Source organism: Haliotis rufescens, unplaced genomic scaffold, assembly GCF_023055435.1.
Source record: "Haliotis rufescens isolate VD_foot unplaced genomic scaffold, xgHalRufe1.0.p SCAF_3, whole genome shotgun sequence".
Taxonomy (NCBI): domain Eukaryota; kingdom Metazoa; phylum Mollusca; class Gastropoda; order Lepetellida; family Haliotidae; genus Haliotis; species Haliotis rufescens.
In genome coordinates, this window is record NW_025964001.1 from 62,366,192 (window position 1) to 62,438,280 (window position 72,089).

Here is a 72,089-nt window from a genome sequence, read left to right on the forward strand (position 1 = left end):
CTTCTTGGTGCAATTGTGTGCAATTATAATATCCATCAGTCTGTTATATATTACGGAGTAGGCGCCTTTCCCAAGTCCTCATCTGAACAGTTCATAGCACACAAGCATTAAACACTGGTATACCACATGGAAAAGGGCTGCAATTAAACTTATATAGACCGTCTACATTTCTGGCACTCTTTTAGAATTGGCTAACAACAGGTGAATCTCACCTGTGAAACTCACTTTGAACGTGTTATTTGGAGCGCGGTTTACTGCTTTGACACTATTTGAACCACTGCACCAGAAATAGGCTTACTACATAACATTCATAGTGACAAAAACTTCCGCCAAGGTTGTATGAACAGAGGAATGACTTCAATTTTCCAGTTATCAACTTTCCCTTTATGTCGAGTATTCCAACGCCTGCCTTTGGTGTCTGTATTGCAAAACTTTTGAGACACAATCGAACATGAAGATCTGAAACAGCGTCATATGACTCAAAGGTTTTTTGATCAGGGTTACAGCATTTAGGGCCTTAGTAAGCTACAAAGATTTTTATGGTAGATATGTCTTGACAAGTTGACGACATTTCAAAATGTAACGTATCAGTGACAAATATTACGTCCGGTGCAATTCCCTAATTTGACTTGCACTTGTGTTCCGAGCTTTTATGGTAAACAATTGACTTGCCTTTGCATGTGTTTGTGCCGGGTACCACCGGAGAAGCAGGATACGCATACCTTTTCGTGAACACCTGGTATCATCACTATTTGATAGTGATTCATAAACACATGCTTAAGAAAAAGTCGGAATCTTACATCGGAAGAGAGATTTCTTATGATTATGAACATGTTGTTTTTCATTTACATGATTTTATCAGGACAGGATTATTGAGTGAGTGAGTGAGTGATGACGGCATGTACCACGGAGGTATCACTCATCAATCAACCAACATCTCTATGTGGAGTACAACATTTACAATTAGTATTTTAACAACTAACGAATATGTCTTGAACGAAAATTAGATCAATACGATGGAATATCTCTCTCCACCGCCTCCTTGGTCTAGTGGTAGAGCGGAAGGTCCGGGGTTCGATCCCCGGCCGCGTCATACCAAAAGACGTTAAAAGATGGTACTTGATGTCTGGCGCTCAGTGGGCCAGCACTATAAATCGGCTTTACCCCGGACTATTACAAGCAGCCACACACACGCATGCACGTCGCTATATAAGTGCAATTTTTTCTCTCTCTCTCTCTCTCTCTCTCTCTCTCTCTCTCTCTCTCTCTCTCTCTCTCTCTCGGAGACGGACACAAATAAAGGAAGCAACACGTTCAAGAAGATATACATACTCATTGCTTACTTTTACACAGGGCCAATTGCGATACTACCAAGGCTTCATATATTTTTTTATCTGCTATTATAAACAGAATGAGTTATGGACACGATACTCAACCACGGTAAACTCTCGGGTAACAAATCACGATATGCCAAGACGCACGCTGAAACAATCCCCATGGGCTCCCAGAATGCATCTGGACTAGAGACACTTTATATGCTCCCTAGTGGAGATTCCGGCGTAAATGCCGGCTCTGCTCGTCCTGTGAGGCGACAACATGGATAGGGTGGTCATGCTGAGTGAATTGGTTGAAAGTGTGTTAGCTTATCCCGCGGGTGTTGGACGTTGCTCATGATATCAACCACTGTTTTGCTGGTCCAGATTTGATTATATATAGGCCCTTGACATATAGTTGGAATATTGTGTGCTGCGTTCAACAACAACAACAACAACACACACACACACACACACACACACATATATATATATTTATATACATACATTCTCTCTCTCTCTCTCTCTCTCTCTCTCTCTCTCTCTCTCTCTCTCTCTCCCTGAATGGCGCCTTTCCTATTAAGAATGAAGGCGTAAGTACATAGAGTTCAGGAAGTTGTCTGTACCAGAAGAATCAGTGCAGTGTATTCAGAGACACACAAATAACAAAACACTGCCCTGCAGATAATGCATTTCTGTATAGACGTGTAAAGCAATTCGTCGCTTTATTGATCTTCGTATAATTCATCTCTTCACATTCTGAAACAATTTCACACTTCGACACAGGAAAATATTAGTTAGACGTGTTAGTGAAAACTGAATGGAACAAATATTTGATACGAACACTATCACACAGTATGTACACGATTACGAGCGTATAGACGACCTACATTCTCAGCGACGGTTTTATATTGAAGAGAATGGTACGGAATACAAATTTCTATTTTAATTACACAACAGTAAATGCATATAATGGATTAAAGTGTGTGTGTGCTGGGGGGGGGGGGACATGGGGTTTAACGTCGCGTTCGACAGTATCGCATTTATATTGTGACGTGCATGCCGGTTCCATAGTGCTAGCCCATCGCTGTTTAACATGGATACCCAACTCAGACACAGCACACCGACTCCGAGATGATGAGTCCTTGTTTTATCCCCTTAATGCCGAACGCCAGGCAGGGGAACAAAAAGTACCATTATTTAACTTATTTTGATAAGACTATCTACGGTCAAAATTGGAATAATACATAATTATCATTTCGGACAACCAATAAATATTTATCTATGATATCGACAACCTGTTAATGTTTTACTTGTTTTTTTTTACAATATCGACGTTTCCTTGTTTTTATCAACAGTGTCACAGGTTATGAAAATGTGCTTTCGGGAATTTATAAATTATCAAGTTCCGTAAAAGTTATGAATTTTGAGCACGGCCATATGAGACTAGAGGACCTAAGATGCATCTTCTTGACATGAACACAGATGGTATATTGACATGTGGCGGAATAGCACGTCAACACTTTTCCTTTAAATAAATGTCTTTATAATATCGACATGTATCCCATCCCAGTCCGATACGCGTTTCTCTTTCTTCAATTCATTGTCCTATAATCTATTCTCCATCTACACACCTTACATTGTATATATTCTATATCAACCGTGGTTTCCCCCGTGCATGTTTATACCAGCATGGTTATCAATGCATCGGCAGCTCAAACCAGGTGATCATTCTGAATATCATTACTGGAGACTACTTTGATAGAAGACCACTGTTCCTCTACCCTTGTTCCTCTTATGAATGAGATTTGTGGGAGGACTCCGAGTATGTGTGGCTGTATAAAAGGCACATGAAGTTTCTTATTCATCCCCTTTGGTTGAGAGCGACACAAGAGAGGAAGCTCAGTCTCTGCTCACTCTAGAAATGTGCTCAGTAGAATTAGAAAATTCTCTTGCTTGCATGGACGCTTTAGAAAGTACCGTCAGAGGGACATGAGCTGAAAGCAACCATGTGCGAATGACCAGGCGATGCAAGATCTCTATAAAAGTTTTGGAGTTGAAACGCAGTAGAGCGAGTGATCTCTTTTCACGGTCATTCCAACCGATTAACTCTCAATGCTGCAGGGTGTCAGCTCTTACCATAAAGCCAATATACTGTGCAGCTAACGGTAGCGGGGCCATGCCCGGCCCCATCACCGCTTCCGCTCGGCACCCCACGTTCAGTGTTCTAGGGGAAGGGCGGGGGTGTGAAATTTGACTGTACAAGGGTTTCATGCTTCAAAACATTTGTAGGACTAATTGTTTAAGGAAGTGGCATTATGTCTTGTGTGACGACCTACAGGTGCACACAATAACGTGTATTTCTACTATAAATATATCTTAGCTTTGTTGATGCGGGATATTAAAGCATAACTTAGCAACGTAGGAACCAGGTTGTGCCTAAGTAAGCATACACCCTCTGCAGGTCACTTTTATAGTTGCATTGTTTTTTGGGGTGTTTTTTTTAGTGCGGAGATAAACAACAAACAAACAAATAAAAGCATTGTTTTTGCTTACCTGAATGGTGACAACAGCTTTCACAAAGGTCCTAACAGACATGGAGTACACTGAGAAGAAGGCATGCTGGGGTATAGGAAGGAATATTAGCTAGGCTGTAGGCATATGATGGAATATACGTGGTAAGGTATAGGGACATGAAGACGTAGGCTCACAGGTGTGTAGGCACACTAGGAAGTACATTTACTAGGGTGTATAGATGCATTTTGCAGAGTAGGCACATATCATAAGTGTTTGATAAGCAGGGCGTTCTGTTACCTGTTTTTTAATAGTAACCTGTTGCTTATCATAACATATCATGCACTTGCCCTTCTTCTCTTGGTTGTAGTCAATCCAGCTTGATAACGTTAAAACGTCGCGGTATGCAATACACCAGTAGTTGTTATAAAGTTGTTTTCTTACTCATAATTTATTAAAAAAATATAAACATTTCGAGGTGTAGGCACACTGAGAAGTGCCTACATGGATGAGTAGACGCTTATTGGCATACACGATTGAGTAGGCATATTTAGACGTGCCTACATTGATGCGTAGACGCTTATTGGCATACACATATCGAGTAGGCATATTTATACTGCTTACATGGATGAGTAGACGCTTATTGGCATACAGACATCAAGTAGGCATGTTTAGACTGCTTACATGGATGAGTAGACGCGTATTGGCATACACACATCGAGTAGGCATATTTAGACGTGCCTACATGGACGAGTAGACGCTTATTGGCATACCCATCGAGTAGGCATATTTAGACTGCTCACATGGATGAGTAGACGCTTATTGGCATACACGCATCGAGTAGGCATGTGTAGACTGCTTACATGGATGAGTAGACGCATATAAGTATATACACATCAAGTAGGCATATTTAGACGTGCATGCATGGGTAAGTAGACGCATATAAGCATATATACATGGCGTATGCATAAATGGATGAGTAGACGCATATAAACATATATACATCGCGTAGGCATAAATGGATGAGTAGACGCATATAAGCATATATACATCGCGTAGGCATAAATGGATGAGTAGACGGATATAAGCATATATACATGGCGTAGGCATAAATGGATGTGTAGACGCATATACACATATATACATGACGTAGGCATAAATGGATGTGTAGACGCATATAAACATAATTATATACATCGCGTAGGCATAAATTGATGAGTAGACGCATATAAGCATATATACATGGCGTAGGCATAAATGGATGAGTAGCGCATATAAACAAATATACATGACGTAGGCATACTTGGATGAGTAGACGCATATAAGCATATAAACATGGCATAGGCATAAATGGATGAATAGACGCATTTAAGCATATACACATGACGTAGGCATACTTGGATGAGTAGACGCATATCAGCATATAAACATGGCATAGGCATAAATGGATGAGTAGACGCATATAAGCATATATACATCGCGTGGGCATAAATGGATGAATAGACGCATATAAACATATACACATGACGTAGGCATAAATGGATGAGTAGACGCATATAAGCATATATACATCGCGTACACGTGCATACATAGGGGAGTAGGCATACATAGGGGAGTAGGCACACATAGGGGAGTAGGCATACATAGGGGAGTAGGCATACATAGGGGAGTAGGCATACATAGGGGAGTAGGCACACACAGACAAACACATAAGGAGTGGACACCCACACACAAAGACACTATGGAGTAGTCATATTAAGATATTAGAATCTGGCATGAAGTGATAGGAGGAGATGCATTGATATATACACACGTCGTGAAGAAGACAACTTACACAGACACTGAGGAGTAAATTAAAAATCACGCGAAAAGGGTGAGCATGTCCTGCTTTACTGGTAGCATCCGTTATTCACAAGGTTTCGCTAAACAGGTAGGTGCCAGTGAATAAAGAGGCGTGAAAACTCGATGTCAAGGTGACACCCGAAGTGTCATATCGGTAAATTACCTACATGTAGACCATAATATATCTGGAATGACTAGCCAGGCGTTTGATGGTATAAGACTGCTTGAAAAGTGTTGTTGACGTTGATTGTATATTACTCGGCACAAAGGGGGAATTCTCGACTCAAAATTCGAAATCATCCCCGTACAGGTTGGTACAGAGGCTGCACATAAACAAATATTCACAGAGGAGTAGGAGTACTGGGATATACACTTGTCAAGAAGTAGGTATATTTAGACATACATACCGGGGAGTAGGAGTACTGGGATATACAGTAGTCAAGAAGTAGGCATATTAAGACATACACACCGGGGAGCAGGAGTACTGGGATATACAGTAGTCAAGAAGTAGGCATATTTAGACATACGGACTGGGGAGCAGGAGTACTGGGATATACAGTAGTCAAGAAGTAGGCATATTTAGACATACACACCGGGGAGCAGGAGTACTGGGATATACACAAGACAAGAAGTAGGCATATTTAGACATACACACCGGGGAGTAGGAGTACTGGGATATACAGTAGTCAAGAAGTAGGCATATTTAGACATACGGACTGGGGAGCAGGAGTACTTGGATATACAGTAGTCAAGAAGTAGGCATATTTAGACATACGGACTGGGGAGCAGGAGTACTGGGATATACACAAGTCAAGAGGAAGGTATATTTAGACATACGGACTGGGGAGCAGGAGTACTGGGATTCACAGTAGTCAAGAAGTAGGCATATTTAGACATACACACAGGGGAGCAGGAGTACTGAGATATACAGTAGTCAAGAAATAGGCATATTTAGACATACGGACTGGGGAGCAGGAGTACTGGCATATACAGTAGTCAAGAAGTAGGCATATTTAGATAAACGGACAGGGGAGCAGGAGTACTGGGATATACAGTAGTTAAAAAGTAGGCATATTTAGACATACACACCGGGGAGCGGGAGTACTGGGATATACACTTGTCAAGAAGTAGGCATATTTAGACATACACACCGGGGAGTAGGATAACTGGGATATACAGTAGTCAAGAAGTAGGCATATTTAGACATACGGACTGGGGAGCAGGAGTACTGGGATACACAGTAGTCAAGAAGTAGGCATATTTAGACATACACACAGGGGAGCAGGAGTACTGGGATATACAGTAGTCAAGAAGTAGGCATATTTAGACATACACACCGGGGAGTAGGAGTACTGGGATATACAGTAGTCAAAAAGTAGGCATATTTAGACATACGGACTGGGGAGTAGGAGTACTGGGATATACAGTAGTCAAGAAGTAGGCATATTTAGACATACGGACTGGGGAGCAGGAGTACTGGCATATACACAAGTCAAGAAGTAGGCATATTTAGACATACACACCGGGGAGCAGGAGTACTGGGATATACAGTAGTAAAAAAGTAGGCATATTTAGACATACACACCGGGGAGTAGGAGTACTGGGATATACAGTAGTCAAGAAGTAGGCATATTTAGACATACGGACTGGGGAGCAGGAGTACTGGCATATACACAAGTCAAGAAGTAGGCATATTTAGACATACGGACTGGGGAGCAGGAGTACTGGGATATACAGTAGTAAAAAAGTAGGCATATTTAGACAAACGGACTGGGGAGCAGGAGTACTGGGATATACAGTAGTCAAGAAGTAGGCATATTTAGACATACACACCGGGGAGCGGGAGTACTGGGATATAAAGAAGACATGAAGTAGGCATATTTAGTCCTACACACCGGGGAGTAGGAGTACTGGGATATAAAGAAGACAAGAAGTAGGCATATTTAGACATACACACCGGGGAGTAGGATAACTGGGATATACAGTAGTCAAGAAATAGGCATATTTAGACATACGGACTGGGGAGCAGGAGTACTGGCATATACAGTAGTCAAGAAGTAGGCATATTTAGACATACGGACTGGGGAGTAGGAGTACTGGGATATACAGTAGTCAAGAAGTAGGCATATTTAGACATACACACCGGGGAGCGGGAGTACTGGGATATAAAGAAGACAAGAAGTAGGCATATTTAGACATACACACCGGGGAGTAGGATAACTGGGATATACAGTAGTCAAGAAGTATGCATATTTAGACATACGGACTGGGGAGCAGGAGTACTGGGATATACAGTAGTCAAGAAGTAGGTATATTTAGACATACACACCGGGGAGCAGGAGTACTGGAATATACACTTGTCAAGAAGTAGGCATATTTAGACATACACACCGGGGAGCAGGAGTACTGGGATATACAGTAGTCAAGAAATAGGCATATTTAGACATACGGACTGGGGAGCAGGAGTACTGGATATACACAAGTCAAGAAGTAGGCATATTTAGACATACACACCGGGGAGCAGGAGTACTGGGATATACACTTGTCAAGAAGTAGGCATATTTAGACATACACACCGGGGAGTAGGAGTACTGGCATATACAGTAGTCAAGAAATAGGCATATTTAGACAAACGGACTGGGGAGCAGGAGTACTGGGATATACAGTAGTCAAAAAGTAGGCATATTTAGACATACACACCGGGGAGTAGGAGTACTGGGATATACAGTAGTCAAGAAATAGGCATATTTAGACATACGGACTGGGGAGCAGGAGTACTGGCATATACAGTAGTCAAGAAGTAGGCATATTTAGACATACGGACTGGGGAGCAGGAGTACTGGGATATACAGTAGTCAAGAAGTAGGCATATTTAGACATACACACCGGGGAGCAGGAGTACTGGAATATACACTTGTCAAGAAGTAGGCATATTTAGACATACACACCGGGGAGCAGGAGTACTGGGATATACACTTGTCAAGAAGTAGGCATATTTAGACATACACACCGGGGAGCAGGAGTACTGGAATATACACTTGTCAAGAAGTAGGCATATTTAGATATACACACCGGGGAGCAGGAGTACTGGATATAAACAAGTCAAGAAGTAGGCATATTTAGATATACGGACTGGGGTACAGGAATATTGGGACATACACTAGTCGAGAAGTAGGCATATAGACAAAACCTCATCCAGGAGTAGACATATTTAGGCATACACATCGGAGGTATAGTAACATTGTCAAATTGTTACGGATTGTTGGTAAGAAGCTAAACCGGCATTTTGAGATATCAAGATACCTATAAATATAGATCATTTACACTTCAGCGATGATAACTATCTTGAGTATTTTGCGAGCACTTCAATCTCCACTATATTCCCAATCAAGGGCAGGTGCATAAAACCTTTCCATAACTAAACACCGTAGAGCCTAATTTCATAACACTCTTGTTCAATGTTGTATATACACACAACAGAGTGAGGAAACACAAACATAATCCTATAGGGCTGGGCCATGCATCATCGGAGCGGCCTCTTCTGGAGCCTTGAGTGCAACACTTCTCACATATTGGTTTAAGTGTCGCTTTTACAGGGATCACTTTTCCGAGAGAGGAACAGACAAAAGATCGCTAATGAAAACCGTTATTGATTTCACCAGAAGCCGACAACATTTATCGAAGCGCTAGTGTAAAATGAAAGGTAATTCACACTTTGTATCCAGCGTTCATTGTCACTGAAAGTGTCTCACTCGGGCACGGCTTTTGTTTTTGATCAACTTTCTGTCAGGCGGATGAAAGAGCTAGTCGAGATGAAAATGTACATTTGTTAGGGATGTCTGTTTCAATATCGCAAAAAAGGAAAACTCGGGTCACCACAAACTGCTAACCATAAACGTGAAAGCACTAGACGAGGAAGTATGAGCGCAAAGGACTGAAAACGATGTGTCAAACATTGTTGCTCCAGATACAATGCCTCCGATAAACGGCATGTTAAACCGTCATCTTCTGTTTACATAAATAGAGACGGAAGTTGGATAATGCAGTCTTTCAATTTTATTTCTCGGCGGCTTTCAGTGCAAGAGATACGATTTTGGCCACAATCTGCCCACTTTACAATAGATTCATTTTATGGATGCCCGTCAGATAAGGAAGTTTTGTTTCTGACACACGTTTAACCAATGGACTATCTTAAAACCCAACCGAAAGTTGAATTAGTGTTGTCTAAGGTGTCTTTGAAAACTATTGATCACCTCGTGATGGCTGAAGGGAAATGTTTTCAGAGTGATATAGCTGCGGTTTGATGCATGCATATTTCTTAGTCCTTTTTTACACTTGAGTATTGGGGTGAAATGTGCCACCAGATTTACGTGTAACTATTGACAAATGACATGTATACCTCCAACAGCGAATTTACATAACAGTGGTAGTAACTGGTAACTAGAGCTGGCTGTCTTGGTATTGTTTCGTACTCTGACAGTATAAAATGAGAATACTATAGTATTCGACACAAATAATACTTACTGACTAGTTTCATACTTAATGGATACGTAGTGGCTATCTAAAACTGTTATCTGGATTAAATCTAAATTTTAATGTAAACCTTTTTAAACTTTTTGGAAGAAAATCTGAGGTAAACTTAATTGTTATTTGTTGCTTGCCTATTTGCGAATGGCTAAAAGGGACTATTTCCTGAGAACAAACGTGATAAAACAGGAAGAATAGAGATCAAAGGCTTTAATCTTTTATCTTCATTGTTTGAGAGTACCTTTCACATCATGTCAACCTCAATACTGTCCCGATCAAAAGCTATACATATACCACTACTGTGATTTTAACAGAACTTTCCATTTCAAATGAAACATTCATGTTGATGAACTCTGTGTCAAAATAGGAACTCAGTCAACATGATACTACACATTTGAAAATGAACAGTAATTAAATGCATTAGAATTAGCATCCTACTATTTACCATAGGATCAAAGATCAAGGTAACTAAGGGAGGTAACCAACGCATACCGATGTACATTAGTCCTTTAAAAACACTTTCAAAACATATTGTCTATAAGTGATTTTATTTTATGCCTCAATCACCAACATTCGTTTTCATTCTTGATTTTTTCATTCGGATGGAAATCACAATTATACAGACTACAATTGTGTCTTGATAGAGAAAATAGGTAGCTACACAAATGTCCATGTGGCGCCATATATATCGTTGGCGGGGTATGCCTAACTCCTAATCAAAATGGACTGTGATTCAAATTAAGCATCAACTCGTGACGACGTAATCCCAGCAACAAATAAAGCAAAGAGGATCGCTGTCAATACTATAAACAACAGTCCTTCAATCATACAGTGAATCGACGTGTTCTACATGACTCCTGTTTTCAAATGCAATACGTGATTCACATTTGATTCAGTCAAATAAATCGTTTGGCGCATGTTTTCTATTTGGCAGATGATTCAATTTAAGGACTGGCAGAAACCCGAGAGAGTGGAGGCAACGGCAGCCATGGCGAGCTCAGATTGATACATTCTCATTAGATGTCGCCATTGTCCCGCTTTAATGGAAGAGACGATTAAAAGGGTCTTTCAGCAACCCGAGAGCTATCAACACTGCTCATTACCCCGCAATGGGCAAGTCACACAGCTACTCTACCCATGTTTGCACATCATACAATTGTCGTTTGGTTGCACTAATGTGCTGTCGCCCCATTGTTGACACCGAAAACTAAACACGTGTTAGTGAACGGTAGATAAGTTGTATGGAGAATGACATGAGACTCTGTTAGTAATGGCGAGGCTGGACCATTGCTTTTTGTCTGTATTAGAGGTGAGTGATTGTCGTCTGCCCGATGTCGTCTGCTTGTACGCAGGAGAAGCAAAGATGCCGCGTGTGAGAGAGCTAAGGGAGGAAGCGTTCGACAGACACACAATGGAAGAAATGCAATTATATCGGACAATCGGTCATGGAAATTAGGTCCATGAATGTCTGATCACGGAGACTGACCTGGCTGGTGGGTTCAATTTCTGTTTGGACAACACGGGAAAGGGTGGATTACACTTGTCTTATCAGACCAGATTGGGGTAAAGGTAGTTGACCACTGACTCTGTGAGGTTCATTAGTTTAACATTATCAGATATTGTTTAACACGTTCTGGTCGGGCTTAACGACTCGATGCAGGGATTTAGCTGTATAGAATCAACTCGATTCAGGTAAACGGCGTGACGGACAGATGCAATCGGTTGTGACACCCATCTGAATAAGAACACAATGATCTTAGTGATAACTGGATTTAAGTGTCCATCCTGTTTTCACTCTACACTAAGGCGTTAAATGAGGAAAAAAGTTGATCCCTTAACAGCAATACGTCCCATAAACTTGTAATAAAAGTATTAAAATGATTTTCTTCTTGGACTGTGTTTGGTTTGGTTTGAGAATATGAAATACTTGATTTAGATATTAGAGGAAACAAAGAAAGGGGTAGAAAGATATATTTGTTTTATGCTTGAAGGTACCAAGAAGGAGATGTGTAGTAAAGTATAGAATCCCAAAATGTAATCTACCTCTTTTGCAAACATCCTTCCCAACATTTTGAAAGAAAAGTTTTATTCTGAAAGACTTCTTAGGAATGTGGAGAGGGTTTTGTCTATTTAATTGAATTAATTGTGTCTTCAACTGTGTCGTCTCTGTTTAAAAGTACTAAGAAAGATATTTAATTGTTTCCATTTAGATGATCAAACTTTGGAACTATTCTGCTTGCTATCCAAACTTCCCTTCACTCCTCCTTCAATGGTGTAGGAATGTGGACATTCTCTATTATTGATTAAGTTATTACGATACCGTTTTTCTTCAATCATGCAAAGCAAAATGAAGATGAAGGTAAACTGGAATGTGTCGGGTCGTTGCCGAGGGCACTTTGCTAATGAAGTGAGACCGCTCGCACCATGGCCGATAAAACACTGCTGAACGATGCTCATTCACCTTGCTCTTCTTACTATAATTAAGCAATTTTCTGATTTGAGAATCAAAGAGCACCATCGGGCCGAACATAATGGTTTGTTAGATCGCACAGCAGGTAGATTTACTTTAAGCCACCCAAGTGAGGTCGACCTGGAAGATGTAGAATTATCGAGGGAGCCTGTACGCGTAATAAACAGTGCAGGAGGCCATGCTGTCAGCGGGATTAGATCTGGATGGGCCAATAAAGTGATTTATCAGACAAACACCATGACAACTTGATAGCGAAATCAGCAAATTGTAAGTCGCGCTGTGGGCAGACGGGGTATTATCTTATCTCGATTACCTCCCCTGGTTGTCCACATCCTGTCACCAGAGGTCAGTGTCATAACAGACAAAGGCTTGCGACATGGATGAAGACAGTAAATTTAAGTTTCAAATGTTAGTTTTCATATTACCCGACACTTAAAATTCAAAGCCTAATTTATAAATCCCTGGACACAAAATCTATACTACTTAAAATGTTAAGGATTCTTCTTTAATATTACTATAGTCAATCTGTCATGGCTAAAAGACGGTTAAGGATCATCCGATGCTTTCATATTACTATAGTGAATCTGTCATGGCTTAATCAATTTAACGATCATCCGATTCTTTCATACTACTTTAGTTAATCTGTCATGGCATGACAGATTAACTATAGTAATATGAAAGAAACACGTCTTCTTTAATGGTATATTCACATGCTACACAACTTGGAGATTTGGACGGAATGTGAGTGTACTGCGTTCAAGTAAGTTAAATTAAGTAGACATTGTACAAGTTCTTTTATCTTAGTTTCGTTACAATATGAAATATCTATACAAACGGAGTAGTGTATATGATTTGTTTTGAAATTGTATTTCATCATTAGTAAAACTTTCGCACTATGCATACATATTTTCAAGTCTAAGTAGCTTATACTGTATATTATATTCGACGCCAAATGTAATAATGTTGGAACTGTGTTTGGCTCAAGATGAAATGAATAAATGATAAAAGTAATGTTTCAATGCTTGAATAGACAATTTTATTGTCACAGAGATCTTTTGAAGAGGAGATGAATAAGATGAATTAGGTACCAATGATGTGCAGAACAAGGTGAAACATATATCCTGGGCGAAACTGCCGTTCGTCTTCTGCACAATTCTAGTTTTAATCAGAGCAAATTACGAGATATCATTACGCGTGTTTGACATTAATATTACCTCAGATTCTGCATAACATGACACATGGATTTCAAGAGTGGAATAAATACAAATAAAGAGATGAAGAATACATTGAGTCCAATGTCTGAGCGTCTGTGACTTTCTGCCTCGTAGAACACAACTTCAGCGAACAGAATGACATATGTCCATATCAGCATTTCAAACATTTGCAAGGACCATTGTGTAGCCCGTGCACCCTAGGAAAGTCTTATGGAGGCCCGGGCTAGGCCTCAAGGCCTGAATATGATCTTAGACTTGTCTAAGGAGAAAGTAAGGCACGATTGTGAGAAAGAGTGTGTCACCACCAACGCGTTTGTGGTTGCATTAGTGGATGACTGTATCCAGGCAACACGTTCATATTGTTCACATTGGGTACATTCAGATTCATTGAATTCATTGAGCCCATTGAACTCATACTGTACGCACAACTCATGTTCATGTTCATATTGGAGTTGGACAAAGTGCTTGGATTTGCCATGGACGGATAGGAGCTCATAGAATGGTTCATGCCTAGCGAGTTTGCGTGGCTCAGTCCATTATTTAAGGACATACCCATGCCATTGATGTTGTGTTGCATGGACATATGATCCTGTGATTTGACTAGTGGAGCATTGACACTTGTCCTTTGACATGGGATGCCATCTTTGACGAGGACAGGGACGGCTACTCGACGTGGTGAAGGGAGGGGGTTGAGGTCACTCAGACCCTTTTCTTGTCTTGCTCGCTTCAACTTATAACGGTGATTCTGGAACCATATTTTCACTTGCGTTGGCGTGAGTCTAATTATACTTGCAAGGTGTTCTCTTTCTGGCGCAGACAGGTAGCGCTGTTGTCGGAATCGCCTCTCCAGCTCATATGTCTGAGCCTTTGAAAATAACACTCGTCGTTTCCTTTTCTTAGGTGGATCTCCATTTCCGGTTGGACCGGAACCTGATTCATCATCATCTTTGCCCTTTTCATCATCACTGTCGGACTCTTCCGGTTCCTGCTTTAGTGAGTCTGCGCTCTTGCCAGGAGAGCTCACGTGACTGTCGCTGTCATGCTGTGACAGGTCCCCGTTGGAGCTTGTCACGCTGTTGGCCGGTATTCCTAAAACAAATAACAACATTTCAGAAATAGATAATCTTTTTGTTAACAGACCCCTCCAAGTTACTTTATACGTAATACTTTTTGTTTGAGGTCGGGGTGTACTTGGAGGGTTCTACTTCAACTTTGCCTTGTCTATGATAACAACGGGATGTACATACAGAATATAAATTACCTCGTCCAAAGGTGAACCATAGGCCAGTGGGTACACGATATAAATTCACTACTGAAAATATACTCAACGTGTTTGTTTTCTCCAAGGATAAATCGATAAAGTAGTGTTCACTCATTCCAAGCTAATGTAATTTACATTTTATAATTAAGTTATCATGTATTATATTTCAACGGGGTAATATATTTTGTTATACCTCATGACTTGAATTAAATTCGTTTTATATTTTGTCCGTTTTGTAAGTTTGTCATATATATTGTTTTATTCATTATGTTTGTTACATAAACTGCTGATACATATTTTAACAATAATTGACATATTATATTATCATCGCTTAAAAAACAATACGATTTGCAGAAAAGGGCTTAAAAGATCTGACATTCATTTCTAACTAAGAATCTCTTCAATTTCATATTTATTTCGCTGTTTATTTAAGAAAAGCTATTATACAGTTAAAAAGTAAAGCTATTTTACATTTGTGTCATTCAGAAACGATATCTAAAATAATTTGTCTCGAATTGAATGTATTCGTTAGTTTGGTATGATTCTACTTTGTGTACGTTCCTTAACACAGACCCTTAAAATGCTAAAAACTTAAATATATACATATAATTATAGATTGTCGGGTTTCTAACTTTAATTGTCTTTCAACAACGTGGAACATCGGTTTCGTCCTTTTAATCAGGTATAATGATTATTCGTAGATATTTCTATTTCGCATACTTGCAAAACTGTATTTGTATATTGGCTTTGATTTAACAGATTTGTTTTAACAGATAACTTATTTCTCATTGAAAAGTATAGATGGCATATTACTAAAAGACAAATAAGGTTTGACAGAGTTTGAAGAGACTACATCATACAGAGCCGTTATTGATATATGATTTCATGCCGACTACAAAATCGTAATAATACCTTCAGCAAAGTTTTAAACAATGTGTGTCTTTCTTAAAGTTATTATTTCATCTTTTAATGTAACTGCTCACACACAGAATGAACAATCATAAAATGGACGTGGTTCTACGGGTTTCATTTGCGAAGTAAGGACATAGCCCAATCGGCACATATTTTACGCTAATATACCCTGGGAATCAATGCACATGTATTGTATTAGTTAACGTTAATGATAAAACAACACATATATATATATATATATGTGTGTGTACCTTTAACTCCAATGAAATATATTTTGTACAAATATACACATATAAATTGTACCTTAAAATGTGTGATATATCAATACTAAAACTGATATGCAGACTTAACATTTATACATTTTATATGTCATTATATATATAAAAAATCAATGTGGATGGTATTGTGGCACTGATATATGAATTTCCCTCTGTTATCTTTTTTTGTATCGTTATAACATATACTCTGCCCAGGCTAAACGTATAATACTAACACACATTTTAAATATTTTTATTAAAGATGCTTTTTGCATTTCATTTAGTTTTCAGGTTTGGCTCAGTTACCTTCCACTATCAAATGTGTTCTACTGTAATCTAATTATCACCACCTAACATAACATAAACATTTTCATATCTACTGATATGAACAATCTATAAGATAATTAGATATCTTAGGTTTCGTTTTGTTAGTATGTGACGCAACATACTGCAAAATAATCAATGATTTATCATGTGGTTCATCCGTTGATGTGTAATTGCTTTGTTTCTACAACATCTAATAAAACAATAACTATATTTCATATATTTCCTAGTGACCTGTCTATAACAATATTGTTTCAATAATGTTTGATAAAGGAAATATATCATGGTTTCAAGATGTATTTAAATACACCATAAACTATCTCACTAAACAATATCAACATTACAATGAAATAGTAACGCTTTTGGATTTGAATCGCATGATCCAGAAAACTGTTACAGATCACCATTAGATAGCTATGTCTATAACAATCAGAACTATCTGAACATTAGGTCTTACTTTGTGTTCATGGAAGCAAATTGTTAATGAAGAGTTAGTTATTGACAATATTGGGAAATTACAATCAACTTTATAGTGATGTACACATTCATAGCCCAGTTTAATTTCAAACTTTTACGATGAGTTATGCTCATTCACGGGACAATATTGCAGTGTAATCTGTATTTTATCTGAAACCTCGATCCTAATTGATAATTGCGGTGCCCTTGGGGCGCCTATCGACCCGAAGACAATAGGGGACAGGAAGTGAGGTCCCTTAGATACCTCTAAGCGTGCGTAATTATAGCTTTTATCTGATAAATACAGCATGCATATCACACCGTTTTATTCTATTATGTAGGCGATACTAATTCTACATTAGTACCATGTTCTACTGAGAATGTATGGTCACTTTCTGAAATGTTAGTCTCCAAAGAACGAATCATGTATTTTCATGGTCGTCAGCGTGTGATTATTATTATAATTGTCAACTTAACTTCGAAAGGGAGGATAAAAGTGATTTATTTTAAGATATGCGACGTTATCATATATACTTTGTGTTGCTTTATTATATGATTTCAGGTTTTGTGCTTTTATGATCAAGATGGCAAAGGTAAGAAACCGGAAAAGCATACAACAGACAGACAATGGTTCAAGAAATGTCTACATATGTTTGTGTAAAGGACAAATACTGAATAATGTGATACAGATTACTATTTCTTTATAGAACTATCGGTTCCGATGTTGAATCAAACTTTCATTTGCACCACAGCATGAACACTAGTACTGCAAGCCATATATACATACGTGGTAAACCACTGCATGTATTTCACTTATGGCGTGTACCTTTTATCTATATGAAATATCTACTTTTAAGAAATCCTGCATAGTGTACGGTAGTACATAGCATTCCTAACACTGTATGATGAAAGTATGTTCTTGAAGTGCTCTAAGCCTTACATTCGCTCTGGTGCCAAACTGAAGTGAATAACGAGAGACTTTAAGTTAAAACCAATGAGGCTCGCACAAATCGAGTTGTCCCGTGAAATCACGAACAACAATAGCAACATTTCCCCCGAGGCATAGAATTGTATCTTCATGTCACCATATAGATAGCTGGGGGTCCACGCTGGATTGTGAATTAAGAGCACCCTTTGTAGGAAACCTTTCAAACTGTGGGACAAACCTTGACACTTGTGTTTCTTTTCATAAAAGCAATACTTATAGTTGACTTGTGAATGTATGCCATTGAAACTCCACCACAGCTAGAGTTTCTACGCTAAGATGAGCATGATTAATTTCAAATTTTCCAGTTAAGATGAAATTTACACGAATGCCTACATTTATATTTTGGTTAATCGATTTGTAATTCACCATTATCAAGAAAAGCATTTCTTATGTGGGTCGGTTCTTGTTCGTTATGGGCTATATTATAGCTTTCTTCTCAGTCAGCTTATAAGCGTCAGCGCAAACGTATAAATAAAATATGTTAATACATGGACCAGTCTATGTATAACTACAGCCAAAGTAACAGATTGATATAAATTAATTATATATCATAAAGTCCTGAAGAATCTACCACAGAAATGGGACTAAAAAGTAATTCAATTACTACAACAATATGTGGTTTCATAACACACGCCAGTTCTACACATCAATTATTTTCACCCCAAGATATATTATTCTGTGGATAATGGTATACATTTTTAATTAGTGGTTTTATAACTTAATAATGTGAATCATGGCAAGCATCAACAGCCAGTGAGTAAAACACGGCACATAGTGAACCATTACCTTGGCTGATGTGAAGTATACACTTTGATAGGGATGTTCTCGTAGTAGCTTTATGGTTATAAACGGTTACAAGTTATGATTTATCAACACTATCGCTCAATATGGAACCTAGCTCACGTTCGGTGTTATTTGTCTGATATACAAAACACATCAAGTTTGCTCTGCAAACCTTTAAACAATAACATCACATGCAATATCTCCACCCATCAAAGCACTCTGTGATACCACTTCATAAACGAACAGCCACAACCCGCGTTATATTAACATTAGTAGGGCTAGGGTAATATAGCGTCTCATAATTTTCTTTGTTCAATTGCGGAAGTTCTTCTTAAACATACACAAGGGTAGGAGGAGAGTTGTGTTGACTTTTTATGTTAATCATAAAAATCTACTTCAGATTGGATGCACATTAATTTGTATACTGTAAAACAAGCATTTTGATTCTTTTCATTTCTTGTTTCCTCGTAAGATAATAGATTGGCGATTTCACATATTGGTAAGGTCAAAAACATTTCCATAATCATAAGAAATCTCTACTCAAAGCAGAGCCCATTATACGATTCCGACTATAACATAAGCATGACTTTATGGATCATTATAAAAAAGTGATGATACCAGGTGTTCACAAAAAGGTGAAATGACAACTGAGGATTTGACTGTGATCGAAGGAAAGGCTTTACTGGTGTACTCATGTAATTATTATCATGTAATTATACTCAATGTTGCCATTTCTATATTTTGTAGATAAATAGCGGACACAAGTACCGCGGAATCATAAAATACTGTAAATAATGCTCTTTTGACTTGTGTACGATCTACTCACATAAAGCGAGGCGGGGTAATGGAAATGTTACATTTCTCAGGAGGAAAAATTAAGTCAATTTCTAGTTGAATACAAACATGCACGAGATGCCTTTTAGCATCAAACTAACACCATGCGGGAACACGCGCCAAACTGCACGTGGACAGATTATTGACCCGTTAGGTCTGCAATCGAAATTAAGCGATAATCCAGTTAAAAGTCTGGGAGCAAATCGATGACCGTTTAAAAAGGATTTATAGTCTTACAATAACTTCATTGATGTCTGGTGTGAATTTTGTGCTCTCTTTGTAATAATCTATGGCAGATCCGCTTTCAAAGATAATAACCTGTATTTGGAAACGTGCTGCTGAATTTGTAACCAAACTAGATATTTTCATACGCAGGTGCAAATCAGTTCCTTCATATCAAATATTGCAGTTGTATCAGGGTAAACAGCCCGAAACAGAGACACTCTGATTTTATAACAACCGCTGATGTGTTGGTGTCCATTTGAATAAAGTAAAACAAGTTTTAATACATTTATATATTTGTTTACCTTTACTTTATTTCTGAATTATTAAATCTATTTATATTTAAACAATGACATATTTGTGTCAAGTTATTCCTCAATTGATATTCGAAATGCATACAGGACATCTGAAATAGAAATATTTCCAAGGTAAATTTCTTTCATTACATTTGAAGAATCAAAAACGTCTTCCCAACACACTTACATGTTTATTGCCTGAAAGGTGCTTAAAGTGCGTTCTGTTTGACTTCGCCCATGTAAAGTGATTCAAGAGCTTACCCTATGTCTCGAGTGTTCGGCAAGATTTGATAGAGAGGTTAACTTACATCAAGGAGAGATACCACACTTACTTATCATAGTATCTGACCACAAATAGATCAAACTCTAAATGAAATAGGTATCGAATGGGGACCATACGACTAATTTACCTTTCTGTAACACTGGAGTGTTTTTTATCTAAATACATATTGTGTTTTTTTATTCAAAAGAGGGGTCAAGAATACCTTATATTAGGAAAATAGTTTTTAACTTAAGTAAAATACGAACTTGAAATTGAATTTGAAGCAAAAATGTTAAGAAAGACACTTCGGGTAGCAAATTCCTTACTAAATAAAACATGTCAATTTTCATTTTTTTCATAAATCTAATTCTGTCGTGTTTGTAACTTCAACTTTCAACTGTGTGAGTTATAGTTTGTCAAGTATTAAACAGTATTCTACCCGTGTGACGGCAGTTTCGAAAGCGAACCTTTCAATTGAGCCTATTATATCCGCGTTGCTTTTCCACCCGATAAACACCCGGCCACGCAGTTTAAGATATTGACGGGTATGAATATCAGTATGGAGGAGATAGGGGTAGATTCACGTACCTGTGTAATGGATGTTCTCGTTAGTCTGAAGCCATCGGGTATATGGATTATCCGAATTGTCATAATATGCCGGTGGGACGCTGTTGAGGGTAGGGACCGAGGCTGTCGTGGTGAGGTCAAGACCCTCACCCTCCACCCTGGGGCTTGTACAGGCGGTGATCTTGCCCCCCTCGGGGAGATCTAGTAAGGCCGTCACGGAGAAGCTTGCGGATTTTGCTGCATGCATGTCTAGATCGCTTTCCATCTGCAATAATATGAGTTGTGTGTAAACGTCTACTACAACGGTTGGAGTCGTTCTACCCGATCTACCATTACATAAAGAAACCAGTCAAGTGATATTGCCGGGTTCACAACACACTATCATATTTTGTTCTTCACACGGCGGTAGGCTCCTCGCCCTTCAACGATTAGCTCCTCCCACTTAAACACATTCTCGACCGTGATTGGCTGGATCGTATATAAAGGAGTGTCCCTTCTTCCTGACTGACAGCTCTCAGGTGTGGTCTTGGCCAGCCAGGCATCAATAATTTTAAGTGAAATGAATGATTGAACCTCGAGAGATCAATGAATAGGCTTCTCTTCCAGGCAATTTCTCCACGAAGTCCTCAGATCCATTTCTATTCAAAAGTCATCGCATCGTGTGCGACACTGCAATCACTGTTTTGTCTCTTGAAATCGACAGCCTTGCCCAAGCTTTACTTACATAATCTTTCAACACTTCAGAAATAGCTTAATTTTGATTTGCGAGGGATTATTTGACATGAGGAGTCGGGGAGGATGGCCTGCTGTGCTGCTCATTCCGAGCTCCGAGTCAAGATCGCGAAACCAATGCAAGTCATTATCGTCAAGAGTTTGACAAGATGCTAAGGGTATAAGTACTCTTGGGGAGACACTTTCATAAACAACCACCTCTTAAGATGCATACAATATTCCTGTGCCGTTCATAACCATTATAAACCGACATCATTTAGCTTAAATGTTGAAACAATTTTTAGAGAAAAGAAATTAAAGGAGACCCAAGAAGCAAAGAACATAATATTTATTACCGACACACGTTCATAGCTAGCTCTTCTAAAAGTGCGTTTGGACTTATCCAGGAAGCACGGCTGTTTATGTGTTGAATATAAAGCCCTATTAATCATATGACGCTTTACCCTTTTTACCTTTAAAATGACTTAACACTTTGTTTCATTGTATATATTTTTGTGTAATTCAAACTAAAATGTGTTCATGTCGCAATTTCTTATATGTTTACATATATTCTGGGATGTTAGTGATAGAATCATTATCTAATATATATATTTCTAATTCCTAAATTAACGGTTAATATTTTCAAAAAGTTACATCGATTCAATAGAAGATTTACCTAATTCACAATGCTAGGATAGAAAATGCTCAACGTGCATTCAACCACTTGGGAAAAGTGTGGTTACAAGTACACTTCTTACTGGATTATGTTTACTGGCTGGCATTGGTTAATACCCGAAAAATTAACAGATATTTTCATGTTGACACCTATTTCAGGCCTCCATTAACTATTACATACCTGAAATAGTATATGAACACCCGATAAGCATATCTTTGATGTTATTAATTAGTGAAGTAAATTACTGACACCGATCTCCTAAACTGCACAGAAACAATCAATTTTCTTCAGCTACAGGAGATTATGATTAAGTACATTTCTGCCGCTCAACATAGAGCCAGCTACATGTACGTCTTAAACAATATCAATTATACAAGTAAACATCAAGGATACGTGTAGACAGGTTACAGGGCATATATATACCATTAAACTGTATTCAAACACGACACGATTTACGCGTCCGAGAACGAACCATTGTCCATTTTTCCCCAGTTGTGTCACGATGATATATATGTTAAAACATCCATTTAAATTCTACTTCAAATTTAAGATTTGTTTTCTGCATAACGCTCTGTTTGAAATTAACTGCAACTCTCATTTACAGTTCACCCAAAGCACAGATACCTAAAAGTACAGGTTTAAATGTTGATGTTACCTTCCTCTGAAAATGAAATATGAATTATGAAAGAGATTGGAACATAATAATTTCTCAATGCTATATTCCATCAAGCAGAGCATTATTTACATATGACAATAATCGTGTCCGTTTCGACTTAAACATGCACATGGGCTAAAATCTAGTTATAGCGTTAAAACTTAAATTGTTTTAAAGGAGAGGAAATTGTCTTAAGTATCATGAAGCGAGTTGTGAAGAACACACAGCCTCCATTGATAGCAGTTTAACTCACCCGGCGGTATGCATGATGCTTACATAATGTATGGATGTAATCTATCATTACCGATGTTTCTCGTTTCGTAAATTCAAAGCGAGTAATCGGTGTTTTATGGCATACACAAAACACCAACAAGAAAGACAACCCTGTTGATTTGATGCTATGATCATAAGCACCCTTTCTGATTAACAGTTGACAATGTCACTGGTCAAAATATTTTCATTGGAAGGAATGTATCTTTATCTTTATGCTCAGAAAGAATTTGAAATATGGACATTACAGTTTAAGAAAAGGTTGTTCATAATTTTCTGAAGTTCTGATTGTCCATGAAACTGTAACTATGACAGGTAACATAGATGAGGAGAAATATAGTGACAGAATAGCGACTGGTCTTATATTATAAGGAACCGGGAGGGGGCATTGAGGTTAAAGGTCAGGAAAATGGCACAGCGAAAGAGGACGGGCGTCAAAACGTATCACATCTATACGGCAGTGGAGGGTTACAAAACGTGACACAGTTATATATTTTCAAACAAAACACTTATAAATTTGAACATTTTGTGGACAGCTAATTTATTATGGGAAGGGGGTCACGGAGAAAATGCTACGTGTATTGGATGTGGGGGTGGGGTTGGGGTGGGGGGCATGACTCAATGTTGGACCTAAGACCAATTTTACACCCTACACCAACCCCACCCCAAACATCCCCTATAATAAATGACCTGTCCCTTAGGTTTGGCAAATAGGAACCACCATAATTAACAGCCACAAAACTCCTAGTTTCCATAATCATAAGAAATCTCGGCTAAACACAGATTCCATTGTACCATTCCGACTATATCATGAATCACTTTTAAATAGTGATGACACCAGGTGTTCGCGAAACATGCACGACATGAAGAGATGTGGGAATTAAAAAAGTGACCGTCCTCCACACAGAACATGCCAATAGTGTTGACGGGTTGAAATATTGGGATTGATATAATACTCCGCCATATGTTGGTTTGAATCAATGATGCATCAATCACGTAGTAATATGATTCACTAACCATTTTTACCATTTATCATTCGCAACATGCTTTCTCCAATAACGAGGTACAAGTTTCAAGAATCCAAAGGGATTTTAAAAATTAGTTGTAAACATTAAAACCGAGCCTAATACACGTAGAGTCTTGTTGCACACATGTTAAACACATTTGATGGTATATGCACGAAACACTTGTCACGAAATGACGTTTTATGATATCTTTAACATGTGTACATATTATAATATTCCCTACAGTTAAGGAAGGGTTGGGGTAGGCTCATTCAAATATCCCCCTCCCCGAAAGCTGCATGCTGTAGTAAACTTGCATGTGTTATTGTTATATGTTTGACAGCAGTAAACTTAAAACGTCAATAACAGATAATGATCATTCCCGAATATATGGGTATATAAGGATTAGTGGCCTAATAGTGATGACAATTATATGAATAGATCACTGAAAATCAGTGATGATATAACGTGTTATACGCAAAGGGTTAACAGTTAATATTTTCCAAAAGTAACATCGACGCTATAGGAGATTTACGTAATTCTCAATGCTAGGATTCGTTGATAGAAAATGCTCAACGTGCATTCAACCACTTGGGTAAAGTGTGGTTACAAGTACACTTCTTACTGGATTATGTTTACTGGCTGGCATTGGGAAATAACCGAAAAATTAACAGATATTTTCATGTTGACACCTATTTCAGGCCTCCATTAACTATTACATACCTGAAATAGTACATGAACATCCGATAAGCATATCTTTGATGTTATTAATTTGTGAAGTAAATCACTTACACCGATCTCCTAAACTGCACAGAATCAATCAATTTTCTTCAGCTACAGGAGATTATGATTAAGCACATTTCTGACGCTCAACATAGGGCCAACTGCATGTAAGTCTAAAACAATGTGAATTATACAAGTAAGTTGCCCTGGTCTACCGGTAGCATCTGTCATTCACAGTGTCCATAAAAAAGGTTAGTTTCAGATGATAAATAGGTGCGATAACTCCTTGTAAAAGGCACAGCATTACAAGCATGTTGTCATAATACTTTACTAAAACTCATGAATAGTGTCCGACCTGAAAATTAATCTAAAACTTTACAGAAAATATTGGTTTAAAATGCAATTTTCGATTACACTTCTGTCCGAAATATAATCTATTTATTTATTATACTTTACTATGGTAAATATAGTCTGGAATCTTAGTGACAATTGATCATAACAATTTAATTCTGAGTGTGTCAATATACGTTATAACCTAGATCTCTGTTGCTGGTCGAGACTCCACAAGAGACAGTATTATCAGTTATTATTAAGAGGGTAAATAAATAGTATCAATAAAACTAGACGATATATAAGGGTTATTTGATGAAGCGCTTTACATCAGTGTTATATTTATGTTATCACATAAATCATGGTTAGTATTAGTGGCTGTATGAAGAGACTCCACTTGAAAAATGAGTAATTATAGTATTTAATCATAAGCAAATAAGAAAGTCGATTATGGAGATTCACATAACAAATATGTGCTTGACTCGCTATATATTAAGTAAATGTGATAGTGAATTTCTTAAGTACTTTCTTTAAATGATTTAAATGGTAATATTGTCAATGAGACTGAATTACTAATATCAGATGTATGTATACGCAAAGGTGTGTGGATGTAAAGTTTCAAATATACTTATGTGTTTTTAGAAGAAGTATATAATAATGTCAATATTGTATTTTACGTGTAGAAACCGACATGGACGGGTGTGTACGTGTTTGTAGTTGCAGAGGGTAATACGTTGCCTTGTAGATATACACATGTGTACGGAACATTCTTTTTATTGTTACTCGACTTTTGTAATGTGCTGCTTCAATACGTTGAGTTATGTGTCATGACAATACAGTATTGCACATGCATATCTTAGAACGACATCAATACATTATTAGGACTGTCCGACAACCAGTATTGACTATGTTTCTTATGAGAACGTTAAGACCACATGGGTTATGGGTCATGACAATACCTTTTTCCACATGAATATCTTCGAAAAAATAATACATATATTAGGACTGTACGACTTTCAAGTACTGACTACATTCCACACGAGCTACATAACGCTCCATGCGCCTGTAGGCCATGACAATACACCTTGCACATACATAAGTTGGAGAGAGGCGTACAACTTCAATCGGACTGTAGTTCCACATGATGTCCTACACGCGATGTATTCATTTGTGTAATGGTAGCAAACAGCTCTAAAGGGTGTCCTCAAACATACGCATTTTGAAGAAAACGTTCACATTTATTACAAAATGTCCGGACATAACTGATAATCAACAATAACTAAGGGTTCGGTTGTGACAAACTCGTTATACTCAGAGTTATCTGTACATTTATTTCCTTAAGCTGTACATACTTAAAAGATGCTTACCATGTCTCAAATATGGAGGATGTTTCAGATTAACATTTGCCTTGCCTTTGCATGTGTTTGTGACGGGTGTCACCTCTTTGCGAACACCTGGTATCATCAATACTTGATAGTGATTCGTAAACACATGCTTATGTCGAAATCGTGCAATTGACAGAGGTTTCTCCTGATTATGGAAAGTGTTTGTCGCCTCTTTATATCTGACTACCATGTATTATTTAATATACCATATATACGGTTATGCTTATTGAGTATATTTTCAATCCGATCCACTAACATACAATAATACCGGGGTTAGAATAATTCCATTGACTAAAGTCCAGTCTCTGAAATGAACTATTTTACTGAAACAAAACAGTTGTTAAATAATAGTAATAAAATATAAGGAAAAGGAGCCCAGAAACTTTCTTCATTCCTGATGCTTCAGAAATCTAGACTTGGCAAATAATTTAGACTTGCATGGGCTGTATTGGAGATATTTGTCTCAGGGTCTGCGTGATAGAGTAAAAGTACCCAGCAACCTATGATTGCCAGGCAACCAAATGGATCCGGTTGTCGGTAACTTGGTTGATTGGAGCGACGTAGGCCATTGGTCTGATATCAACCAGTGGTTTGTCTGGTCCAGACCCAATTATGTACAAACCGCCTTGAGAAAGCTGTCCAGAATAGCCGAGTGAGGAAGAAGAACAAATTGTAACGGGACCTGGACAGTGCTTATGTTCCCAATATTGTGCTATTTGTAATAAATAACGTCCAGTTGTTGTAACCTTTTTGATTATTATTGCATGATTTTGTTAGCTTTCGAATTTTCAAATTTTTTGTCGTCAGAAAATGTTATTTACCCTTAACTATGACTTAAAAAGTTTAAATAAAGTATATACCACATTTAATAGTGTGCATGCAACTTAGTGTGAGTGTTGGTGGGGGTAGAGGTATTTGTGATGCATTGTGTAGTTGGGGATGTACACTACTGTTATAATGAAATCAAAGGAACCACTAATTTTAGTTCCTTATAACCGTAGTTTGTTATAAGCATACATGCCGCAGATATACAGCCAATGGGCGGGACCAAAACAGTTCGTTATATCCGTTAGTTCGTTATAAGCGTGTTCGTTATAAACGAAGTGTACATTACAAATTACAACTATTTGACTGTCGTTATATCACGATGCTCTGGTGTATAATTCCCATATTTCAATTTTGTGACATGGACATCAGACAAGGCTAGTTCCGAAAGGTTATAGTTAATGCGAATAATTAATACGGTAATACAATGTGTAGATTTACACAAAAAAAGACCCATACGAAGCCCGTGGAGTTTCTGGGTAAGAATATACGTCTCCAGCTACCCATGCGTGTCGTAAGAGGCAAATTAGTATATCGGGTGATCAGGCTCAGTGACTAAGTTGACCGATGCTCATGATATCAATCACTGAACTGTTTTGTCCAGACTCGATTATTTACAGACCGCCGACATATGGCTGAAATATTGATGAATGCGGCGTAAAACAAACACAATTTAAAACTCCTATACCAAGTGCTACCCAAGGTACTCGTCTTACAAAGGGTATTCATTTCGTGGATTCTATAGCCGCAAATTGCGGCGAAACTGTTATGAGTTTTATTTAATACCTCCAAACTGACGAACAATATTAAGGTAATAATTTGTTACATCAAGATATAATATCAGTTAATTTTTTTCATATTCTACTGAAAAAAAAGTTCAGAACACCCGATAATTTCATATTGCTATAGTTTATCTGTCATGGCATGGGTCATGTATTCAAATTAACTATAGTAAGGTGTCTAATCGGGTCTTCTTAACTACATTTGGGTAGTATATGTTGTACCATTATGATGTTTTATCATCATGAACTTGTTACGCCAAATATCAACCACAATTACTACACATTGACAATAGGCAGAAGTATGTTACTTTTTATGGTGTCTGTTATGGACACATAGATATATATTATAGAAGTATAGGGGCCACCATGTACATAAAGTTGGTTAATACGGTAGTGCACAACTCAATATATATCCACATTGGAATGATTATGTGTTGTTTTCAGTGTAATATGCCAAGATAATAAAGGTGTTATACATAAACTACTTCAATAGTACACGATAGGTAAAAATGTCATACGATAACGATGATTGACCGTTTTGATATAAATAAAACAATAGCATGCATTGATTTATAAGGATAGCGAAACTTATTAGTCTGAGAGAAACCATTATTAAATTATGTTATAACTTTATATGCATGGATATTATTTTTACTGTATCGTCCCCTGGGTAGCATCGTAAAGTTGAAGTGCGCTGATTCTACGAGAAAAATAAATGTATCAATTATCGTAACTATAATTATGTATGAAAACTAACGCATAAATCCCACCTGGATCACCCACAGCGTTGTGCTGAAACTACACCGTTTCACATTAACACACATTTCAGTTAGGGTGTAGCGTTACACTGACCATAAAGTGAAAGTACAGTATCACACATGATGTACTACCTTCGCCTTCTAGCCTACACCTTGCTCCTTGCTCCGCGTGTCGTTACACCAAGATTGATCACACTATTAACAGGAGATCGCTTCCTAACCAGCAAGGCGGAGTTATGCCAATAACTTGCTAACCTTCGAACTCTACAGCCTGAAGATCCCAGTAGTTGAAGCGGCAGGGGCGGAGCCACCCAAGGGGGTTGTTATTCACACGGGTCCCGAGAAGCCAAAGTCCGACGAGTGATGAGCAAATACGATCCTTAAGGTCCGGCCTAACCTTCAACAACCCCACTTTACTTCAACATAGACTGTAAATAAAGCGCACTTAGAAAATTATTAGCACCAAGGGTGCTATCCGTGACTTATGTATCGGGATTGGATGTGATTTTGGGGATATTTTGTTTATTTAGATAATTAATTTGCAGGTTTATGTGGAGAAGCGGCGTCGTACCATCCATTAACCTCATGTTAGGTGTACTCCCAAACCATTGCCCTGCCCCATGATCGCCCGAAGAGCAAGTGGTTGAGGGTGTTCTCACCCAAAGCGACCTACAATAATGCTTTTGATCAGACTCAAGATACAATCAAATGAGCGAGAAGTTAAAACCATTGACGGCGAACCCATAGTCTTCTCAATCAGCGAGTTTACGGTTCGTCTCGGCGCATTCAAACTGAGCAAACCTGCAGAGACTCTTCGGCCATTAGCTCGTCGCGCCAGACCCGGGGCCCGGGTAGCTGTCGGGTGTTGCCTTACCGTAAGCCGTGTTTGCTTAGTGTTAATGTCGCTGTTACGTGCGTCGTTGACCGTGGCTTCAACTTAGGACGGCGATGATAAAGTCATGTTTAAACGCGGAACTAGAATTGTGTACTTTCAGAAATGCATGCATGGGTTTCATTAGCGATGACAGGCCGTCTAGGAACGCACGCGCAATGAAGTTGATGTAAAAATCTTAGAGATAAAATCTGCACGGCGGCAGGGACGGCATTACCGTTGTGATGTCGTAGAATTAGACATAGGTCTGCTATTAGCGGCAACTGTAGGCCGTGATAACTAAGAATGCCCATAGGCCCGCCCCATCCCATGCCTGTGTGCCTGAGCACATCTCGGCCCAAATGGAGCAGATCATATAACCAATCCCTTCTATTTCACGGCAAATACACATTTTATCTTAGGTTTAAAAATCTTAGTAAAGGTGTTGATTTAAATTGGCGTAAAAGCTCCATTGTTGGGCCTTCCAGCAGTGTTTGTCTATTTGTGTTATGTTCATTTAACCCAGGTCTCCCTAAACAAACACCCCTATGTATGAGAGGTCAATGCGGCCAATACTTCGAATCAATATAGAAGATTTTATTACTTATTTTTATTCAGTCTTTGTTTAGACCAAGATGATCAAGTTTCTGTGTGTGAATTTTGGAAAAGCGTTGAGGTAAGTAATAGATAAAGACCACAATGACGGCGCATTCCTGTGTTCGAAGACCTCTTGGTGCATCTGGTACAAATCAGAGATGTTGACATTAGCTTGTTAATACTAACCTCTTACGTTTATAACTATGGCCAACCAAATAATAGTTATCCCAGATATAAAGTGTGGTAACAATTGAAAATTTAATCAAATTAAATTTAATTTAATCAAAATATAAAATTATTCTCTTCGTGTACTTTTATACTGAGTGAAAATGTTTCATTTACATGTCCATTGTAACAAATACAGCTGTTACACAATAATAATTCATAAAGATTCTGTTTAAAATCAAGAAAGTAAAAGCACGTTCTTCTTTGTGGTCAATGAAAACGTTTTCAGTTTTAACTCTCACACACTGAAGGCGATTCCAGACATTCTGATACAAGATTTGTATGTTACAGCCTATAAAATGTGATTTGACTTGATTTGATGATGATTCATAAACACATGCTTGTGATGTCGTCAGAATCGTAGTGGATATTTCTTATGCGTGTGGACAGGGTTGTGTCGCTTTAATATTATTGTGAAAGATGACGATCACGTTGAATACACTACATGTATATGGTAATACATGGGATTGACTTTTTCACTTTGGAATTGGTCTTGAATAAATGATTAGAAATCTGTTCTGATTTTTTCCAAACCCTTTTCTGAACAATGTTTTTAGAATGGTTGCTTTTAAAACTGAAATAGAGAACTACAAGTTCATGACTGATTACATACATATCTTTATAGCGCGACAAAGAAAAGTAAATAAACGAATTCAGTTTTTATATTTTGTATGTTTCCCCGATTACAATACACTAAATACCTTCAACAGTCTTGGCATCAACCTCCAGCTTCAACTGCAACACGTCCTCACAACCACGACATGATGTAAGGAGTGAATTATTACAAATAGTGTCCTATTTATATCCCAACCTTTTTTCATGACAAGGTGTTAAGAATGGGTGCTAAAAATATATTACTGAAAAACTACCAAGATTTAGGGGTAGCCATACTTGTGCCTCGGTCACAAGAAACTGAGTCCAACCAGACCGGAAGAGACACATTCAACAGCAGCACTGGTTTTGGCAGAGATTTCTTATGAATATGGAAAGGGTTTTGTCGCTTTTTTTATTATTATTATTATAATTATTATTATTATTATTATTATTATTATTATTATTATTATTATTATTATAAATAATAATAATGAGGCAAACAGAAAGAGTGATTATTATTATTTACGCCGCCTCTAGCACATTTCAAATATAATCCGGGGACAAGCAGAACCGCTTCATTGTACCTATGTTGATAATCGCACTTGGGATGGCGGCAGAAAGAACGGTTGTCGCAACCACTAGGCTCCCGAGCTTCTCTCAAACATATAAAAATAAAAAAAACAATTATAAATATTTTCAATACGTCAAGACCAGAGAATAATCAGTCTTGGTTATCTGCCAAAAGAGGTTTCATTTAGCGCGATAAGCAAAATAGTGACACAAATCATATGAATGGATCACTGAAAATCAGTGATGACACCAGGTGTTCGCGAAAAGGGTAGGCATGGCCGGCTTTATCGGAAGCAAACCAAACAAATGATTTCTACATCGATCATGTCTGCATGGGGTACACTTGTCCTTCAGACGTCTGATAAGCCTGATACCGTCTTTGAATCATTGAGTGAAACTCCCTACACGGATGTGCATATGCTGTAAGCATGGAGTAATCCGTATTCACCTGGAAGCACACCTAGAGCCACAGTAGTCCAACACTGCGTCATACACCCGCCTACAGCATTCATATCACAATACAAATCGATATCGAACATATGTCCCCAGCAAACATCCTGTGTTTGAAAACAGGAGACGTAATTTTATACGACATCATTTAAAATGTAGGCTTTTGGTGGCATATTTGTTACAAATGACCAAACAAATGATAACTTGGCCAACAATATATAACCAAAGTCATGCAGATGTGCATCCTTACAAACACATATATTGTACACCTTACATGCCTGCATGCACATGTTATACATGAATTAGGATCATTATCAAAATGGTTATAGAACTTATGTTATGCATAAGTGATGACATACTAAAGCATTGTCCCTATGAACATAATGATAAGAAAGGGCACAGGATGAAGCGCAGTTTCCGTCTCATGTCCCATAGTTAAAACATCACTCTCAAATGTAGATGTTTAACACTTGGGGAAAAGGCTCGGGCCTACTGGCGGCCGAAGCAATTCTTGTTACTCCAAACCCTTTGTCTACCTGATAGTGATTCTTAAAAACATGCTTATGATATGGTCGGAATCGTACAATGGACTATGTTTTTGGCAGATACTTCTTACGCAGGGTTAGAAATTGGCACTAGTCCTATAGTCCTTGCCAAACTGCCCAATGGTAAAGGTATCATAAGGACTAGTAGAAAATTGCCATTTTTAAGGGTTTTGCTATATGTTATCATTATAAGGACTAGTGGACGAAAACTGTTAGTTTCTAACGCTGCTTACGTTTATGGAAATGTTTTTATCTCTTTAATTATTAATATTATTATTATGTTTATTAGCAGTAGAAGTAGTAGCAGTAGTAGCAGCAGTGATAGTAGTGATAGTAGTAGTGTAGTATAACTAACTTGTACATCGTTCTATCAGTTATTGATTGTCGTATTTACACCACCTCCATCCACACCATCACCACCACCACAAACAACAACAACAACAATAACAATAATAATAATAAAAATAATAATAATAATATTAAAAAAACATCTAGACTGGAAAGGGGCACTAGATCCTAGAACCGAGTACCTATTTATAGAGCAGAGTCTCACACACTATATTAAATTATGGCACACCTTTACATAATCTACAACGTAATCATATAATCACATACATACAACAGAATTTAACTTGTTCAATAACGTCCACATCGAACTTTTCAAAATCAAACAGAGAAACTTCAAGATCAAGACTGATAACATACATATCTTTAGAGCGAGACAAAGAAAAGTAAAAAAAAACTCACACCCATTCGGTATATATGTTACTCGACTACAGTTCACTAAGTACCTTCAACAGTCTTGTCATCCACCTCCAGCTACAACTGCAACACGACCTCACAACCACGACATTCCTTGAACTAAGGAGTGAGAGAGGGTGTGGTTAGGAGCGGGCTAAAGGAGGCACAAGGCTAAAGAAAGTCTACATGTACACAACCCTGTACCCTGAGCGAAACACCCAATTGACTTTATATGTTATGTGTCAGCCCGGGAAAGACGTGGATTTATGGCGGACCCCAGAGTAAATACCCAACACATGGGAAAGCCACTTCGATGAATCACAAGAATTATGACTAGCGTCATGGAAGGCTATTAACAACCAGGGTACCATGTGGCCACGTATTATGCAGGATTATTGAATTTGCGAAATGTTTGCATAATAAAGATTCGTTACTTACGTCCAAAGATTACAGAAATGAAATGCATCTATTGTACGAATATCTTATCATTTTCCATGTATTGCTTCAGATATTCACAGAAAACTGACATATTATCAAATCCATTATGTATTTGTATTGTTCATATATTTCTGTGGTTATCTGTAAGTACATGTATATGTGTGTTTTCATACTGTTGAAGTGATGTCAAAACTCTTATTGCCTTAAAGCTACACTTTGAATGCAAATACTACACTTCCAGTGTTTAAATACATGTTACTTGTTCTCTCAAATCCTTTAAGGGCGTGACTGTAAAACACAGCTCAGCAACAATAATAAGTATGACCCGAATCACTGTACAGACATGTGACTTCAGAAAATGCATGATAAAAATTGGCCTTTCAGAGCCCCTTTAAGTCTTCATCAAGTATGAATGCTTAATACTTTCATCAAGTATTGTTGAAATGTGGTTTAACTCTTATACTTGTGTATCTAAATGTAAACTGTTGTGATTTGCTCCTCTTTAAAAGATTCCCAAGGTGCCAGTACTTAACATTGCTGTAAGTACACAAGAGCAGTACAATAAAGACTTCTCATTGATTTGAGCTTAGTGAAAGAGCTCTCGTGGGCCTGTGATGCCTCTTACTCTAAGATGAGATTGATCACTTCAAGCTCGTCCGCTCTGTTTGCCTAGGTTCTCACTGCGATTCTTCGTTTAGTTTGTAATCTCGGGGCCACTCGCTTGTCGAGGACCGGGCGTCCTAATACATTCTCTCTAACCAGATAACTATTGTGCTGTGCTATCTGAGGGCAAATTATATAGTCTTTGATGAGACTGTTAGACGGGTGTTGGTGAGGTAGGTATCTCCCACCTTTGTTTCTCGGGGCCGTCACTTTTTCCAACTCGCCTGGCAAGTACAACAAGGCTTGGGTCGAGTCGGGGTTATTGCAATCATATAATAAATTCAACGGTTAGATCCGCCTTGAGTTAAGACGTAGCCAGCCAACTTTACTCGCGTGGGCTTCTGGCAGACTTTTTGAATATTTATTTTGTGATACACGCGTACTGGGGTTGTCATCCGGCGAACCGATTTTCTTCCTTATCGTTGTTATATATTTGATCATACCATATGGCGGGGAATTAAAACCCTCCCCTATTGTGTTGCAATGGGACTAGTTTAAGCACTATAAACATGCACTCACTATACAGCTATTGTTTTGTGTTATTGGTATTTTTTAATAGTCGTTATCTGGTTATTTTAGAATTCCTGTTCATAGAATCTGACATATTTATTAAATTTCAGCATGACCTATGCATCTCAATTGAAAGTAAGGATATTAGTTGGCGAATATATTGGAGAAAAAGTGTAAATTGCTTATTCAGCAATTCATGTTTGTGGTTGAATGAACTAGATTCTTATAGTATTTCTGACCGTGATATATGTACACCCGTTGAGTTACTTTTTAGTTTAAAAGCTAAAATAGTTAAAATAAATTATTAATTTCATTGATTATTGAAAATAAAGCCAAAACCCTTTCCATATCCAATAGAAATCTCCACGTAAAGCAAAGTCGATCTACAATTCCGACTATATCATGAGCATGTGTCTATGAATCACTATCTAATAATAATGTTACCGGGTGTTCGCGAAAAGGACGGAAGCAAGAGTTATGCTTATGTGCTTTGCGCGCGTGTACGTGTTGGTAAATGCGAAATGGGTTTCAATCAGTTAAGGCTATATAACGTTGTCATATGTATTCATATACACACATTAATGTTTGTTTAAGTATATATGCTAATGGTAAATGTTATACGGTATAAACGGGTATGTGCTGATGTCATGTAACTGACTAGATTGAGCACACGTTTTGAATATTTCATGCGTGAATACTCTGTTATCAAACTGTTGAAATACACGAAAATCCATTAGCGTTCTGATGTCCAGTTGACGTCCGGGCGAGCGCAGATCCGAAATACCCCAATACCCAAATACCTCAATGTTCCCATACCTTAAGCCTAAGATATGATGGTCAAACGACTGGGAAATAAACAGTGATCCATATGTTTGCTCACACTATCGACCACCGGTTTGGTTGGTTCAGGTCCCATAACATACTGGCCTCCGTGGTGTGGGTGTAATATTGTGAACTACAGTATAACCCTACACTCTCTGAATGGATTAGGGTATCTCTGTAAAAAATAACGTATTGTTATACATATAAAAAAAAATTTCAGAAAACAGGAAAAACAGGAAAAACCTCAATCCTTTGCATGTGAATTCATAGTTTTCAAGTCGAAACCATGATTCATTTCAAACATGACATTTCTCTTTGTCATTCTTTAACCGGCACATAATGGGATAGTTAAAAAATATTCTGATTATTTGTCATATATGTCACATAAACGACAACACCATTTTGATAGTCATAAGATCCATTGTACCATTCCGAATATATTATAATCATGTGTTTATCAATGGCTATCATATAGCAGGTCTTGGCGAATAGGTCAGCGTATCCTGTCCCATCGGTGTCCCGTCACAAACACATGCAAAGGCAATGGTTGTTTTTGAAAAAACAACACGTAAGCATATGGTACAAGTTAAAATAGTGAGTTGCATCGGATATCATTTTGAGCGTCAAATTTGAAATGTCCTCCACAAGTCTACCATAAAACTTTACTGAGACCTGGAATGTTATAACCCCATCAAACATTTGAACAAGAGTCAAATGTAAGTAATTCATGTATGTAAATATATAATGGCGGTTTGAAAACATAAAGTGGCACGAAGGACTGTCGAACAGTCCACACCTAGATTTACACTATAGACATACATAATTTATACAATGATATACACTTAGTGTTAAAACGGTAATAAAATATACCCTTCATTTAAAACCACAAAAACAACCCAACTCTCCAGACAAGGCTTTTCTAAGCAGACTTCACACGATTCTCTAACTACATACAACATTATGTTCAACTCGAGGTCACTCATGTTTATCACAGAGCCCCTCTGCCACTATCAGTCCCGCCGGTTGCTTTGACCCTTAAATGTAGCCATTTGTCCTCTCGGGTCATACACTCAGCTTGGAAGTAACGCAACGGGGTAATGGACATGTTTTCCTGATAAAAAGTCAACTTTGTCTACCAAACACAAACAGTTGACGCATATAGGTATGAGTTTTATCCCAACCCTCTTCACGTTCGGCACCCAGGTCCCGTCTTTCGGGATGGGGCTGATCGGACGCTGGGCTCTCTCCTGAGCCCTGAGGTATGGAATGTAGGCCCACTTCGTGATCGGTGTGGTTCGCGATGGAAGAATTTGCCACTTACTTCGTTTGAAAAGCAAACGTTATTCGATTAGAAATATCGACGTGAAATTAGAGTTGTGTACACTTTTACATCTAACCCCTTGTGTTATCAGACTGAGTCAATATTTAAAACGCTATTACGTCGGGGTATTGTCAGTTGATTGGCTGTCAGCTGCCTTGATAGTTGACCTCACGACACGTGAATATTAATCAGAGCTAATGTGTGGTCGTGTTTTCCATCGCACCGAACAAAAACACTGCCATTTCCGTAAATGGATAACAAGAAGTGACATCTTTGTTAACTATGCCAAAGTAAGCTGATTTGATATAGAAGTGTATTAACATTTGATAACAACCTAAAGGTAATTGTGTGACTCCACGTATGTCGTACTTTATATATTTATACTCGATATATATTTACTCTCTCTCTCTCTCTCTCTCTCTCTCTCTCTCTCTCTCTCTCTCTCTCTCTCTCTCTCTCTCTCTCTCTATCTATCTATCTATCTATCTATCTATCTATATATCTATCTATCTATCTATATATATATATATATATATATATATATATATATATATATATATGCGCAAGTGATTTCGTCAGGTGTATAAGTATTAAATATAGAAAAAACAGAGTCCAGATATTCGTGCTTGTCAAAACTCCTCTATCCACACAAGATCTTTCGCCGTTCAACGGCTATTCTTCTTTAAGTTTGTAACGATATATATATACACACATACATATATACATAGATAGATATATATAGATATAGATATATCGTTACAAACTTAAAGAAGGGTCATTTATCTTGCATTATTAAAGAGATCAATGATGCCCATCTGATATTAAACCGTGGTTTCTCCAGTTGAAATTAAAAATTACAAACATAGAAACGTTTACTCTCAATACACTTTCATATTTAATAACAACAGATATGCATTTTACACTTCAAATCTCCACTGGATCAATTTTATGATTCTTGTTTAATGCTCTTAGTCACCTGTTAGTCCCAATGTGCAAATGACATTTACTGTTAATAAATGTGACAAAGCCCTTTCCATGGCCATGAGAAACCCCTGCCAAAATCAGAGTCGATTTCACGATTCCAGCCACATCATGAGCATGCGTCCATGAACTGCCATCAACCAGCGATGACACCAGGTGGTGCTCACCTGCTTTCATGCCTCACTCCCTGTCTGTTTGATGGCGTTGGAACATATCCGGCTGTTTTTACTTGTTGTTTACTTTCATTTAGTCTACACGTAGCTTCCTACTTATGGCCACTTCGTTGTTAACCTGATAACCTTCGTACGTATATATCTGCTTACCTGTTTTTATCGCTACACCGAAGTATGTTTGTTCGCCTGCATTGAGTGTTCACCTGTCTTCTTGGTAACTGTTTGGCAACCTACCCTCATGGTGCCTGCTTGCTTACCCGTCATCTCTATACCTGTTCTCTTACCTACCCTCATGGTGCCTGCTTGCTTACCCGTCATCTCTATACCTGTTCGCTTACCTACCCTCATGGTGCCTGCTTGCTTACCCGTCATCTCCATACATGTTCGTTTACCTACTCTCATGGTGCCTGCTTGCTTACCCGTCATCTCTATACCTGTTCTCTTACCTACCCTCATGGTGCCTGCTTGCTTACCCGTCATCTCTATACCTGTTCTCTTACCTACCCTCATGGTGCCTGCTTGCTTACCCGTCATCTCTATACCTGTTCTCTTACCTACCCTCATGGTGCCTGCTTGCTTACCCGTCATCTCCATACATGTTCGTTGACCTACTCTCATGGTGCTTGCTTGCTTACCCGTCATCTCTATACCTGTTCGCTTACCTACCCTCATGGTGCTTGCTTGCTTACCCGTCATCTCTATACCTGTTCTCTTACCTACCCTCATGGTGCCTGCTTGCTTACCCGTCATCTCCATACATGTTCGTTGACCTACTCTCATGGTGCTTGCTTGCTTACACGTCATCTCTATACCTGTTCGCTTACCTACCCTCATGGTGTCTGCTTGCTTCCCTATTTACCTTATATAATGCTTACAACTTGTAATGCTTACTTCTTTAATGCTTTCTTCTTTAAATGCTTACTTCTGTTAATACTTTCTTCTTTAAATGGTTACTTCTTTTAATGTTTACTTCTTTTAATGCTTATGTCTGTTAATACTTTCTTCTTTTAATGCTTTCTTCTTTAAATGCTTACTTCTTTTAATGTTTACTTCTTTTAATGCTTACTTCTGTTAATACCTTCTTCTTTAAATGCTTTCTTCTTTAAATGCTTATTTCTTTAAATGCTTACTTCCGTTATTGCTTACTTCTGTTAATACTTTCTTATTTAAATGCTTACTTCTTGAAATGCTCACTTCTGTAAATGCTTACTTCTTTAAATGCTTACGTCTTTAAAAGCTTACTTCTTTTCATGCTTACTTCTTTAAATGCTTACGTGCCTGTCTGCATATTTCATAGGCGCTGATAGCTGTGTGTACAATATGCATATCCCATGCCAGCGTCAATAGTATTTTCGGTGCTTCTAAATTACTGGCGTAGCTTCAGATCTGGTTCGGCCAAGGCCTTCCCTGCAGTGCCGAGTTCAGGTAGCCAATAAGTCACATATGATTGCTTTCACTCGCGGTTAATTCAGCTTAACACTGAATATTAGGAATCTTGTACAACATGTAAGTGGGATTAATACAAGTGCTGTGACGTTGCGGGCACGCCATGAAGCACTTGATGTATGCTCCAGTAAGGGGAACTCGAGTAGGCAGTAATTCAGCCTTAATAGCAGACATTGTCATCACCGATATCCGGCACCGGTATACATGCCTTGACTGTTGTGCCCTTAGCTTCATCGAAACTTTCTTAACTCGGGTTTAAAACATCTTCAGAAGTCCTCTGTAATGAGTGCTGTTCTGTGCAGTCGTGAAATCAAATCAATTTAGACGTTGTTCGCTCCTCTATGCCCACGAGGCGTGCTGTTGGCCCAACTACGCATGTCCTCAGCCACTTTACGGCAGTCGTGAAGTGTAAGTAAAGGGGAAAGCCTAAGACTATAATCACCACCCCTGTAAATCTTCCTTTTCTTGTCAACTCGTTTTACGACATCGACACTGAAGGGAGTTGTGTTGAAAAAAAGAACCCCAAATTGCCCAGCATTGCGTTTAACGGGTGTAGTGTTTTACGGGTTTGTACCAAGTTTATATGTTATCACAGTACAAAGATAACGCAAGTTCGTGCCCAATCGTAAAGGATAGAAACTATTTCTTATCGCCCTTGTCCTATAACAACGAAACCTGCAATATTACATACAGGAGGCGTGAAGTGTTGACTGATCTCTGGGACTACTTGGATGTTAGTTATTGACTATATTAACCGCTTATCATATTCTTTAGAACCTCTCCGATAACGAAGACTAAATGATAGTTTGGAGGACTGACTTGGTTCACAAAACTGGCATTATGACCTGCAACTCCAGAAGGAACAAAGGAAAGAAAGGGTGATGTGTTTTGATATGTCATATTGAACAAACTGTGGTATGTAGGGTATGACCTAAGTATTAGTTCATACTGTAGTTGTTGAATTTAGGTACTCCGAAATTTTGACACGGAATTAATTTACAGTTCATAATAAAGTAAAGGTGATTCGTTTTAGTCTTGTAGGGTTCAGCTAAGGATGCCGATGCAGGCGTTATTAAGATTGTTGGGGAAATACATTTAAAACTGACTTGGTTATCAGCAAAAATATAATCGTTATCTGTAAATGTCTTTCAAGAAAATAGCTCCGGAAAATGACGTCACTCGAGAAGGCCTTTTAATCCACACAAAGCCGTTATTATTTATCTAGCTTACAATATGTAGAACAATATACGTAAAACTAATACATTTTAATGTTATTATTACTATGATTATTTATTATACCCGCCATGACACTCCTTACTATCTTCTCCATGTTCATATGAAGTCTCAACTAAAAGCAAACTCGACTGTACAAATCCAACTATACCATGATCATGTGTTTATGAATCGTTATTAACAATGATGAGAACAGGTGTTCGGCAAAAGGTGCGCGTGGCCTGCCGCAGCGGTGGCAACCGTCACAAACACATGCAAAGGCAAGGCAAATATTTACCTGATAAAATCCCCTAAATATTCCCGCTATGTTTAACACTTTGAAGGTATTTACAGCTTAAGAAGGATGTGCAGATAACTCTTGCCATAACGAGTTCGTTACTTAAATAATGATGGTACTTGGTGTTCGCAAAAACTTTAGCGTATCCTGCCCCACCGTTGGCACCCGTCAGACAGATTGTTCCTGTTACTGTGGGTGGTAATATATATCCACCCAGTCCGTCCGGATGAAGTAGGACGTATTATATGGGTGTGGGGACAGATAGGTCAACCGTACACATTATAGACAAAATATAAATATTTATACATATCAAAATAAAATTTACCTGTCATGTTATCCTAGTATGCCATCGTACAATCAGCCGCAAGTCAAATACCGTCCTGTTCCAGTGTGTGCAGATGTCCTAGTTAAATATTACACTCTGCATTTACTTCATTTGAACCACATGCATTAATCGTATATCAAACTGAAGCCGTTTACCTGCACACTACATCACCCTCATCTTACAATTGGGAGTACTATCCAGGTTAAAGGCAATAAGCGCAATGTACACAGTTTTCGTGTCTAGAGATCATCCAATGCACGCCCCAGGGTCCCTGCAACCAAGCCATCTTAAACGACATCAATGAAGGACTTGTACGTGTGAAGAGAAGGGACCGAGTTCCACTGATGGCCGGGGTACAGGGCTACACTTGTATGTAGCTGTCGGTTTCCTGTAGAGTCAAGGGATGATGGTCAGAGACCAGCCTCCAGCTAATCTATTTGACGTTTTAAAACTGTGGCAATCCACCAGGGGCTTGTGTGTGTTGGTATCACTAAGGTGTTTGAGGTAGGGGTAGACCTGGAGGACGGGTGAATATGTCAAAATCTTCAAACATTGTCAGTGGGATTTATGAATGTGTGTCACTTCATTATTACATAGACAATGATTGATTAATGTGTGTAACATTTTATTATACAGACAATGGTTTATTAATGTGTGTCATACCATTATTATATTAACAATGGTTAATTATTGTGTGTAACATTTTATCATATGGAGAATGTTTGTTAATGTGTGTAACATCATTATCATATAGACAATGGTTTAGTAATATGTGTAACATTTTTATGATATAGACAGTGGTTTATTAATGTGTGTCACATCTTTATTATGTTAACAACGTCACAGGTGTTTTATGTAGATATTAGTTTATTAATGTGTGTCACATCTTTATTATGTTAACAATGTCACAGCTGTTTTATGTAGATATTAGTTTATTAATGTGTGTCACGTCTTTATTATGTTAACAATGTCACAGCTGTCTTATGTAGATATTAGTTAATAATGTGTGTCACATCTTTATTATGTTAACAATGTCACAGCTGTTTTATGTAGATATTAGTTTATTCATGGGTGTCACATTTGATTTATGCAGACAGTAGTTTATTAATGTGAGTCTCATCTCAATAGTGTAGACAGTAGTTTATTAATTTGTCACTTCGTTATTATATTCACAGGGGTTTATTAATATTTGTTTCATATATTTATTTTATAGGCAGTGGTTTGGCAAAGTCGCAACAAGGTAATTTGGCCAAGACGTTTAGGTTAAGCTTCAGGTATCGAGGACTTCAACTTTCCCTTTATGTCGAGCAATATTTCAACAGCTCCAACTTTCGAGGTACAATCGAGCATGTTGTTTCTACGAAGATTTCCAAAAAACGTAATGCGACTCTTGCTAACGAATTGTTTGATCAAGGATACGGCATTCAAGGCCTTAGCAGCTTTCAAAATGTTTTATGGTAGATTTCCAAATTTGACGCATAAGTGACAAAGCAATATGTCTGATGCAATTCCCTATTTTGACTTGTACCATGTGTCCCCGTGTCATTTGTGAACAAATGACTTGCCTTTGCATGTGTTTGTGACGGGCGACGCCGATGGGACAGGATACGCTCACCTTTTCGCGAACACCTGTTATCATCGCTATTGGATGGTGATTCGAAGACGCATGCTCATGATATTGTCGGAATGGTTCTGCTTTTGGCAGAGATTTCTTATGAATATGAAAAGGGTTTTGTCGCTTTTATTAATGCCTGTCACGTCATTATTACGTAGACAGTGGTTTAGTAATGTATGTTACAACTATATTATGTAGACAGAGATGTATTAATGTGTGCAATTAATTTCTCTCGTATATAAGCAGTGGTTCAATATACTGTGTCACGGATGTATTCAATCTTAAACATTTATGGTTTTACAGGGTCATAATTAAAATGTGGTGTCTCGAACATATCCATGGTGAAGGTGAAGTCATTAAGTCAAGTTGAACATCTTAGGCAAGCGAATGCTTTGTTACATTGGCTTTTATTGTATTTGAATATATCTTGCATGTATATAGAGATATGCATATGGGACTTTAATATGTAGTGTGTGTGGTATTTTGTATTGTACAGGTATATAGAGATATCCATATGAGACTTGAATATGTAGTGTGTGAGGTATTTTGTATTGTACAGGTATATAGAGATATGCATATGAGACTTGAATATGTGGTGTGTGTGGTATTTTGTATTGTACAGGTATATAGAGATATCCATATGAGACTTGAATATGTAGTGTGTGAGGTATTTTGTATTGTACAGGTATATAGAGATATGCATATGAGACTTGAATATGTAGTGTGTGCGGTATTTTGTATTGTACAGGTATATAGAGATATGCATATGAGACTTGAATATGTGGTGTGTGTGGTATTTTGTATTGTACAGGTATATAGAGATATCCATATGAGACTTGAATATGTAGTGTGTGAGGTATTTTGTATTGTACAGGTATATAGAGATACACATATGCAACTTGAGTGTGTGGTGTGTGTGGTATTTTGTATTGTACAGGTATATAGAGATATACATATGCAACTTGAATATGTGGTGTGTGTGGTATTTTGTATTGTACAGGTATGTAGAGATACACATATGCAACTTGAGTGTGTGGTGTGTGAGGTATTTTATATTGTACAGGTATATAGAGATGTGCATATGAGACTTGAATATGTGGTGTGTGCGGTATTTTGTATTGTACAGGTATATAGAGATATACATATGCAACTTGAGTGTGTGGTGTGTGAGTTATTTTGTATTGTACAGGTATATAGAGATATGCATATAAGACTTGAATATGTGGTGTGTGCGGTATTTTGTATTGTACAGGTATATAGAGATATACATATGAGACTTGAATATGTTGTGTGTGTGGTATTTTGTATTGTACAGGTATGTAGAGATACACATATGCGACTTGAATATGTGGTGTGTGAGGTCTTTGTATTGTACAGGTATATAGAGATATGCATATGCGACTTGAATATGTTGTGTGTGTGCGGTATTTTGTATTGTACAGGTATATAAAGATACACATATGCAACTTGAGTATGTGGTGTGTGAGGTATTTTGTATTGAAAAGGTATATAGAGACATACATATGCAACTTAAATATGTTGTGTGTGAGGTATTTTGTATTATATAGGAATGTAGACACATACATATGCAACTTGAATGTGTGGTGTGTGTGGTATTTTTGTATTGTACGGGTATATATAGATATACATATGCAACTAGAATATGTGGTGTGTGAGGTATTTTGTATTGTACACGTATGTAGAGAAATACATATGCAACTTGAGTAAGTGAGGTATTTTGTATTGTACACGTATATAGAGAAATACATATGCAACTTGAATATGTGGTGTGTGACGTATTTTGTATTGTACAGGTATGTAGAGATATACATATGCAACTTGAGTAAGTGAGGTATTTTGTATTGTACACGTATATAGAGAAATACATATGCAACTTGAATATGTGGTGTGTGTGGTATTTTGTATTGTACAGGTATGTAGAGATATACATATGCAACTTGAGTGTGTGGTGTGTGAGGTATTTTGTATTGTACAGGTATATAGAGATATACATATGCGAGTTGAATATGTGGTGTGTGAGGTATTTTGTATTGTACAGGTAAATGGAGATACACATATGCAACTTGAGTATGTGGTGTGTGAGGTATTTTGTATTGTACAGGTATGTAGAGCTATACATATGCAACTTGAGTGTGTGGTGTGTGAGTTATTTTGTATTGTACAGGTATATAGAGATATACATATGAGACTTGAATATGTTGTGTGTGAGGTATTTTGTATTGTACAGGTATATAGAGATATACATATGAGACTTGAATATGTTGTGTGTGAGGTATTTTGTATTGTACAGGTAAATGGAGATACACATATGCAACTTGAGTATGTGGTGTGTGTGGTATTTTTTATTGTACAGGTATGTAGAGCTATACATATGCAACTTGAGTGTGTGGTGTGTGAGTTATTTTGTATTGTACAGGTATATAGAGATATACATATTGGACTTGAATATGTTGTGTGTGCGGTATTTTGTATTGTACAGGTATGTAGAGATATACATGTGAGACTTGAATATGTTGTGTGTGTGGTATTTTGTATTGTACAGGTATATAGAGATACACATATGCAACTTGTGTGTGTGGTGTGTGAGGTATTTTGTATTGTACAGGTATATAGAGATATACATATGCGAGTTGAATATGTGGTGTGTGAGGTATTTTGTATTGTACAGGTATATAGAGAAATACATATGCAACTTGAATATGTGGTGTGTGAGGTATTTTGTATTGTACAGGTATGTAGAGATATACATATGCGAGTTGAATATGTGGTGTGTGAGGTATTTTGTATTGTACAGGTATATAGAGATACACATATGCAACTTGAGTGTGTGGTGTGTGAGGTATTTTGTATTGTACAGGTATATAGAGATACACATATGCAACTTGAATATGTGGTGTGTGAGGTATTTTGTATTGTACAGGTATGTAGAGATATACATATGAGACTTGAATATGTGGTGTGTGCGGTATTTTGTATTGTACAGGTATATAGAGATATACATATGCAACTTGAGTGTGTGGTGTGTGAGGTATTTTGTATTGTACAGGTATATAGAGATATACATATGCGAGTTGAATATGTGGTGTGTGAGGTATTTTGTATTGTACAGGTATGTAGAGAAATACATATGAGACTTGAATATGTTGTGTGTGTGTGGTATGTTGTATTGTACAGGTATATAGAGATATACATATGCAACTTGAGTATGTGGTGTGTGAGGTATTTTGTATTGTAAGGGTATAGAGAAACACATATGCAACTTGAATATGTGGTGTGTGCGGTATTTTGTATTGTACAGGTATATAGAGATATCCATATGCAACTTGAGTATGTGGTGTGTGCGGTATTTTGTATTGTACAGGTATATAGAAATACACACATCTGTGTTTTTAGTATGTGGTGTTTGAGGTATTTTGTATTGTACAGGAATGTAGACATATACATATGCAACTTGAATATGTGGTGTATGTGGTATTTTGTATTGTACAGGTATATAGAGATACACACATCTGCGATTTGCGTATGTGGTGTGTGCGGTATTTTGTATTGTACAGGTATGTAGAGATATACACATATCACAATGGATATGTGGTGTGTGAGACTTCCCCATTAGGCAGCTGTGCTGAGAGATTATGTTTGTGTATTTTATCTATACTTATGCATGGAGGTGTGTTTTGTGTGACCTTTTGTTAATACTCTGTGTATACATTTCTTTTAAACTGTAGGTTCGTTGACAAAACAAATGTCACATGCACTAATGTCATCTGTATATCCTTAGAAAGTACTAACTATAAAATATGCTTTCTGAAAACCTTGAAAACCGGCCTTTTGGGCACATTTTTAATCATGCATTTAGTGTTTTATAAGTCCAAAACATGCAACTGTTGAAATGAACAAAGTCTTACTCCCATTCATACGTACACACCAGACAGAAAATGAAGCTATATTAAAGGCAGTACAACATTACATATGTACAACTAAAAGATTTGTGTAAAGAACTGTTCATTCAACAATACATCTCTCCCCTTCAAACTCTCTCTCTCTCTCTCTCTCTCTCTCTCTCTCTCTCTCTCTCTCTCTCTCTCTCTCTCTCTCTCTCTCTCTCTCTCCTCTCTCTCTCTCTCAACATTTTATGTCTCTTCTATGGTGTTGTATGCATATATATTAAATTTGAACTTGTGAAATTTTGTAAATACCAGGGATAGAGGGCAATCTAAATTGGAAGAACTTGTCCCCCAATCCCGTTCACTCCTTGTAAATAAATATGTTTAAATCAAATAAATCACAGGTTTCATCATGATTTGTACATGATTTCCTCATTCCTAAATGTATGCAGATCCACAGATTCCGCGGACAAAGAAGGCACCCATAAGGACTTGCTATTTGAAGTAACTGATAATGTGTATGATAAAATGATGTAATATCTCTTTAATTTATTTTCAAAAAAAGATGTTACATTGTATCTTCGCCTGCACCGTTGTTGGTCTTCCCAAGAGAATAACAACTGGAAACAAAGTATTGTGCAATTTATTGGTGTGTCAGCGATATAGTGGCAAGATCACCAGATAGATTGCCACTAGGCACAATAATGCACTTCTTGCAGTGAGTGAGTGAGTGAGGTTTTACTCCACTTTTAGCAATATCACAGCACAATCAAGGCGGTGGACATCAGAAGGGCTTTCAGAGTGACCAGCAAACTCTTTAGCCACTTGGCTACCCCCAATAATTTAGCTATAGATGCATGTCCATTCTGGTAAGTATGGCTCAATGAAGACTCACATTCATGTTTGATATTGAATGGAAACTCTTATAAAATAAATTACCGTGAACCATACAATGTACATGAAAATTATTGATGAATTAAACATTATTTGAAATTGTTACTAAGTTCGCCGTACTTAAAACACCACACTAATCTAAACGTTTATTAAGTGGAGCGTTCTTGTCTTGTTGTCTTCCGAGTCTTGAACCCATTACTCACACAGCTATTAAACTTCTATTCTCCCTTTGATCCGTGCTTCACGCAGTTCGGTAATCGTTAGTGGATTGTATGTTCAACAAAGCAAAATATATATGCAAATATGGGTGCTTTTAGTCAAACAATGGACTTAAAATCTCAGCGATATATACGATTGTGAAGATGCTTGTTTAAGCTAGGCCTAGAGATGTGCACTCAGCAGTACTATTGATTGTTTTGTCTGGCTTTGAGCAATACAAGATGAAAGAAAGGTACAGCTCATCGGTAAAATATCCATTTATTACAGAACAATGATTTGTTTTTGTGTCTGTTTTTACTTTTCATGGAGATGCAGTCAGTGAGTGTCCCTGTCTCGGTCCACCACACAATGGTCTGTTTCTGACAAGGAACGGTGGCACACATGATGGTTTTTCGTTTTCTATGTACTCCGATTGTGACCCGGTATGTTTTGGTAAGAAAAAAATCAAATCACCGTATTTTCTTCACATATTTCTTTTTACATATTTCTATTTACTTATTTCGTTTCATTGTGGTAGCTTTGTATAAATTTGAAAATTGAGATGAACTAACATGATAAAAAATATGTTAGATATGTCAGACTTTTAAAAGAGCTTTCAGAATATGTTCCTACGAAGTTTCCTATTCTCTTTAAGAATTTAGGGATAAACAACGTCCCCTCACCCAAATATCTTTTTTGCGCATTTTCTTAAATAAAATCACATACACGTGGTTTCAAATGGTCAACCCAAAATACCTACATTACAAACTCATTTTTTATTTCTTCAAAAAAAATCGTACGCTGACCACATACAATAGGACATCTTGCTTACGTACAACCAGCATCCCCTCTCATATGAAACAACTATCAAAGCTACACGACATTGCATTCCCTTCACCAGCAACACAAAACATCCAGCTCGCACCTATTCATACCTTCCCTCTCCCAAGGTAAACCAAGTGCAAGTGTATCAGAAATTTGCTCTTTCCATGGGAAAGATTCAGGAACAACACGTTTGAGAAGAACCGCTCATTGAAGGTATTGGAGGGACGAGGGGGTCCTCTGTCGGCATCGCAGATGCACTGAAAGGCTAGGGGGACTCCGACCTCTCCCACTAGTCTTCTTCCACGTTCCACGCACCTGGGAGATTCTACATGGCCCTAAGATAAACACTGTCCCTGTGTCGTCCAGTTTTGCTCCGAGCAAATTTCCTACTCCCATTCTGGCTAGGTTTTTTAAGTGCGATTCCATTTTGTGCGAGTCGAGAGCGCCAAACGTTGGTGTTATTTTTCATAACAGATCGCACAATGGCGAAGCTGTCGCTCGGGTCGAGGACTCTTAAAACTCGCGGTTGATAATCAAAATTATACTCGGAAGCTACCATCCAAACTTTTGACTGGAGATTAGTAAATCTATTCACCATATGCTTTCATGTTCTTAATTTCCGCTGTTCTTGGTCTTCATAGTGGACGTCCATATTCTGAATAATGACGAAGCACTTCATAACTACTTCCTGTGCTGCTGCTGCTGCTGATGATGATGATGATGACGACGACGACGACGACGACGACGACGACGATGCTGATGCTGCTGCTGCTGCTGCTGATGATGATGTTGCCGCTACATATAACAATTAATTCTGCTGCCGTGATACCGCCATCACCGGCTATGTTTTTGATAGCAATGATACTCCAATTATGATGAATATTACTGTTGAACCGATGAAGCTGCTGCATGTCTTACCAATACTGCAACGCCCGCCACTACAAATACATCTCTCCTGTCTGTACTGGGTTAACATCGACGGATACCGGGGCACCTTTCCCATGTTCGAGACATCCGCGTTACCGATAATACGTTTGTGTCGATAAATAATAGTGACCAAAAAAATAATAATTAATCGAGCGGGACTACCTTGTGACTACCAAGTAAAAACACTGAAATAATGTGTAAAAATAAGTATTAGTTAATTCTAGTTAGTTAGCTCTTATTTTGCTTGTATTTGTGTTTGTTATTTTATTGCTTTTTGTTTTTGTTTGTTTTTTGTTGACATTTGTTTTCTTTGTTTTTGTTGTTTTCTTTTTCTTTTTATTCCATTTGGATGTCCATCTGTAACAAAGTACATCTCTTAGTCCCTTTGTTCGTAACTGAAACCGTTTGGAAAATTGAATCCAAATACAAATATCAACCTACATGTGGTACGTTCCTCCTCCGTAATGATAACGACAAAACGTTTTCCATAGACAACTACTGGGAAAATGTAGCAATTCCAATGACCCTGACTATGCTACCCGTATCCTGTTGAACAACCTTACATATATCTTTCTACTTGGTACTCAGCTGTCAGAACAAAAGTCATATGACCAACAGAAAATCTCACAAATCTGTAGACATAAAATACATGAAAACTACGTATAAATATATTGTAATAATAATCTGTACCACCCTGTTTGTTCATACCACTATACACATGATATCTCAAATACAGAGGAATATATTTAATTAATTTTCGGTACTACATTCTATCCACGACCACTCAAGAGTTATGCATGTATCTCCGTATCAATATTTGTACATCTGGAAGAACACTGGGTTGTTTGTTGGCCGATCGTTTGTGTCCAAAAAAGCTGTACTTAATATTCTGCGTTGCTTCACCTTAGTCTGCATTCAGACGACGTAATTGTAGATTTAAGACACATTTTGATAATACTTGAAAATATTTCCAATTGCGCCACCTGTGCATGGGTGTCGCCAAATGCAGATTTCAACACGACAGGTCAGGCGGTGTGTGATAACATGGCGGTAGAGGACTTGTGAATGAACTGGTCCCCCAGGCCATAAAATGTTTACTGTGGGTAAATGTAAAAAATAGCTTGAATTAAGCGTATTTATATAAATTCGCCAATGAATGAAGTGGAATAACATTTCTACTTAATCTAAAAGGTTGAAATCCTATTTTGGATCGTTTTAGGTCAAATTTATTTTTGTGTCATGTGTTATCGACTCGACCCTTTGATAACCGTCAACTCAATGATCTTTGTTACTTTTTAACGCTTGAGAAAAATACATATTTATTCTTGTTTCGTTTGAAACACGCTTTAATTCTTATCAGTAGTGCCTTGTGTTAATTGAAAAAGTAAGTTTACTCAATGTGAAAAAGCCGTATACATAATTTGATACAAATCTTAGATAGTCGTAGGAACATATTTTCAAAATGCATAAATTTTAGGAAAACAGATCTAATCAACTCTTCCATTCTGACACACTAACTGCCGTTCGCTCACGTGACGCACAAACATTGTTTAAGAACTTCACTTTAGCTTTTGATTTAAACACCATCGTTAAAGCCACACTGATCTACATCTCATAGGGGCATGGGTGACTCAGTCGTGTGCAGAGTTGTGTCCCTTTGGTACACCAGAAACCTGTAATCGTCGGGTCGTATCGTTGCTGACAAGGCTGGATGGCGCACTTCCAGAGAGAGTGAGAGAGAGAGATCGTAGGTGAGAGTTAGAGAGAGAGAGGGGGAGAGAGAGAGGGAGAGAGAGAGAGAGAGATCGTAGGTGAATATATGAGGGAGTAGGGTTTAACGCCGATTTGAACAGGTATACAGTTTAATCACGGCGTGCCATCTTTATTTTATGTGGGAGGGAAGCCCGGTGTGATGCGTCTCAGACGTTTACCGTCTCGTGAAACTCACGAGCACGGATATGGTGCTGACAAACCTAGAAACATAAAGGGGCGAACCGGATTGCGAACCGACGGTCATAGGTTTATGGTGTGAGATCAGGTTCGGCAATGGAGACCAAAATTTAAAGAGAGAGAGAGAGAGAGAGAGAGAGAGAGAGAGAGAGAGAGAGAGAGAGAGAGAGAGAGAGAGAGAGAGAGAGAGAGATTTTGAAGAGGAGAGATGTATTGTTGAATGAACCGTTCTTTACACAAATCCTTTAGTTGTACATATATAATGTTGTACTGCCTTAAATATAGCTTCATTTTCTGTATTTTCTTAATATTTTCTAAATAGTTACTGATTTCGGGGTAAGACCACAGTCACTCACTCATTTAGTATTATTAGTGGGCGACGTGTGCTTTCCATCTGAGTTTAATGACAGGACGGCGGGGTAGCCCACTGGTTAATGCAATCGTCACGAATCACGGGTACATTCCCCCAAATGGATGTCATGTGCGTTGCCATTTCTGATGTCCCTCCGCCGCGATTTGGCTTGAATATTGCTTAAATCAGCTAAAACCCCAACTCACCCACTCACTATTTCTGTAACATATAGCTGGGACACAAACACATTGATGAATGGAGAATTGTGATTTACATTTATGTATGTAACCTTTTGATTTACATTGATGACTGTGAGATCTAGATTTACATTGATGAATGTGACGTCGTGGTTTACATTTATGTATGTAACCTTGTGATTTACATTGATGACTGTGACGTCGAGATTTACATTGATGAATGTGACGTCGTGATTTACATTGATGAATGTGACGTCGTGATTTACATTGATGAATGTGACCTTGTGCTTAACATTGATAAATGTGACCTTGTGATTTACATTGATGAATGTGACGTCGAGATTTACATTGATGAATGTGACGTCGTGATTTACATTGATGAATGTGACGTCGTGATTTACATTGATGAATGTGGCGTCGTGATTTACATTGATGAATGTGACCTTTTGATTTACATTGATGAATGTGACGTCGTGATTTACATTGATGAATGTGACGTCGTGATTTACATTGATGAATGTGACCTTGTGCTTAACATTGATGAATGTGACCTTGTGATTTACATTGATGAATGTGACGTCGTGATTTACATTGACGAATGTGACCTTGTGCTTAACATTGATGAATGTGACCTTGTGATTTACATTGATGAATTTGACGTCGTGATTTACATTGATGAATGTGACCTTGTGCTTAACATTGATTAATGTGACGTCGTGATTTACATTGATGAATGTGACGTCGTGATTTACATTGATGAATGTGACGTCGTGATTTACATTGATGAATGTGATGTCGTGATTTACATTGATGAATGTGACCTTATGATTTGGCAAGACGAGTTTTGACATGTCGACAAATCAGAACCCAATCTTCTTATCATTTATTACGATTATGGAAAGGATTTTGATGCTTTAAATAAGACGTAACCAAAGCATTTTAGTATAGGTTATTTTTTTACTTACACGTAATTCAATCTCTTCTTTGCCCGTGACGGGGTTTTGTGGTGATCGAGCAGTACTGCCTTACCCTACTAACCTCAGATTTGTTTACCCCTAAAAAATAATCACTTTTTGGTTTAGTTTTGTTTGTACACTGAAATCGTTTTTGAGATTCGTAGGTACATTAATAATAACCAACAGTGTATCAACTATATGCGAGTTTGGAAAGAAGTGTTGAAATTGTAACCCTATTTCCCACACATATTTACCGGGTTTACGTCCTGAAACAGGATGCTGGAATAATAATGTATATTTTTGACAACGTTTCAAAGACCCTTTATTAGGGATTAGGGTATATTTACACAAAAGGCTCATTTTTCCCAACGATCTTAATATATAACCCTTGTTTATAATGCCCTGGGGGAATACCATTGAAAAAAATCCAATTCCAGAATAGGTTTTTTACTAAATACTTAATGTACATATTCACCCTAATATGAAGTATAATGTATTCTTAATATACAATTATATCGAGATAGGAAAGATTTATTTGAAGATGGGACTTCCTTTAAACGGTATGTTTAGTCAAACTTCAGCTGTATATACAAATGCTGTTTCGCAGTTGAATGCCCTTTTCAAAGTGATGTTATTCAATATTACACAGTCGGGAGTATGGTAAGAGATCTCTTCGTCGTTGTCAGTGGCAATTCGAGTGTTCTCCGCTTACAAATGCTCGCGACATGTTGAGAGATCCTCTTTTGGTCAAGTAGCCAACGCTCAGTGGACACTTAATTAAAATAAACTAAACTTACCTTTAAACGAACGCGGCTTTCAGCAGTAATTTAGCGGCAAGCAGGGCCAAGAGTGCAATCTTGACATCAAGGGCGTAGGAGGACTGTGGCAAAATGAGCTGATTAGCCACTCAATGGTCATATATACCTTCACTGCGGGACTGATGGCGTTTGTTTACTTTTTGCCGTTGAGCTATTTATCATACAGTTTCCGTAATATGCCCTGTTTAGTCTTTGTTCATTTGCTTTGCCCAGAGAGCAAAGAGAGCCATATGCTGGCTTTATTGCGAGATATTTTCATCCGTGGTTCGTATTATGCTTGATGACAAAAGTGTTCCATGTTTTACATCACACCAATGTCATTGCGCGTGAGAACGCAATGCGGACGTTGTTTAAAGGCCGCGTGTCATGTATTGTAAAGCGCACTTATTCGAATGGTTTGTCTCAAAAGAAGAGTGGATAAAAAGCGGCTTCGGCTTGTTTTTACCTGGTCGATTTGTTACAGTGAAGACGCGACATACGGCAATTGGTAATTAAAGCATTAACTCGCGGCCGTTTTATCTCGATCAATATTCTTTACCAGAAATCTCGCGTTCCCATTTATTCTCTCAAACAAACGGACAAATCGTGGATTTGTTGTCGAAGCGAAGCTCAAGTGCTCTCCAAATATTTCAGTTTTGAATCAGACTCTATCAAGAAGATAGACAAGGTATGGAGAAATAGACACACCATCAGTTCGCCCTCGTATATCGATGATGAATCCGTCACTTAGAGACGCTTTCAATGATCGAACACCATTCTTTGTCCTTAGCAAGTATCGATCTTTCAAAACCATGATCTTTGTATGGTAGAGCGCGGTCGCTGATTGTTTTCATCGCGTAATTTTATGATCAGTAAAGCCTTTGATTGTTTCATTAAAACAGTCTCAAAGACACACAAAAAACATGGAAAGCTGTATAAAACAATGAGTTTACAAGAGATGGTTCGGTGCGAGACATGCCGGAAATAATACTATATTGTTCCGCCAGCCATTACTTGGTCGGAAATGTTATTGTTTTAATGCGTTTCTCTCCCGTGAGAAGATCATCCGAGCGGGAAATTGGCTGATCTGTTTTCAAATGTGTTTAACTTTATAGAATCTTTAACCTTCCCAAAATATTCTATAGCTTAAATAATATTTAGTAATGCTTAAATTAGACGTTTTAAGAAAATTCATTTTTAAATTGACAAAACAACTTCATATTCCTTTTAAATGTTCATTAAAGTAATTAGCTCACTGGCAAATATGAATTAAGGCACCTGCTATGTACACGTTTAAACAAAAATAACATGAAAATGATATAATTAATGTTTTTGTTCTGTTCGGAATCGTTGATCTCCACTGAAGAAGGAAACAATTCTTTTTTTTAAAGCTATGATTTTTTTATATTTGATAATTACTTTATTATGGCTAGTCTATCAATAAAATCAATTAAATCTAATTGAAACTAATTTTTAAAAAGCGAACAAAACTATCTCGGGTTGCTTAAATATAACGCTTTCAGATTTACAAAAAATGATAATCTGTATTTTAAAATTCATGCAAACTTTTGCTGTTCATTCGCTTATTTGTATAGCAGTAATTGTGGAATGGTCTATATAATACATGATATAATGTTGTTTATTATTGCAACTATAGATTTTACCTAGGTATTCCGTCTTTTGTCATCAATGTCTGTTGTTAGGTAATTATTTTCAAAACATCAACTCCAGAGAATAATCGGTCTCACAAAAAAAATAACAAATATTTTTTTTTTTATCCCAGACGTGTGAAGTTAAAATAATTTGTCCACTAGTACATTGGCTTATAATTGTTGCATATAGCAGTAAATAAGAAGTGTAAACATAAGGTTCCGTAAGGTAGATCTGTAAAACATTAAACCACACTATTCAGCACAGTTCATAGATTCACAGTAATTCAGTGCCTGTTTGGATTTATTACATCGGCAATCAATATGAAATAAAACCACACCTATGTCATGACCCTGTCACATGACATTTTTATTCATATTTCTCTGTCTATATTTCATCCTTTTACCACCTGACGTATTGAAGATAAATACTGGCAGATTTAGTTCTGGAGAGTGGTTTGTTAACAGTTTAGCAATAAAAAGACCAAAAAAGTAGTTAGTAATGTCGCTATGGGGCATTTAACCAATATACAAAAACTACCTGAGTGAGAGGGTATTGTTTTACGCCGTTCAGCAATATGCAGCAAATATCCCGGCGGAGTACATCTGAACGTGGCTTCACACATTGTACCCAAGTTACCTTATTGACTAATGATACAGAGACTGATTGTTATAAATATTTAAGTTCAACTGTTAAAATGTAAAAAAAATACACTTTTTTCAGTCTTATTTTTTGGACGACAGGAACCCTTCTTTTAGAATTCAGATATCATTTACTCAAAGTTGCCCCCAAAACAGCGTGTCAGTATTTTTCGGTTATACCAATTTATTACACTAAGATACATTTGGAAATCGAGATACTCAATTTGTGAATATCATTCTGACCATCTGTTTTAGGACATATTATATTCAAATAAGTGTACTTAATAAATAGAAAAAGAAACTTTTCACTTACCAGAAATGCACGTTTATACGACCCTCTGTATTTTAGCCCAAATTTATACACAAAATGTCTTTCGTTTTTTAGCCCATGGGCCTAAATTATTAAATCAATTTCGAGCGTTGCCCCCAACTGAATGTTTAGAAACACGTGGAATATGACGGTATTACATGGATAATCTACACTTTTTGGATGGACAGGTGAATGGAGGCATATTTCGAACAAAGTCACTTGCCCAAGGGGACACCACATGTGCTACATGTGCTTCAGTGTGGGGAAGGACCGAAGCCCTTGAAACTCTTTAAGTTAGCAATCAAGCTGCCGGTTACCCATCCAACTACTTTCTACGAACAACGTGGCTTAACTTGCCTGTGCCCTGGGCTTAAATACGTGCATCCCCGGTACGTACATATTTTATATTTCATATTTCTATTTTGGAATAGTAAAACAAACGATCCTAATATCTATGAATAACCTTTTGAAAGTATATAAACATGATAATGACAGGGGCATTAAAGAAGATGCCGGCGAGTGGTATTTACAAGTAGTGTTATGTTCATGTGACATTGAAACGTTTGTTTGTTTGTTTGTTTGTTTGTTTATCGTCGCACTCAGCAATATTCCAGCTATATGACGGCGGTCTGTAAATACTCGAGTCCGGACCAGACAAATCCAGTGATTGACATCATGAGCATCGATCCACGCAATTGGGATACGATGACATGCATCAACCAAGTCAGCGATCCTGATCCCGTTAGATGCCTTTTGCAAGCATAGTCACCTTTTAAGGCAAGCATGGGTTGCTGAAGACCTGTTCTACCCCGGATCTTCACGGGTCGACATTGAAACGTATCACATAACTTATGTGACATGGAAACGTATCATGTCAGTATAGCCTAGGTCATCAAAACATCACCCCTACCTCTCATACTTTCCAAATACACCACAAACCTTTGAGACATGCGGTAATTAAATATATGTTGTACAATAAAAGCCCGAAGTGCGAAATTCCCTGTTAATATACCCATAAACTGCAACCTATGTAGCAACCGCACACATAAGCATACAGACCTATTGCAACCTTAAGCAAATAAAAGTTAATGGCCAATGCAGATCCGAGTTATTTCACCTCATTGGATTGATATAGAGATCCAGCTCTTTCCCTGACGCTTGGAAACCATTGATGGCAAGCCTTCCTTATGAAGGTGAGCATGCCGTTCTCGGAACAATACACCCCCTTCAATCCAAGGCAGTAGTGTAACACCGGGTTGATATACTGCCGAGGGGAAGGGACATTTCACGGCTGTTGTATATCACAGTGCAGATATTGAAGGTAGTTTAAGGACATGCTGATACTAAAGTCATAAATTCAAGGAAGGCAAAAATTATTACACAATAAATATGTCATGTGCAATTATTCATTTTGACTCGGTATGCGTGTGTCAATAGAAGGAACTATAAACTCATAAAAAATCCAATTTATAAGTCAGAAATGTTGTTTTGTATCACTGAGCATCTGTCAGTGTAGTTATACGCGAAAATTAAGAAGGTGTTCTATTTTTGTAAACATGTTTTCCTTCTTTTAATGGTTGGTTTTAAGCTAACCATTTCGCGAACACCTGGTGTCATCGCAAATTGATATTGATGCATAAACACGCGCTTATGATAAAGTCGGAATCGTACATCGGACACTGCTTTAAACAGAAATTTCTTATGACTATGGCAATGGTTTTGTCGCTTTTTAGGCCATGCCCCTTTTCTTATTGCTTGCTTATTTCTGTCAAGTTCATTTATGAGGGATTATGATACCCCCGTCCTTAAAGGTCGTCCGTCAGATTGTACCCTTCATACATACCATATTGTATGGACAGATATCATCAATGAATGTTGTGTTGGAAAATGTTGCACATTTACACACGGTATTATATGGTCAGATATCATCCAAGTATGTTGTCGTGTTGGACAATGTCGCAGATCTACACACGGTATTATATGGGCAGATATCATACATGAATGTTGTCGTGTTGGACAATGTTTCACATCTACACACGGTATTATATGGACAGATATCATCTATGTATGTTGTTATTAGACAATGTTGGATATGTACACACGGTATTATATGGACAGATATCATACATGTATGTTGTCGTAATAGACAATGTTGCACATCTACACACGGTATTATATGGACAGATATCATCTATGTATGTTGTTATTAGACAATGTTGGATATGTACACACGGTATTATATGGACAGATATCATACATGTATGTTGTCGTAATAGACAATGTTGCACATCTACACACGGTATTATATGGACAGATATCATCCATGAATGTTGTCGTAATAGACAATGTTGCACATCTACACACGGTATTATATGGACAGATATCATACATGTATGTTGTCGTAATGGACAATGTTGCACATCTACACACGGTGTTATATGGACAGAAACCATTCATGAATGATGTTGTGTGGGACATTGCTGCACATACACGCAGGGTATTTTATTAGCAGTTATTATTCGTGTATGTTGTCGTGTTGGCCCATGTTGCATATCTACACACGGTACTATACGGACAGATATCATCCATTTATGTTGTCGTGTAAGACAATGTTGACATCTACACACGGTTTTTTACGCACAGATATCATCTATGAATGTTGTGTTGGACAATGTTTCACATCTACACACGGTATTATATGGACAGATATCATCTATGTATGTTGTTGTTATGGACAATGTCGCAGATCTACACACGGTATTATATGGTCAGATATCATCCACGAATGTTGTCGTAATAGACAATGTTGCACATCTACACACGGTATTATACGGTCAGATATCATCCATGTATGTTGTCGTAATAGACAATGTTGCACATCTACGCACGGTATTATATGGACAGATATCATCCATGTATGTTGTCGTAATAGACAATGTTTCACATCTACACACGGTATTATATGGACAGATACCATCCATGTATGTTGTTGTTATGGACAATGTCGCAGATCTACACACGGTATTATATGGGCAGATATCATCCATGAATGTTGTCGTAATAGACAATGTTGCACATCTACACACGGTATTATATGGACAGATATCATACATGTATGTTGTCGTAATGGACAATGTTGCACATCTACACACGGTGTTATATGGACAGAAACCATTCATGAATGATGTTGTGTGGGACATTGCTGCACATACACGCAGGGTATTTTATTAGCAGTTATTATTCGTGTATGTTGTCGTGTTGGCCCATGTTGCATATCTACACACGGTACTATACGGACAGATATCATCCATTTATGTTGTCGTAATAGACAATGTTGACATCTACACACGGTTTTTTACGCACAGATATCATCTATGAATGTTGTGTTGGACAATGTTTCACATCTACACACGGTATTATATGGACAGATATCATCTATGTATGTTGTTGTTATGGACAATGTCGCAGATCTACACACGGTATTATATGGTCAGATATCATCCATGAATGTTGTCGTAATAGACAATGTTGCACATCTACACACGGTATTATACGGTCAGATATCATCCATGTATGTTGTCGTAATAGACAATGTTGCACATCTACGCACGGTATTATATGGACAGATATCATCCATGTATGTTGTCGTAATAGACAATGTTTCACATCTACACACGGTATTATATGGACAGATACCATCCATGTATGTTGTTGTTATGGACAATGTCGCAGATCTACACACGGTATTATACGGTCAGATATCATCCATGTATGTTGTCGTAATGGACAATGTTGCACATCTACGCACGGTATTATACGGTCAGATATCATCCATGTATGTTGTTGTGTTAGACAATGTTGCACATCTACGCACGGTATTATACGGTCAGATATCATCAATGTATGTTGTCGTAATGGACAATGTTGCACATCTACACACGGTATTATACGGTCAGATATCATCCATGTATGTTGTCGTAATAGACAATGTTGCACATCTACACACGGTATTATATGGACAGATATCATCCATGTATGTTGTTGTGTTAGACAATGTTGCACATCTACGCACGGTATTATACGGTCAGATATCATCCATGTATGTTGTCGTGTTGGACAATGTCGCAGATCTACACACGGTATTATATGGGCAGATATCATACATGAATGTTGTCGTGTTGGACAATGTTTCACATCTACACACGGTATTATATGGACAGATATCATCTATGTATGTTGTTATTAGACAATGTTGGATATGTACACACGGTATTATATGGACAGATATCATACATGTATGTTGTCGTAATAGACAATGTTGCACATCTACACACGGTATTATATGGACAGATATCATCTATGTATGTTGTTATTAGACAATGTTGGATATGTACACACGGTATTATATGGACAGATATCATACATGTATGTTGTCGTAATAGACAATGTTGCACATCTACACACGGTATTATATGGACAGATATCATCCATGAATGTTGTCGTAATAGACAATGTTGCACATCTACACACGGTATTATATGGACAGATATCATACATGTATGTTGTCGTAATGGACAATGTTGCACATCTACACACGGTGTTATATGGACAGAAACCATTCATGAATGATGTTGTGTGGGACATTGCTGCACATACACGCAGGGTATTTTATTAGCAGTTATTATTCGTGTATGTTGTCGTGTTGGCCCATGTTGCATATCTACACACGGTACTATACGGACAGATATCATCCATTTATGTTGTCGTGTAAGACAATGTTGACATCTACACACGGTTTTTTACGCACAGATATCATCTATGAATGTTGTGTTGGACAATGTTTCACATCTACACACGGTATTATATGGACAGATATCATCTATGTATGTTGTTGTTATGGACAATGTCGCAGATCTACACACGGTATTATATGGTCAGATATCATCCACGAATGTTGTCGTAATAGACAATGTTGCACATCTACACACGGTATTATACGGTCAGATATCATCCATGTATGTTGTCGTAATAGACAATGTTGCACATCTACGCACGGTATTATATGGACAGATATCATCCATGTATGTTGTCGTAATAGACAATGTTTCACATCTACACACGGTATTATATGGACAGATACCATCCATGTATGTTGTTGTTATGGACAATGTCGCAGATCTACACACGGTATTATATGGGCAGATATCATCCATGAATGTTGTCGTAATAGACAATGTTGCACATCTACACACGGTATTATATGGACAGATATCATACATGTATGTTGTCGTAATGGACAATGTTGCACATCTACACACGGTGTTATATGGACAGAAACCATTCATGAATGATGTTGTGTGGGACATTGCTGCACATACACGCAGGGTATTTTATTAGCAGTTATTATTCGTGTATGTTGTCGTGTTGGCCCATGTTGCATATCTACACACGGTACTATACGGACAGATATCATCCATTTATGTTGTCGTGTAAGACAATGTTGACATCTACACACGGTTTTTTACGCACAGATATCATCTATGAATGTTGTGTTGGACAATGTTTCACATCTACACACGGTATTATATGGACAGATATCATCTATGTATGTTGTTGTTATGGACAATGTCGCAGATCTACACACGGTATTATATGGTCAGATATCATCCATGAATGTTGTCGTAATAGACAATGTTGCACATCTACACACGGTATTATACGGTCAGATATCATCCATGTATGTTGTCGTAATAGACAATGTTGCACATCTACGCACGGTATTATATGGACAGATATCATCCATGTATGTTGTCGTAATAGACAATGTTTCACATCTACACACGGTATTATATGGACAGATACCATCCATGTATGTTGTTGTTATGGACAATGTCGCAGATCTACACACGGTATTATACGGTCAGATATCATCCATGTATGTTGTCGTAATGGACAATGTTGCACATCTACGCACGGTATTATACGGTCAGATATCATCCATGTATGTTGTTGTGTTAGACAATGTTGCACATCTACGCACGGTATTATACGGTCAGATATCATCAATGTATGTTGTCGTAATGGACAATGTTGCACATCTACACACGGTATTATACGGTCAGATATCATCCATGTATGTTGTCGTAATAGACAATGTTGCACATCTACACACGGTATTATATGGACAGATATCATCCATGTATGTTGTTGTGTTAGACAATGTTGCACATCTACGCACGGTATTATACGGTCAGATATCATCCATGTATGTTGTCGTAATGGACAATGTTGCACATCTACACACGGTATTATACGGTCAGATATCATCCATGTATGTTGTCGTAATAGACAATGTTGCACATCTACACACGGTATTATATGGACAGATATCATCCATGTATGTTGTTGTGTTAGACAATGTTGCACATCTACACACGGTATTATATGGACAGATATCATCCATGTATGTTGTTGTGTTAGACAATGTTGCACATCTACGCACGGTATTATACGGTCAGATATCATCCATGTATGTTGTCGTAATGGACAATGTTGCACATCTACACACGGTATTATACGGTCAGATATCATCCATGTATGTTGTCGTAATAGACAATGTTTCACATCTACACACGGTATTATACGGTCAGATATCATCCATGTATGTTGTCGTAATAGACAATGTTGCACATCTACAAACAGTATTATATGGGCAGATATCACCCATATATGTTGTTGTGTTAGACAATGTTGCACATCTACACAAGGTATTATATGGACAGATATCATCCATGTATGTTGTTGTGTTGGACAATGTTGCACATCTACACACGGTATTATATGGACAGATATCATCCATGAATGTTGTCGTAATGGACAATGTTGCACATCTACACACGGTATTATACGGTCAGATATCATCCATGTATGTTGTCGTAATAGACAATGTTTCACATCTACACACGGTATTATACGGTCAGATATCATCCATGTATGTTGTCGTAATAGACAATGTTGCACATCTACAAACAGTATTATATGGGCAGATATCACCCATATATGTTGTTGTGTTAGACAATGTTGCACATCTACACAAGGTATTATATGGACAGATATCATCCATGTATGTTGTTGTGTTGGACAATGTTGCACATCTACACACGGTATTATATGGACAGATATCATCCATGAATGTTGTCGTAATGGACAATGTTGCACATCTACACACGGTATTATACGGTCAGATATCATCCATGTATGTTGTCGTAATAGACAATGTTGCACATCTACACACGGTATTATATGGTCAGATATCATCCATGAATGTTGTCGTAATGGACAATGTTGCACATCTACACACGGTATTATATGGACAGAAACCATTCATGAATAATGTTGTGTGGGACATTGCTGCACATACACGCAGGGTATTTTATTAGCAGTTATTATTCGTGCATGTTGTCGTGTTGGCCCATGTTGCATATCTACACACGGTACTATACGGACAGATATCATCCATTTATGTTGTCGTGTAAGACAATGTTGACATCTACAGACGGTGTTATATGGTCAGATATCACCATGTATGTTGTCGTGTAAGACAATGTTGCACATCTACACACGGTGTTATATGGTCAGATATCATCCATGAATGTTGTCGTAATTGACAATGTTTCACATCTACAGACGGTGTTATATGGACAGTTATCATTCATGAGTGTTGTCTTGTGGACAATGTTTCACATCTACACACGGTGTTATATGGTCAGATATCATCCATGAATGTTGTCGTAATTGACAATGTTTCACATCTACAGACGGTGTTATATGGACAGTTATCATTCATGAGTGTTGTCTTGTGGACAATGTTTCACATCTACACACGGTGTTATATGGTCAGATATCATCCATGAATGTTGTCGTAATTGACAATGTTTCACATCTACAGACGGTGTTATATGGACAGTTATCATTCATGAGTGTTGTCTTGTGGACAATGTTTCACATCTACACACGGTGTTATATGGTCAGATATCATCCATGAATGTTGTCGTAATTGACAATGTTTCACATCTACAGACGGTGTTATATGGACAGTTATCATTCATGAGTGTTGTCTTGTGGACAATGTTTCACATCTACACACGGTGTTATATGGTCAGATATCATCCATGAATGTTGTCGTAATTGACAATGTTTCACATCTACAGACGGTGTTATATGGACAGTTATCATTCATGAGTGTTGTCTTGTGGACAATGTTTCACATCTACACACGGTGTTATATGGTCAGATATCATCCATGAATGTTGTCGTAATTGACAATGTTGCACATCTACACACGGTGTAATATGGTCAGATATCATCCATGAATGTTGTCGTAATTGACAATGTTTCACATCTACACACGGTGTAATATGGTCAGATATCATCCATGAATGTTGTCGTAATGGACAATGTTGCACATCTACACACGGTATTATATGGGCAGATATCATCCATGAATGTTGTCGTAATGGACAATGTTTCACATCTACACACGGTGTTATATGGTCAGATATCATCCATGAATGTTGTCGTAATGGACAATGTTGCACATCTACACACGGTGTTATATGGTCAGATATCATCCATGAATGTTGTCTTAATTGACAATGTTGCACATCTACACACGGTATTATATGGACAGATATCATCCATGTATGTTGCCTTGTTGAACAATGTCGCAGATTTACACACGGTATTATATGGGCAGATATCATCCATAAATTTTGTATGGAACAATATTGCGTATGTATGCACGTTGTTTTTGTCTGCAGACAGACAGACGAGAGATACAATGTATATTAATCTTGTGTACTTCCCTTACGACACGTATGTGCTAGTATTTTCAATGTGCAATTAGATAAATGGTTTCAAGAACATTTGTCATCACATACAAATGAATCCAATGTTTCGCAAAATGAACTTTTACTGTGACAGGGTATGCTATAAAGACATTGCCTATAAACAAGGGGCAATAGACTCATAAATGAGACTCAACAGGGGGTATACAGCGGAGCGTTATGTGGAAAATAGCACCCGAAGTACCCGTCAATGTGCCACACAGTATTTGCTTTACGATAGCGGCTAGAACAATGTACGTGAGTCAGAATACCTTTTTAAGGTATCAACAGCGGCAGTGACTGTACCTTTATCACGATTGACGCTGGGGTACATACAAGTGCACTGTAACATTCTTTTACTGAATAACATCAATGCATTATTAATATTAATGTGCAGAGAAACAAAAGAAAATTGCAGGAAACATTTATTAACATACACTTAATATAAATTGTCAATGCAAGAGAATAACCAGCCTACATGTTCTGCCGAAACAGATTCCATTTGGGCGTAAAGGGCAAAAGAGAGGTGTAAATAATATGAATGGACCACTGAAAATCAGTGACGACACCAGGTGTTCGTGAAAAGGGTAAGCATGTCCTGCCCTACCGGTAGTACCCGCCATTCATACAATTTACATAAAAAGTAAGTATTTATTGCCTGCTATGCGACGTCATCCTGTGAAGAAACCACACATTCAAGAAATCGATGAAGCAGAAAATCCAGTGACACGAGAGAACCATTACTGATTTTTTAAGACTAATAAAAACGATATGTTAATTTTGAATTACGTCTGCTGTTTACATGTGCAGATTTTGCTTCTTATAAGTAAAGAAAAATCTTTAAGAAATATATTCGTTTTGAAATCATTGCAATTTTATGTTACGATGATGACACCTGGTGCTCGCGAAATGTGTGATCGTGATGACAGTATTAGAAACGTTGATTTGACATTCTTAAAGGTGTTTTAGAAATGCTGCGTCGAGAGACATGCCATTTAAATTATTACATATTATTTCAACAATGGTATTTTCTTATTGACAGAGCGTAAGTCAACGGCTCAAGGTGACACGGGTGTTTCTAATCCACATACGTACAGAGGCATGTCACTTATCTCTCACTGTGTAAATCCCATGTGATACCACGAACAGGAGGTTGAGTGAGTTGTGTGAAAATATTAACATTAATAGTTTTCGAACTAAATGCGTAACCTCAAAACACAGCCACATACTACATCTGCAGTGCTTGTGGCATCTGACAAGACAAGGTGTTTATAGTATTTCAGGCCTCCTGCCTATATACAAAGTTCCATTCATTTTTTAAACACAAGTAGGATGGAAAGTGCAGGGTATATATCATCATATGATACAGACATATCTAGCATGATTTTTCTTTCAGTGTTTACCTTAACTACATGTATGGATGCTGCACAACTATCTCTTACATATAAATAACATTTTCGTTTTCGGTAGATAGAAAAGATGGAAATAAATACACATCAATGGCGCATATGGTTTTTTGTGAGATAAAGTCCTCTTTTAAATTTCTGTACATGTATGTTTTTAAAAGATGAATACATCTAACGGGGTCGGGTGGTCACTTGCGTAGATCGATGCTCATGAAGCCATCACTGGATTGTCTGGTCCAGACTCGGTTATTTACAGACCGCCGTCATATAGCTGGACTATTGCTGATGCGGCGTTAAACAACAAGCAAACAAATCAACATTAATAAACTCTCGAAATTTTGAGTTGACTATTTTCTGCTTTAATTAAACATGATTTCTGATTAACCTAAAGAGAGTCTCACAAGTTCAGATTAGTTAGTTAGTTAATTAGTTAGCATCAGCCATAATCAATAGTTCCACATTATCTGACTAGTAAGTTTTAGTGAATATGAAAAAAAAGTCATTTGACACTGTAAATAGAGACTGTTTATGAATCAAGATTCTAAACTGGCGTGGATGCTGTAAAGACCCCCCTGCGATAATGTCAAAATTATGTTGCACATACTGCGATGGATAGGGCATCTATGATCAAGACAAAGGTTCGTATTCCCGTTACTGTTATAGCAGTACACCGTCGACTTCACATCCTATATGAAACAAGGTTCTGCAATTGTTGGTCTGCATCTCATAGCCTTAAATGAAAATTAATAATATTAGTGCATAGTTGAAGTTGTTGTTTTTTCTTATTGTAAAATGTTTGCAGTGCAAAAACGTATGCTTAATAGAATAGATTTAATGTCGTATGTCAGTTGGTGTTTGTTTTTGTTTTATAATTATTTTCTTTGGTCAGGGATGATGGTGGATATCCGCGCTTGATATTTCATACTAATAATTCATGTTAGCACAATTTTCATCAACATTGGTAATCTTTAAAGTAAGTTCAAAGCTTGTTTTATCAGGGTTGCGCCTTTCAAGGCCTCAGTAAAGCTTTCAAAACATTTGTTGTAGACATGTGGAGGACATTTCTAAATTTGACGCATCAGTGGCTCAAATGATGTCCGATGCAATTCTCTATTTTGGCTTGTACCATATGTTCCAGGGTCTTTTCAGGTGAAAAATTGACTTGCCTTTGCATGTGTTTGTACCGGGTGCCACTTGTGGGGTAGGATACGTTACCTTTTTGCGAACACCTGGTATCATCACTATTTGATGGTAATACATAAACACATGCTCATGATATAGTCGGAATCGTACAATGGGCATTTAGATAGGAGTTCTTGTCACTTATATTTACACAACATCTCTGGGCACATTCTGTCTTTAAAGAGTTGCAAATGATGAACCTGTATGTTGAGTATGTAGTTCATCACACTAGAGTCGAGTTCTGGCTCAACAGAGTTCCTTCTGGATAACAGGCCATTTGCATTGAAAAAGTGGGTGAGTGAGTGAGTTGGGTTTAACGCCGCTTTTAACAGTATTCCAGTTATATCACGGCGTGTCACCTCTGCACAGCGAATCGCGGCGCCTTAGACGACTGGACCACCCGTGCGCCCGCATGGAAAAAGACACAAGCTAAATACTGTATATGACAACATTCGCTTTCTTTCGATTGTATAACTACTGTCCAATATGAAGGAGGTGAATAAACAAAAGGGAAAGGAACGTGTTTCTATTCACTTCAAATATATTTTTTGTCAAATTTGCTAAAATATGAGATTTCATTTTTTTTGTTTTTTAGTCTTTTTTGTTCATTCCCTAGTACTCAGCCTATGAAACAAATACCACAGATATGAAATAAAAACAATGATTATTTTATAAAAAACTAAAAAACTAAATAGAGATCTGCAATATACATGAGTAACTGCAACTTTTATTTCCAGGTTTGAAAGTCATGCCACCCACCTCCAAGCATTATTTAACGACATCCATTATCGTTTAACAATATTGCTCCAACTTCATCTAATTAACTTGTAATTTCCTAATACCGATCAATACGGGCGATCGTTTTCTTGACCCCGTTGTACGCACACTGTATGCTGCAGGCCATGCATTCCCCAATAGCTGATCCAGTTGTATTAGGTGTACAGGTGGTGCTATCATCGACAGGGGAAGTGGTGCGCGCAGTGTGGTCTCTATCAGCAGGTTATCTGGTTTGTGCTGTCCATCTGACACCTAGTCAAACACAAGCATCTGGTCTCCGCTACGTATGTTGCTGGTATTGATCGGCCAACAGCAGGCACCAAGCAATGGCTGTGTTAAAGGGGCATTGCCACTGGCTGCACTTTTTGTACCTGGCAATATCCATGCGGTTGTCTTAATATAGTTTTTTTTTATGGCTGTCCCATTTATTATTATTACATTGTTTTTTATTTGATATGCTTTGTCTTATTCACCTTCTACGTGGGCATATCCCAGGCGATGTTAAAGGGGTTCTACGTTGTATTTTCTTTCCTGGCTTGAATGCAGTTAGCAGTCTTTGTACTTAGGGTCTATGTATACTCACCGTCAATAGAAACATATAGAGAAGTATGTACGTGAAGAAAGGATGTTTCCAGTGTGTATGACTTAATGACAATACTGACAATCAGTCAAGTGTTACCACAGTGTTCGTAATCTTATCACGATATGCTGCACGTGATTTCCAAACTTTACACGGTAATCCTGCACGAGACAATTGGTGCATCTCGAGTCATGGATCTATGACGTCACAGGTGATGAGTGAGTGAGTATGGTTTAACGACGCTTTTAGCAATATTCCAGCAATATCACGGCGGGGGACACCAGAAATGGGCTTCACACATTGTACCTGTTGGGAATCGAACCTGGGTCTTCGGCGTGAAGCGAACGCTTTAACCACTAGGCTACCCGACCGCCCCCACATGTGATGCGTCGGTTCACGCAACATGACAGTAGCTGTGACTGTGCATCGAACCAATCTAATATATCTTGAATATCAGTAATGTATGTGTGCGTGCGTGCGTGCGTGCGTGCGTGCGTGCGTGCGTGCGTGCGTGCATGCATTAGTGCCTTTCTTTAATTTCCCGTATGTCAACAGCCAATAACAAATGATAGACCTGTCTGTCTATCTATTTATATCTATCTACTTAATGTTGAGTCACTGTCTTACTGATGTATTCACATATTTAACGTTCAAATATTTAAAGAACCATGCACTGATATATTAATTAAAAAACGTCATTGAGCAGCAGTTTCCTTTTTTTTCTTCTGCACAGTGTCAAATTTATTTATCCATGATGAACTTTTTCATTTTCTGCGGTGAAGCTTAGCATTTAATGGTCATCAATAATACCCTCACGTATAATTGTGTGTTTAGGAAGACGATAGCCAACCCATCTGTTGTTTATCGTGCAGTTGGGTGCCTTGCAATCGTCAACATACATCAGGAATATATGTTTACATAAGGTATAATCCCTCGATATTCAAATTTGCCACGTGAGATTGAAAATGTGGAAATGTATATGTAATTAATATTTATCAGCATTCTTTGATGGCATAACATTTTACATCTGTGGGAGTTGGGCGATATAAACAAAAAGGCGATATGGGTATTATGGTTATTATCATTATATTATTATTATTATTATTATTATTATTAACAGATTAAAATAAAAAATGCAGCGAAGAGGGTTTGGGTGATCCTGGCACAGTCAGGCTGGTTAGGCTCATTATCAGCTTAGGGCCCTTGCCCCCTCTACACGCAGCCCAGAAAGCGAATGGGACTTCTCCCAGAAAGCGCTGCCTTGTCAAACCCACCCAGAACTTTTCGGAGAATGTGAAGACTCCCCAACACTGTAGCCTTCTGCATTACCCAGATTGTCAGAAGGGCTGTATTCCTAGTAGCAAACCAGGGTACTCTCCCAATGTCAGTCAACAGATTGGGAGGTACCAAACCTAAGGCACCGAGAACAATGGGGAGTCGGACAACTTGGTACTTGGCATGCAAGCGTGACATTTCGAAAGCGAGGTCCGCATATTTGCCATATTTTTCCTCAATCTTGTCAATCACATTAGTGTCAAAAGGGACACAAAATTCAATGATATAAATGATTTCATTGGATTTATCAAAAAGGACAAGATCACGTTTGTTGGCCGGGGTACGTCTGAGGCTGTATACGGGCCTATTCCAAAGAATTTGGTATTTATCATTTTCCATGACGCCCTCTACATATTCTTGGTCGTACCATGGATGGACCTCTGTGTCAAAACCACAAGCACGGCGAAGACGGTAATGAAAGAATCGAGCCATTCCATCATGTCGCCTAAGATACCGTGTTTGTGCCAAAGCTAGGCATCCACTGACGATGTGACATTGTCTCATTAAATTCATTGCATTATCTACATTTCACGTTATATTTTGATGCATTGTTATTTCATAATACATTTTTGTACATAAGTCGATTTATTGATTAATTGATAAACCGCTACAGGAGGTCTAATCACCATGCATCTTTATAACATAATCTTATCTCCACATAAAATTATCCGCGTATCATTATAACACATATTTTCATGCATTACTATAAAACGTAAACGTACGAATAAGTGAACCAGTTGTTTGAGACATCGCGAGCCGCTGTG

At 37.8% G+C, this 72,089-nt stretch overlaps 1 protein-coding gene and 1 long non-coding RNA gene across 5 annotated transcripts; one reads left to right on the top strand and one right to left on the bottom strand.

Annotated features, from left to right (window-relative positions):
- Positions 1 to 13,679: 13,679 nt before the first annotated feature.
- On the bottom strand, positions 13,680 to 54,626 carry LOC124132353 (homeobox protein Nkx-2.2a-like). Of its 4 annotated transcripts, none has more exons than XM_046496240.2 (3): positions 54,560 to 54,626; positions 21,064 to 21,307; positions 13,680 to 14,969 (listed from the first exon to the last, which is right to left on the bottom strand). In XM_046496240.2, the coding sequence occupies exons 2-3, from the start codon at positions 21,305 to 21,307 to the stop codon at positions 14,179 to 14,181; spliced, it is 1,035 nt and encodes a 344-aa protein (XP_046352196.1). In that variant the 5' UTR covers positions 54,560 to 54,626; the 3' UTR covers positions 13,680 to 14,178. The 4 variants fall into 4 exon arrangements, with proteins under 4 accessions (XP_046352196.1, XP_046352194.1, XP_046352193.1 ...); XM_046496238.2 differs by lacking the exon at positions 54,560 to 54,626 and adding an exon at positions 41,944 to 42,132; XM_046496237.2 differs by lacking the exon at positions 54,560 to 54,626 and adding an exon at positions 33,805 to 33,930.
- On the top strand, positions 37,761 to 51,041 carry LOC125384310. Its single transcript, XR_007223205.1, has 3 exons — positions 37,761 to 37,848; positions 48,892 to 49,008; positions 50,022 to 51,041. It is a non-coding gene; the product is annotated as an uncharacterized LOC125384310 (long non-coding RNA).
- Positions 54,627 to 72,089: the final 17,463 nt, after the last annotated feature.

What these genes read in the sequence shown, in the direction of transcription:
- LOC124132353 (XM_046496237.2), bottom strand. An exon ending in CGAGAACATCCATTACACAG is followed by an intron (nt 14,970 to 21,063) that starts GTACGTGAATCT and finishes TATTTGTTTTAG; the next exon opens with GAATACCGGCCAACAGCGTG.